The sequence below is a fragment of the Lissotriton helveticus genome, chromosome 1_1, assembly GCF_964261635.1.
Source record: "Lissotriton helveticus chromosome 1_1, aLisHel1.1, whole genome shotgun sequence".
NCBI classification, from domain to species: domain Eukaryota; kingdom Metazoa; phylum Chordata; class Amphibia; order Caudata; family Salamandridae; genus Lissotriton; species Lissotriton helveticus.
The window spans coordinates 232,155,159-232,227,247 of record NC_136057.1 but is presented as its reverse complement, the minus strand read 5'-3'; the positions used below and the strand labels follow the sequence as shown (position 1 = coordinate 232,227,247).

At 47.1% G+C, this 72,089-nt stretch overlaps 1 protein-coding gene across 1 annotated transcript; it reads left to right on the top strand.

Moving 5' to 3' along the window:
• Positions 1–19,528: 19,528 nt before the first annotated feature.
• On the top strand, positions 19,529–63,189 carry LOC144761157 (uncharacterized). The gene is made up of 6 exons (XM_078646653.1): positions 19,529–19,558; positions 20,072–20,128; positions 45,152–45,274; positions 53,530–53,649; positions 59,759–59,830; positions 63,005–63,189. Exons 1-6 carry the CDS (start codon positions 19,529–19,531, stop codon positions 63,068–63,070), a joined length of 468 nt encoding a protein of 155 aa, XP_078502779.1. The 3' UTR covers positions 63,071–63,189.
• Positions 63,190–72,089: the final 8,900 nt, after the last annotated feature.

The window sequence follows — 72,089 nt, the reverse complement described above, 5'->3', positions numbered from 1 at the left end:
TAAAACAGTTGCATTGCAATACATACAATAGGCGGAGCAGTGGGTGTGGTCAATAGCAGTCGCGAAAGATAAGGGTGAAAGTAGGTGTAACAGGAGGCGTATACATATACATGTGATGTAAACGTAACAGAATATGTCATAAATGGGGCGGAAACATTGAGGGGGCTACCTAAGGAGCCGGGACCTCTGACCTAGTGGTGCGCGCAAGCTGACAATGACGTGTTACTAGGAGAAGCTGGGGGCTATGACTTCTGCGCTAGGAGCAGAGACTGAAGTCTGGAGAGTCAGGGCGACATGTGCCTAAACAATATCTAGTATCTGATGTTTAGAGAACATGTTGATAGAATCCAAAAGTTATCGGGGTAAAGGCTAACAGACTCTAAGACTGGTGCATGCATTATTCTACATGTAGTGCGTGTTTGAAGAATATTAAATGACCATAAATACAGTATTTCTCTTACATGGAGACGTAAAGGCTAGACGATGACGGAAACTATTGATGCGATTCAGTAGCTTAGGAATGCAGAGAAGGAGGGCTGGACTGATAACTAGAATCATAACATACTCTTGGCAGACTAACAGGCAGAGCCAGGCTGGGCCGGGCACTGTGAGGCAGGAAGTAAGTGAAGGGTCAGGAACACAGGAGGGGGCTGTATCGCTCCTCAGCGAGAGCTCAGGAGACAGGAGCTGAATCTGGTGTCCAGGCCCTTTTGAGGCCTAGAAACGGAGACTTTACAATGGAATAACGTGCGCACTGGGAAACGTGGCAACGTAACTTTACATAGGCCTGATATTCATAGTATTCACGAGAACTGGAAACTGGCATACTAGAGATGGACACAACTGTAATTGCGTCTTTAATCGAACATGGGGAATACATATGCATATTAATCATGCACACATAACATAGGATGGGGAACACGTAGGGACACAGAACATGGCAAAATTTACTTTTCCACATTCCCTCCTTGTCACTACGTTTCCATCAGGAAACATCAATATTCATGATACCATCTATCATTTCATACAGTATCATTTGCTCGTCTCGAATTTTCTTGGAACGGGATTTAGAACGGGACTTGGGACTAGGAATACAAGAGGTAGCACAAATGCCACAAATCGCAGGGCCAATTTGCATACAGCCAGGTTCTGAAACTGGGATGGTGCAATGAGCTAAAAAACGGTGTTGGATCTAGCCCTGATCTCTTGACTGGGTGAGAGTACTCTGCTTAATTCAGAGACTCTGTCCATCACCACCCCTTGTTGTAAATAATTTTGTCCACCCTAAGCGTGGAAGGGTATACTCAGATGTGAGTCCCTTGCTCATTGCACCATCAGGATTCAAGCAAGCCGGGCCGAAGACGCCTGAAATGGCAGAAACCGGTCCCCGGAAGCTTGTTTCCTTCCCAGTGTAAGAATTGGCTTTTGTAGTCTGGTCTGCCCTGTTCCCAAGATGCACTGGGCCAGGGACAGACTAATTTGCATACAGCCAGGTTCTGAAACTGGGATGGTGCAATGAGCTAAAAAACGGTGTTGGATCTAGCCCTGATCTCTTGACTGGGTGAGAGTACTCTGCTTAATTCAGAGACTCTGTCCATCACCACCCCTTGTTGTAAATAACATTGTATACAGAGGCAGCAACTGAATATGATCGCTACTGCAATACCTAGAAAGGACAACACTTTCCATCCCCAGGCGGAAATTATGTTCCAGAACCAACCGGACCATGTCCAGGTGCCTGGATCTTGGTGTAACATATGGGCAATTTTATGGAGTCTGGTTATAGCTGAATAAACAGACGGCGCGTTATTAGGAATGAAAATGCAGCAACTAGATCCGATGACTCTACATGCCCCGCCCCTATCGGCCAGTATGACGTCAAGGACGAGACGATTCTGGAGCACGACAATTCTCATAAAGGATTGCTCTTCGGTTAAGTTACCTAGAGCAGAGGTAGTCTCAATCACCACTGCTTCGAGTGTTCTGGTTAATCTACGTATCAGTTTACTATTCACGACAGTACCTAAATAGGGGAAAACACCTTTATTGATATCTATATATTGTTCTAGAGCAGTTTCAGTATAATCGACAATCGGGAGGTCTCTCTTGTGCCTAGTATGTACTAGGTGGGAATTCCTATGATAGTCAGGTGGAGCTAGAAAAACTGGTGGCAGTAGAAAGGCAATGTAACAGGTTCCCTCCCAATCGAGGGGCAGACGAACATATGCGGTCTGACCACAAACAAAATAAGAATGACGTGAAGCTTTAAAAATAGATTTCCTACTGTCACTATACTTGACAATAATAGTACAATCACTATGTCCTACATGTACGGAACCATTCTTTCGGACACATAATTCGCCTTTGACTGGTAGTACCGACATAGCAGGTAAGTCTGGAGTAGTATCAGACTGAACATTCAGGACCATGAAATTCGAAGAATAATTACCTAGATTATAAACTTCATTTTCTAGATCTAACCCTGTTCTGTGGGGAAGACCTTGCTTGTCTGGAAAACATGTACTGTTAAGAAAAGACATATCTGTTGAGGATGACGTTAACGTGGACCATGCTCCACACGAACCATTATGTGAAAATGGATAAGGAAAGAGTGGCAGAACTCCCTTCGGTGTCTGGAAAGGGGGGAGTCGACCACACACCCAACAATTAGTGGCATTGCTGGTCTGGTGTGAATAATGTAACATGCGGATAAAGGAATTATTACGCATAGCAAGACGATAAGATAGTTCATGAGGAGGCAGATCACTAAACGTGTGCTCTACTGTAACATTGAAAGACTTCTTTACATGAGAAACTGGAAAACACAAATAAAATGCATAACTTGTGCAGGTAATCATGAGGCTGAAAAACAATATGAAACTTAGAAAAACGATACATCGGATTGAGTTTTGACTAACTCTCTCACTCTGGGGGTCTATTTTATACATGTCAGAAACCGGTCTAACCGTTTCACCTAGGGGAGGACTTAGACAATCAAACTGGCTGACTTATTTTACTAGACCTTAATTTTCTCTTATACTCCTGTTGCGGAGTTTTCTCTAACAGGGAGGAATTTGTATCATTGTCTTTTGCGGGACAGTCCTTAAGAATAGTACTTTGGCAGTCTTTAAAATCCTCGGAAATGTTCTTGGAAACAGTCTTTAATCCATAAAACTTTTTCACGTGAGACAGGTGGACCCAGCCCTTCCTGCCTTCCAGCTTGACGGCAGTACGGGTGGCCAGGAGGACCTGTTTTGGCTCCTTCCAGCGAGGCTCCAGCGGACTTGAACGATCAAAGTTCCTTACAAGGACCAAACTTCCGGGAACGATGTCATGCGGTGCCACCTCGGTATTGTCTGGAAATGCGGCGGAAACCTGTGAACGACAAGAGTGTAGGGCAGACATCAAGGAAGCTAGGTAATCTGTCAGCATATTACTTGAAACATCGGTAATACTTCGGGGTCTAGGTGTACCCCACACATTAGGGGGGCGGCCGAATACGACCTCGTACGGGGACAGACCTGATCTGGAATGTGCGACCATGCGCATATAAAACAGAGCGACTGGCAGAGCTACTAACCAGTCCACACCTTTCTCTTTACATATTTTGGCAATGCGGATTTTCAGGGTCTGGTTATGTCTCTCTACGAGACCGGCTGCTTCAGGATGGCGTACACAATGGAACTTCCACTGGTACCCTAACAAAAGGGAAACATGTTTCATAAGCTCAGATGAGAATGGCTGGCCGTTATCAGAATATATGACCCTAGGGAGTCCATAGCGGGGGAAGAATTCATGAACCAACTGCTTGGCAGTGGTCGCGGCTGTGTAATCTGGGACTGGATATGCCTCTGTCCACCTGGACAAAGCGCATACAACTACGAGGACATACTTGAAACCTCGACATCGCTCCATCTGAATATAATCCATCTGGAGGACTTCAAAAGGGTGGTCAGGGGGCTGGAATCCACCTTGTTCCACCGGGACACTTTTACCTGGATTAAACTGGCAACATATCATACAGGTACGGACTTTCTGCTTGGCTGCAGCTCGTAAATGCTTGTTGAACCAAATGTTCTGGATACTGTCTAACATAGCTTTTTCTCCTAAATGTGGTGGACTATGTGCGGTATTGATAATGACTTGAACCATAGAGTCGGGGAGAAACCATGTGGCTCTACCCTTCGTTACCCATCCCTGATCTGTCTGGACCCCTCCTTGTTCGGACCATTTCTTGATTTCATCGGGAGTAGCATGTAACTGGATATCTATGACATCTTGGGTAGGGTCCTTAACTGTCATACAGGTAGTCGGATCCGGAATATGTGTCTGTGTTGGATTAACTGGAATGTCTGGAGTCTGTGCTGTAAGCTTGGCTGTGCGATCTGCTAGATCGTTACCTTGAGAAATAATATCAATAACTTTCGTGTGTGCCTTGCACTTCATGATAGCAATAGATGTCGGTAAATGTATGGCATCTAACAGAGCTTGAATAAGGAGACCATGCTGAATCTTGGTTCCATGAGAAGTCATGAAACCTCTCTCCTGCCAGAGCACTCCGAAGTCGTGTACAACTCCGAATGCGTAGCGTGAATCTGTATAAACATTAACTTTCAGGTTCTTGGCGTGTATGCAGGCTTGTGTCAGAGCAACTAGCTCTGCTGCTTGAGCAGACAGGGTGTCAATACGGTGTGTTTCTATAACTTCAGTGTCAGTAGTCACTGCATACGCGGCTACTAGTTCTCCTGTACTTGTTCTCATACATGAACCATCCACATAAAGTGTCAGGTCGGGATCTGGTAATGGAATATCTGTCAGATCTTGTCTTGGCTTAGTCATAGTGTTAACTACTTCCACACAGTCGTGTGTGGCAGGATTCGAAATAACTGACGGTAACAGGGTAGCAGGATTTAGAACGTTGCAGCGTCTGATTTCTATGTGTGGCTGGAACAGTGTCAATTCATAACCTGTTAAACGTGCAATTGTCAAGTGCTGAGTCTGTGTTCGGTTTAAAAGAACTTCCACGGAGTGTGGAACTTGTACTGTCAAGGAATGTCCTAATACTATGGAATCACTTTGTCTGATAGCTAGTGCTGTGGCTGCAACTGACTTGAGGCACGCAGGCAGAGCCTGGGCTACAGGATCTAATGTGCTCGAAAAATAAGCACAGGGCTTGTATTGTCCTGCTTGATCTTGTGTGAGAACAGATAATGCTGTACCTTCGCGTTCTGTGACGAAAAGTGTAAAAGGCTTACTGTAGTTCGGTGTAGCTAGAACTGGAGCTTGGCATAAGGCTTTCTTTAACTCATTGAAACTAAGTGTATGTTCAGATGTCCAAGGGAGGACAGTCGATACGGCTGCCTCCTGTGTCGTTAACTATATCAGTGGTTTAGCTAGAAATGCATACTGAGGAATCCATTGTCTGCAATAAGAAGTAAGGCCGATAAAAGCACGTACCTCCTTCTGTGTCTTGGGTTGAGGAAGACTCGCTATTAACTGGATACGGTCTGGTGTCAACTGCCTACCCCACTTGGACAGTAAGTGGCCTAAGTAGATCACTTGCTGGACACAGAATTGAAGCTTCGAAGGGGACACCTTGTGCCCCATCTCGGCGAGAAAATACAAGACTGTAAGTGATGCTCGCTCGCAAGCACGTTCAGAACGGGCTGTGATCAGTAGATCATCGACATACTGGAGCAGGGCAGTATCTGTTGGCATGTGAATGTTGTCTAGTTGTCTCTTAAGTGCTTGACTGTAAATGCTAGGACATTCTGTGAAACCTTGAGGAGCTCGTGTGAACTTATAGCTCCTTCCATTTAAACAAAATCCGAAAAGAAACTGGCTGTCTGGATGAATGGGGACACTGAAAAACGCGTTCTTGAGGTCTATGACTGTGAAAAATGAAGCTTCGGAATCAATGGCTGTCAATAGGGAAGAGATATCTGGAACAACTGGGTACTGGGGAATAATACATTTATTGAGTTCTCGAAGGTCAATCACTAATCGATATACTGGGGGTGCATTTGGATCAGTGCGTTTCATGACTGGAATGATCGGAGAATTACATACATTGGAGTCAGTTTCTACAACTACTCCTTGAGCCATGAGCTCGTCAATAATTTTGGATAAGGCCGCTACAGCCTCAGGTGGCAATCTGTACTGTCTGATTCGTGGTAACACTACACCTGGTTTGAGAGTCACACGATGGGGTGTGATTTGCATGAAGCCAACATCAGTTGGACCTTGCGCCCATAGATGCTGCGGAACATTAGACAACCTCGGATCAAAATCACGTAAAACATAGTGACCCTTGAAGTCACGTAAAAACAATCGTATTCCCTCTGGGGAACAGCATATGACTGCACCTAATTCTCTCAGTGTCTTAATACCTAACAAATTTTCTGGGCATGACTTCGTAAGCAACAGATCAGTAGTGCGGGACAATGGACCTACTTCTAGAGTAACTGGCTTAGATATCTCGTTTACAATAGGCTTTCCTGAAAATCCAAGGGAAACATTTCTAGAGCCTGAGAGCGGAGCCCCTGGAACCTCGGCGTGACTGATGGTAGTCCTACTTGCCCCTGTATCAATCAGAAACTTTCTGTCTTTCCCTAATACTTGACTATGAACATAGGGACCTTCTTGATCTACAGGAATCTCGATGAGAGGCAAGCCTACCTCCCTCTCTAGACTGTTTCATGAGTACTGTTGATACTCTGGATACTCTGTCTGTGCATACTGGTACATCTGCTGTGTAACATGCTGTGTTGCAGCAATAGGCTGCGGTGCTGGAACTGTCTGTTGTGCATTCTGTGGCTGAGAAGTCTGTGAAACTTGTTCTTGTCTCGGCGGACGTGGTCTTTCTTTAGTCTTACCAGTAGCTATATTGTGTTTCAGAACTGCACACTCGTTTATGAAATGACCTGGCTGTTTACAGTAATTGCATGTCCCTTTAACGGGAGCTGCAGGATGACTGGCTTGATTCGGACCCCTCTTCTGACTGTCTTGTGGAACAGATTGTGCAACTAGTACTTTCATTTTCGTGTCTTTCATACGTTTTCTCTCGTGTTCTTGCTCTTCTCTGATTCTATTCTGGTGGTACTGGAGCATCTGTAACATCTGGGACGGGGTACTAGCTTGCCATGTACTTTCGACTTTCAAAACTCGATTCTTAACTTGTGGACTTGAATTCTCGACTAATTTAGTAACAAAAAGATGAGGGTACGACTCGCTACTCGTCTTCAAGCCACTGTTTATAATAAAGCATTTCTCAAATCTAGAATAGAAATCACTAGTGTCTTCGTCTTGTTTCTGTTTACAGGCTGAGATTGCATCCCAGTCTTCCTTTTTAGTGGCTAATAACCTGGGCAAAACTTGTATTAACAATTCTGGTAATTCTTTACATTTCTCTCCAAGACCAGTACCTGGTACTCGTATCTTATCTTCAGCTTCTAGAACTGCCCAATCGATCTTTTTCTCTCCCACCTCCCATTCCTTTTCCTTGAGTTTCTCGTATACCCCTGCGGGCAACAGGACCTTTAGCATTTTAATAATATCTGGATACGTGTATTCTCCCATACGGAGCATGTCTTTTAATTCTCGGTGGAACCCTGCTGGATCTTTGTCGTGACAAGGAATTAATTTCTTCATTTCTAAGAGTTCCATCTTTGTAATCGGGGTGTAAACAAATACTCTTTGCATTTCACCATCTGCTGTCCTGACTGGGTGTACTTCTCGTAACGGATTCTGTCTATCTATGTAAAACGGTTTACTTTCTGGAGGTGAGACATGAACAAAATGCGGGTTCAAGAACGCACTATATTTGTGACGCTGTTCTAGAATGACACTAATTAAATCGGTACCTAAACCTTTCCATCTATACTGGAGTAACTCGTTCAGGACATCATGTAACGGACCTGGATCAGAGTGTTGACCCTCATACAATGTGATGAGGTGCTGGATCATATACATACCCACCAGTCGCTGCTCGGCTGGGGGCAGTTTCAGAAACATTTGTGCCACTATTTCGTCTGGAAAAGTGGTAGAATCAGTAATCCATCGGACTGCTGATCGGGCTAGTTCTTGTTCATGCATAGTACTTAACTTACTATAACCGATTCGTGATTTCAGAATATGATCGGTAGCTTGAAATACTTGTTCTAGAGAACCCTGTTCTGGTGCTGGATGGTGAAAGATTGACTTGTGTTCTAGGCGTAAATGGCGGTCTGGAAATCTAGATTTTCCTACATACGCTATTCTGGTGGGATTCTCGTCCTCTACCTCTTCTGTAGAAGAGTCATTCTCTTTCTCGCTTACTTGTGCTGCTTTACGTTGTTCGTGTAACCTTATTATTTCCTTACGAATTCTCTTGTACATACTCTCTATACTACTGATAGTTCTGTGTTTACCCTCGGCTATATTATCACTCCACCTTGTCAGGATTCTCATTTCGCTCGGATCTTTGGACGGGTAATCTTGTTCCCTTATTAAACAATTAATCAGAAACTTTAATATCATGAGCTGGATCTCAGCTTTCCTTTGAGACATGGCTTCACCAATACTTTCTGGATCATCCCCTGTACGGATGAAACGATATATTCTGTCTAGATCTTCTTTCATATTCGGTAGGGTGTCCAAATACCCGGTCACCCGTCTTACACGTATGGAATATATAACCGTACTATCATCACCTGCGACTGGATCATAGCGGCATTCAGTAAGAGCTCGTCGGATATCTGCAACGGACTTATATTTGGGCGTACGCTGTAACGCACATTCATGTAACTCGACTAACGTTACTCGTTGGTGTGGTGGCGGGGTACCAGGAGGACCTCCTCCTGCGGCCCCTAAACTAGAATCGTCGACTGACACTCTTCGTATTGGCGCGGCGGGAAATTGTAATGTAGGCTGGACCGGGGGTACCGTGGCAGGTACTCCGGTGTCTGGAGGAGCAGGAATTGCATGATTTACAGGGACTGACGGAACAGGATTTGCATACTCTGGGACTGTGTCGTCCAAGTAGGACGAAATGAAAATATCAGCTGCGGTCGGTTTGTGACGTAGCTTGGTCGGAACTAATGGTGGCGGAAAATTACTGGATGCCTCCGGGGTTGCTTTTGGCAAGCCCTCGGCAAGAAGAGGATACATACCCTTAATGAGGGCATGCCTCTGTCTGTCTGACTGTTCGGTTTTGACTCGTTCACCTATCTCGATTAATTCCCTTTCTTGGGCTCGTTCTAAGGATTCTCTACTTAATTCTGACTTTCTGATTTCTTTTTCGGTTCTTTTATGAGATTCTTTGCGCCATAACTCGATGGCATCTTTCTGTGACTGTCTGGCTTTCTTTTTCCATAATGCTTCTTCTACTCGCATGATGCACTCGGCATCCCACGTACCTGATACGGGCCATCTATACTTTTCTTCTAACTGTTTGGTATACTCTACCCATAAATCTAGATATAATATGGCACTTATGCCATGCTTCTGATACATAAAATGACCTGGACTGTCCCTAGGCGGGACAGGAACTGCTTCTTCTAACAGACCTTTCCTAGTTCTTAACTGACGTAGTTTGGAGAACAACGGCATGACGGAACTGTAATCTAGACACAATACAATACACAATGAACACGATAATTACACCACTTTCATACCACGACATTAAAATACATGAAGAACATTTAAAATAACAGTTCGAACAGAATACTACCTGGAATACGGAAAACAGAATACATGAATTTTCTCGAGAACAGAACTGACTAGAACAGAAACTAGATGCACTGCTAAAACAGTACGAAACTTACCGGTCTCATAAAGAGACACGTCAGGACCCGCATCCACCGAAGTGGACACTTCGTTTTGGGATCTGTGTACCACCAAACCCCACGGACCAGAGACAATTAGATTGACCCTGTCTAGATACTACCCCAGCAACGGTACTCACCGGGCAGCAAGAACGGAAGGCCTCGGACTGGACTGGACTGCTTTGACGCCGGACGGACGGACTTCGGACTTCTGTTACGGGTGGGCCTCCGGATACCTCGGACCTTGGACTCTCGGCTTGGGCTCTGGTCGGGACTCGCCGCGTTCCTCCACCGCCTCGTCTGGATGCTGGACCGCAACCTCCGTCTCCTCCGTGGACCTGAGGGATACTTGAAGCAGAAATATCTGCCGGTGCGCAGAAGAGTTCCGTCACGGCTGCAGAGGGTCAGGGGGCATACGTGGCTTCACCGGCGCGTGGGGAAAGGGCAGGTCCCTATTCGGGCGCCATTATGTGGTATATAAATAAATAATACCGGATCTAGGTTTGACTGGACATAGTAATAACAGATAGCTCAATAAATAAGAGTCAAGATTCGAGGTAGTAGGAGTTTGCAGGTTTAATACAGCATAAAGGACAGGAACAGGACAACCTGCATAGGGATAGGATGGCAGCCCCTGGCAGCGCTGCCGGGGACAGGGATCAGGATCGGGAATCGGCGTTGGCGTAACATTTAATAACAGTACACAAGCATATATACTAAAACAGTTGCATTGCAATACATACAATAGGCGGAGCAGTGGGTGTGGTCAATAGCAGTCGCGAAAGATAAGGGTGAAAGTAGGTGTAACAGGAGGCGTATACATAGACATGTGATGTAAACGTAACAGAATATGTCATAAATGGGGCGGAAACATGGAGGGGGCTACCTAAGGAGCCGGGACCTCTGACCTAGTGGTGCGCGCAAGCTGACAATGACGTGTTACTAGGAGAAGCTGGGGGCTATGACTTCTGCGCTAGGAGCAGAGACTGAAGTCTGGAGAGTCAGGGCGACATGTGCCTAAACAATATCTAGTATCTGATGTTTAGAGAACATGTTGATAGAATCCAAAAGTTATCGGGGTAAAGGCTAACAGACTCTAAGACTGGTGCATGCATTATTCTACATGTAGTGCGTGTTTGAAGAATATTAAATGACCATAAATACAGTATTTCTCTTACATGGAGACGTAAAGGCTAGACGATGACGGAAACTATTGATGCGATTCAGTAGCTTAGGAATGCAGAGAAGGAGGGCTGGACTGATAACTAGAATCATAACATACTCTTGGCAGACTAACAGGCAGAGCCAGGCTGGGCCGGGCACTGTGAGGCAGGAAGTAAGTGAAGGGTCAGGAACACAGGAGGGGGCTGTATCGCTCCTCAGCGAGAGCTCAGGAGACAGGAGCTGAATCTGGTGTCCAGGCCCTTTTGAGGCCTAGAAACGGAGACTTTACAATGGAATAACGTGCGCACTGGGAAACGTGGCAACGTAACTTTACATAGGCCTGATATTCGTAGTATTCACGAGAACTGGAAACTGGCATACTAGAGATGGACACAACTGTAATTGCGTCTTTAATCGAACATGGGGAATACATATGCATATTAATCATGCACACATAACATAGGATGGGGAACACGTAGGGACACAGAACATGGCAAGTCCAGCCCGAACTGCCAAGCCATGCCTTCCCTGGACTGGAAACAAGCTTCCGAGGACCGGTTTCTGGCATTTCAGCCGTCTTCAGCCCGGCTTGCTTGAATCCAGTGGCAAAGTGAGCAAGGGACTCACGTCTGAGCATACCCTGCCAACTTATGGCGAACAAAGCGGTACAAAAGGGGGTGGTGATGCACGGAGCATCTGAACCAATCAAACACTCACACCCAGTCAACAGATCTGGGTTGAATCCATCAACGTTCTTTAGCCCACTCTGCCACCGCAGTTCAGACATGGCCATATGCAAATCAGTCTGACCCTGTGCCTCATGGGAACAGTCCAGCCCGAACTGCCAAGCCATGCCTTCCCTGGACCGGAAACAGGCTTCCGGGGACCGGTTTCTGTCATTTCAGCCGTCTTCAGCCCGGCTTGCTTGAATCCAGTGGCAAAGTGAGCAAGGGACTCACGTCTGAGCATAACCTGCCAACTTATGGCGAACAAAGCGGTACAAAAGGAGGTGGTGATGGACGGAGCATCTGAACCAATCAAACACTCACACCCAGTCAACAGATCTGGGTTGAATTCATCACCATTCTTTAGCCCACTCTGCCACCCCAGTTCAGACATGACCATATGCAAATCAGTCTGACCCTGTGCCTCATGGGAACAGTCCAGCCGGAACTGCCAAGCCATGCCTTCCCTGGACCGGAAACAAGCTTCCGAGGACCGGTTCCAGCCATTTCAGCCGTCTTCAGCCCGGCTTACTTGAATCCAGTGGCAAAGTGAGCAAGGGACTCGCGTCTGAGAATACCCTGCCAACTTATGGTGAACAAAGCGGTACAAAAGGGGGTGGTGATGGAAGGAGCATCTGAACCAATCAAACACTCACACCCAGTCAACAGATCTAAATTGAATCCATCACCGTTCTTTAGCCCACTCTGCCACCCCAGTTCAGACATGGCCATATGCAAATCAGTCTGACCCTGTGCCTCATGGGAACAGTCCAGCCCGAACTGCCAAGCCATGCCTTCCCTGGACCGGAAACAAGCTTCTGAGGACCGGTTTCAGGCATTTGAGCCGTCTTCAGCCCGGCTTGCTTGAATCCAGTGGCAAAGTGAGCAAGGGACTCACGTCTGAGCATACCCTGCCAACTTATGGCGAACAAAGCGGTAAAAAAGGGGGTGGTGATGGACGGAGAATCTGAACCAATCAGACACTCACACCCAGTCAACAGATCTGGGTTGAATCCATCACCGTTCTTTAGCCCACTCTGCCACCCCAGTTCAGACATGGCCATATGCAAATCAGTCTGACCCTGTGCCTCATGAGAACAGTCCAGCCCGAACTGCCAAGCCATGCCTTCCCTGGACCGGAAACAAGCTTCCGAGGACCGGTTTCTGGCATTTCAGCCGTCTTCAGCCCGGCTTGCTTGAATCCAGTGGCAAAGTGAGCAAGGGACTCGCGTCTGAGAATACCCTGCCAATTTATGGCGAACAAAGCGGTACAAAAGGGGGTGGGGATGTACGGAGCATCTGAGCCAATCAAACACTCACACCCAGTCAACAGATCTGGGTTGAATCCATCACAGTTCTTTAGCCCACTCTGCAACCGCAGTTCAGACATGGCCATATGCAAATCAGTCTGACCCTGTGCCTCATGGGAACAGTCCAGCCCGAACTGCCAAGCCATGCCTTCCCTGGACCGGAAACAAGCTTCCGAGGACCGGTTCCTGGCATTTCAGCTGTCTTCAGCCCGGCTTACTTGAATCCAGTGGCAAAGTGAGCAAGGGACTCGCGTCTGAGAATACCCTGCCAACTTATGGCGAACAAAGCGGTACAAAAGGGGGTGGTGATGGAAGGAGCATCTGAACCAATCAAACACTCACACCCAGTCAACAGATCTAAATTGAATCCATCACCGTTCTTTAGCCCACTCTGCCACCCCAGTTCAGACATGGCCATATGCAAATCAGTCTGACCCTGTGCCTCATGGGAACAGTCCAGCCCGAACTGCCAAGCCATGCCTTCCCTGGACCGGAAACAAGCTTCTGAGGACCGATTTCAGGCATTTCAGCCTTCTTCAGCCCGTCTTGCTTCAATCCAGTGGCAAAGTGAGCAAGGGACTCACGTCTGAGCATACCCTGCCAACTTATGGCGAACAAAGTGACACAAAAGCGGGAGTGATGGACGGAGCATCTGAACCAATCAAACACTCACACCCAGTCAACAGATCTGGGTTGAATCCATCACCGTTCTTTAGCCCACTTTGCCACCCCAGTTCAGACATGGCCATATGCAAATCAGTCTGACCCTGTGCCTCATGGGAACAACAGTCCAACCCGAACAGCCAAGCCATGCCTTCCCTGGACCGGAAACAAGCTTCCGGGGACCGGTTTCTGGCATTTCAGCCGTCTTCAGCCCGGCTTGCTTGAATCCAGTGGCAAAGTGACCAAGGGACTCACATCTGAGCATACCCTGCCAACTTATGGTGAACAAAGCGGTACAAAAGGGGGTGGAGATGGACGGAGCATCTGAACCAATCAAACACTCACACCCAGTCAACAGATCTGGGTTGAATACATCACCGTTCTTTAGCCCACTCTGCCACCCCAGTTCAGACATGGCCATATGCAAATCAGTCTGACCCTGTGCCTCATGGGAACAGTCCAGCCCGAACTGCCAAGCCATGCCTTCCCTGGACTGGAAACAAGCTTCCGAGGACCGGTTTCTGGCATTTCAGCCGTCTTCAGCCCGGCTTGCTTGAATCCAGTGGCAAAGTGAGCAAGGGACTCACGTCTGAGCATACCCTGCCAACTTATGGCGAACAAAGCGGTACAAAAGGGGGTGGTGATGGACGGAGCATCTGAACCAATCAAACACTCACACCCAGTCAACAGATCTGGGTTGAATCCATCACCGTTCTTTAGCCCACTCTGCCACCGCAGTTCAGACATGGCCATATGCAAATCAGTCTGACCCTGTGCCTCATGGGAACAGTCCAGCCCGAACTGCCAAGCAATGCCTTCCCTGGACCGGAAACAAGCTTCCGGGGACCGGTTTCTGTCATTTCAGCCGTCTTCAGCCCGGCTTGCTTGAATCCAGTGGCAAAGTGAGCAAGGGACTCACGTCTGAGCATAACCTGCCAACTTATGGCGAACAAAGCGGTACAAAAGGAGGTGGTGATGGACGGAGCATCTGAACCAATCAAACACTCACACCCAGTCAACAGATCTGGGTTGAATACATCACCGTTCTTTAGCCCACTCTGCCACCCCAGTTCAGACATGACCATATGCAAATCAGTCTGACCCTGTGCCTCATGGGAACAGTCCAGCCCGAACTGCCAAGCCATGCCTTCCCTGGACCGGAAACAAGCTTCCGAGGACCGGATTCTGGCATTTCAGCCGTCTTCAGTCCGGCTTGCTTGAATCCAGTGGCAAAGTGAGCAAGGGACTCGCGTCTGAGAATACCCTGCCAATTTATGGCGAACAAAGCGGTACAAAAGGGGGTGGGGATGTACGGAGCATCTGAGCCAATCAAACACTCACACCCAGTCAACAGATCTGGGTTGAATCCATCACAGTTCTTTAGCCCACTCTGCAACCGCAGTTCAGACATGGCCATATGCAAATCAGTCTGACCCTGTGCCTCATGGGAACAGTCCAGCCCGAACTGCCAAGCCATGCCTTCCCTGGACCGGAAACAAGCTTCCGAGGACCGGTTCCTGGCATTTCAGCTGTCTTCAGCCCGGCTTACTTGAATCCAGTGGCAAAGTGAGCAAGGGACTCGCGTCTGAGAATACCCTGCCAACTTATGGCGAACAAAGCGGTACAAAAGGGGGTGGTGATGGAAGGAGCATCTGAACCAATCAAACACTCACACCCAGTCAACAGATCTAAATTGAATCCATCACCGTTCTTTAGCCCACTCTGCCACCCCAGTTCAGACATGGCCATATGCAAATCAGTCTGACCCTGTGCCTCATGGGAACAGTCCAGCCCGAACTGCCAAGCCATGCCTTCCCTGGACCGGAAACAAGCTTCTGAGGACCGATTTCAGGCATTTCAGCCTTCTTCAGCCCGTCTTGCTTCAATCCAGTGGCAAAGTGAGCAAGGGACTCACGTCTGAGCATACCCTGCCAACTTATGGCGAACAAAGTGACACAAAAGCGGGAGTGATGGACGGAGCATCTGAACCAATCAAACACTCACACCCAGTCAACAGATCTGGGTTGAATCCATCACCGTTCTTTAGCCCACTTTGCCACCCCAGTTCAGACATGGCCATATGCAAATCAGTCTGACCCTGTGCCTCATGGGAACAACAGTCCAACCCGAACAGCCAAGCCATGCCTTCCCTGGACCGGAAACAAGCTTCCGGGGACCGGTTTCTGGCATTTCAGCCGTCTTCAGCCCGGCTTGCTTGAATCCAGTGACAAAGTGACCAAGGGACTCACATCTGAGCATACCCTGCCAACTTATGGTGAACAAAGCGGTACAAAAGGGGGTGGAGATGGACGGAGCATCTGAACCAATCAAACACTCACACCCAGTCAACAGATCTGGGTTGAATACATCACCGTTCTTTAGCCCACTCTGCCACCCCAGTTCAGACATGGCCATATGCAAATCAGTCTGACCCTGTGCCTCATGGGAACAGTCCAGCCCGAACTGCCAAGCCATGCCTTCCCTGGACTGGAAACAAGCTTCCGAGGACCGGTTTCTGGCATTTCAGCCGTCTTCAGCCCGGCTTGCTTGAATCCAGTGGCAAAGTGAGCAAGGGACTCACGTCTGAGCATACCCTGCCAACTTATGGCGAACAAAGCGGTACAAAAGGGGGTGGTGATGGACGGAGCATCTGAACCAATCAAACACTCACACCCAGTCAACAGATCTGGGTTGAATCCATCACCGTTCTTTAGCCCACTCTGCCACCGCAGTTCAGACATGGCCATATGCAAATCAGTCTGACCCTGTGCCTCATGGGAACAGTCCAGCCCGAACTGCCAAGCAATGCCTTCCCTGGACCGGAAACAAGCTTCCGGGGACCGGTTTCTGTCATTTCAGCCGTCTTCAGCCCGGCTTGCTTGAATCCAGTGGCAAAGTGAGCAAGGGACTCACGTCTGAGCATAACCTGCCAACTTATGGCGAACAAAGCGGTACAAAAGGAGGTGGTGATGGACGGAGCATCTGAACCAATCAAACACTCACACCCAGTCAACAGATCTGGGTTGAATTCATCACCATTCTTTAGCCCACTCTGCCACCCCAGTTCAGACATGACCATATGCAAATCAGTCTGACCCTGTGCCTCATGGGAACAGTCCAGCCCGAACTGCCAAGCCATGCCTTCCCTGGACCGGAAACAAGCTTCCGAGGACCGGATTCTGGCATTTCAGCCGTCTTCAGTCCGGCTTGCTTGAATCCAGTGGCAAAGTGAGCAAGGGACTCACGTCTGAGCATACCCTGCCAACTTATGGCGAACAAAGCGGTACAAAAGGGGGTGGTGATGGACGGAGCATCTGAACCAATCAATCACTCACACCCAGTCAACAGATCTGGGTTGAATCCATCACCGTTCTTTAGCCCACTCTGCCACCCCAGTTCAGACATGGCCATATGCAAATCAGTCTGACCCTGTGCCTCATGGGAACAGTCCAGACCGAACTGCCAAGCCATGCCTTCCCTGGACCGGAAACAAGCTTCTGTTGACTGGGTGTGAGTGTTTGATTGGTTCAGATGCTCCGTCCATCACCACCCCCTTTTATACCACATGTAATTTGAACATTTTCCCTTTGAGGCGGCCTAGTCCTTGAAAAAGCATGGGAAAATCCTTCAGCATTTCTTCCGCATGTAACTCGTGTACCTGGTTCGCAAAGAATACTACTTGTAGGTCTTCCACCATATGACAGCTGAGGAGGGTCCCTCTCTGTCCTTCTGTGATGTGGAATCTTTTCTTGATGGCTTGGCCATTGCTAGCAATGTCTACCTCCATGACTCCTCGCAGCGGGAGTGGTTCGTCACTGTCGTAAGTGTATATCTTTGCCCTGGACAGTTGAAGGGGCGGGCGAGGCGACAACTTATTGTACTGAACACTGTCCATTACATTGACGGAGGCCCCAGTGTCTATCAACGTGTGTATCGGAGAACCTGTTACTGTGATGTCGCACATGGGTGGTGGTCGTTTTTGGGAGCCTTCCCTGCCGACGAACGATACGAAGAATACATCGTCATCGTCATCTTCGAGATTGAAGGCTGATCGCGCTGGGTCACTGCATGGTCCGGGGTCCTCTACTGTCAATTGGCGCACTCCCTGCGTTGGTCCTCGTGTTCCAGGATTGTTACGCCGCTCCCCACTGCTGTGGCACACTTTCACAAAGTGGTTTGGTTTTCCGCACTGTGAGCAAGTCTTCCCCTTCGCAGAGCATCGTCCTCCTGCAGGATGGTCCATGCCGCAGTTGCCACACATGGGGGTCTGCGACGTCCTTGCGCCTCCTCTGAATTGTTGAGGTCTTCTGCGGATCACGTCGACTCTCTCTTCTTTGATCACAGGTGTGCGCGTTACCGCCGCAGGGCGATTCAGGGCCGCCTCCATCTCGTCAGCTCGCGCGTTGGACAGTTTGTGAGACCTTGCGAGCACTAGTATGTCATCAAGGGAGATGTGGGGTTGCCTGAGGATGAGGCGCCGGAGCTGAACGGACCTGCAGCCTGGAATGAGCTGCGCCCGAATTTCTAGTCTCTGGTCCGGCAGTTCACATGAGGTGGCCAGCTTCCTTAAGCGAGCGTAGTAGCCATCGACGGTCTCCGTGTCACCTTGCCGTGCCTGTCACAATTTGAACCACTCGTAGTCTGGGTTGATTTGGGGATCGAAATGGCGATTCAGCACAGCCACGGCCCGACGTAGCCATCATCGTTGCCCCTGTCTGGCAGTGTCTCAAACAAGTCATAATGCTCGGCTCCGCCGTAGCACGAGGAGCGACCTCTTCACCTTCTCATCTGTTTCTCTGACACCGACGAAATAATGATCAAGGCGGCCAATCCAGGAGCGCCATCTTGTTGCTGCGGTGGATGGGTCCGAGAGTTCGCTAAACGGCGGCAGTGGGGCAGCAATACCGTGGCCTGGAAGGGCAAGAATCTGTTGAGCTCCTTGGGCGGGGGCCTGGGCCTGTGCAGCGGCTTGTTGTGGAATCGGCGCATTCTGTTGCGCGGCCTCACGGGTAGCGGCTTGAACACTCATTGTCACGAGGTGTGGCTGGCGGCGTGCCGCAGTGTCGGCCTCTGGGCGCGTGAATGTGCTGGCGCGCAGTATTCTCCTCCTGCAGTGTGCCTGATCTGGGGCAGTTTATTGAGGGGCTTCTGGTGTGGCCAGTCGAACCTTGATTCGCTCCAACAGCCACACCAGAGTGTTGCTCCTTCCCGGGCCTTGGGGTATCTCATCCCCTGCCTATGGAGAATTGACAGTGTGCCCTCTTCTTTTCCTCCTTGGATTTCTTTTAATGCTCTTGGCCCATCTTGTCTTGGTGTGTTCTGGGCAGCAGCTGCAGCACGTGAGATCCGGGCTCGGGGCAGGCCACGCCCCTTTTCCCAGCGTGGTGATCTGCGGGGCCGGAGCAGGACAGCACGAGGCCCGAAGCGGCAGGAATAACGAGCCCCCCCTGGGCTCCGCAGCTCGTGAGGGCCGACCCAGTCCCTCCGCGCGAGCGCTGATAGGCGGGGGCTATTGTGCGAGTTCCTTGCTTCGGCCGCACCCCGTGGGTGCGCGCGCGCGGCCGGGAGTATGTAGCGGCCAGGCCCGCAGTCACGGTGTGGCGAGATGTGACGGTGGAGGGGGGCCGCATGCAGCGCGGCCACCCCGCGAAGGGGACTCCTCACCTCAGCGCCACATCTGGCACGATACGGGAGATCCGGTGGGCTTCAGGGGACGCCGACACAGGCGCAGGCACCAACACCAGGTGGGCTCAGCGGGGTAGGCACCCGCAGCGCAATCTTGGCGGCAGCTCGAGCGCTAGATAGCGCGAGCACCACGGACAGGGCACTGGGCTAGCACCAGTCCGCGGGGGCGAGGCGTGGGATGGACCCGCCTCGTCGCCAGTGTGATAGCGTGAGCTATGAGGGCAGTGTAATACCTACACCACTGATTAGGGCCTGACTCTTTTGAAATAACCCACACAGACACTATCTATCATTCTGGGCCAAAGACCCCTTGCGGTCTTGCGCCCCTTTATTTATACCCTCGGGCGAGCCCGCCCTCTGGGTGTGTGTGCGTGCGTGTGTGGACGGGCCGGGTGGCTCCGTCATTACATTAAGGTCGCATCCAGCATTTAGTGTCATTCATATTCAGATATAAAAGCCCAGTAGCTTCTTCGGCATCTTCGCCATCTTGTCCATAGTTAAAAGACTCTTTGCTAATGATATGCTGTATTTATTTTCTACAAAATAAAAAATTAGAAGACTCTTTGCTAATGATATGCTGTATTTATTTTCTACAAAATTAAAAATTAGAAAACACTTTGCTAATAATATTCTGTATTTATTTTCTACACAATTAAAGTTGTGTTCGTTTGAATTGAATTTCTAACGATTTTTTTTCATTTCTATTTTCTTTGTCCGACAGTACATCATTTCCGGATCGTTCCTGATCGCAGCAAGTAGTAGCCCCAAAATTTCCCTGGTGAGGAATAATTTCTTTGTCTAATTTACATGGATCGTATTTCGTAGACTTGACTATATAAGATGTCATATACTCTGTCTTTTTTTAGGTTCTCTTAAAGTGCACGAGTGAATCTACAAAACTAGTTATAGACAAACATTCACACAGCAGATTGTTATATTATGCAAACATCAGGGTCAGACTGGGACAGAACATTGGCCCTGGGCACCAAAATAAAAGTCCCCCCCCTTTAGTGAATTAGATAACTAAAAAAACTGGCCCATGTTTGCAAATTGGGGCAGCTTTGAACTTGTAGGGACATGCTGTGTTTTTCAAGTGTGTTGCTAGGTGTGCAAGACGGAAGGGATTTGAGCTTGCTGCAGACAATGTTTGTTCTAATATCAGGGAAATCAACAGAAAACACCGGCCTTTCAAACCCTAAAACAGGCCGACAAACAGCTTAAAAACGGCCAAAACATGACCTGCCCTCATGGCCAGTCCGGCCCTAGTAAACATTATGGTTCAATCAGTGGAAAACTCCAAAATACAAACCAAATCCCTGTGCACCGATCAACTGAGCAAGGTAAAACTTCACATCTCAATTCAGTGGAAAGAAAGCACAGTTATAGAACAATAATTAAGGCTTTCAAACAGCTGAAGAAAGGAATGTCATGCAAATAAAAAACCTATATAGAGATAATTCACAAATTCACTTAAGGAAAGCATAACATTTCAAACATGCCCACACACCATCAGTCTTGCACCACATGCTTCCAGTAAACAATGTCAATATTTGAAAGCTGATATTGTGGTACCACACCGAAAGACCTTATGCATGAGCTGACAGGGAAATGCTACCTCCCACATAAACCATATTAGCCCCAGTGCCCAGCGGTCAGTCACACCCATACTGTTCCCATTGCCCGAGTTGCAATGAGTGGTGGTTGCAGTGATACTTCTTAACCCAATCACAGAAACGACAACTTGCAAACCACACTTCATGAAACTTAATGACCAGAGGAACAACTGCTTATTTTAAATATGTAAATGTCCAATGGCCTCTCTGCTTAATATGTGTGTCTCACGAGGCTTGATTGCTCCGAGATTACTGGTAATGAAAGAACTGTCGATGTAACACAAGTCAGTCTCACAAGGCAGGGTGACATTTCATGAAGGGTCACGGATAGTTGGTGCTTTGAGTGATCACTAAAAAAGATTCCTATTTCTCCTTCTATATTCCCATCCCTTCCCTCTCTTCCTGCCTCTCTAGCTCCACCTTGCTCTCTCTCTCTCTCTCTTTGCCACCTGTCTCGTTTTACTCCCCATCTATCTCTCAGCCATATCCCATTATTATTTTATTTTTTTGTGCTTTATTCGAGTGCATTGGCCTTGCTCTCCACCCTCGTCCTTTCTTTCTCAGTCTCTCTCCCCATTGTCCATCAGTGCCCCCTCCTCTCTACCACTTCATTGTCCCTCCCTACCAAAACCCCTCTCCATTCCTCCCTTCTTTAATGTGTTTCTCCTCTACACTCTCATATTATTTGCCTGCAGATGTTCTGCATCAGACCTCTGGTGAAAGGCATCACAATGTTTTAACTAAAATACTCCCCCATTCATCACATCCTTCTTCTCACAGTGCACATGATTAATACAAGGTAGATGGGGGCCTCTGCTCATATGGAGGATACCATCTCCAAGGGGGAGGGGGAGTAGATCAGCAAGTCATAGTTCTCTCCCTTACTGTTCAATATTCACGCCCCTTCAGACCCCTCTCACTGGGTATCTCCCATTCCCTTCTGGCACCCTCTTCTACCCACTGCCTACCCAACATTAAACTTTAATGCAACGGTCTGTTAAATTGAATAACTGATATTCTTGTACCCACAAAAGATATAAAGATGCATCCCTGTGTTTCATTGCGTCAGTGTTTTTTCTAACCTGTCCTAAAACATCCCCTGCTTCAGCAGTTGCATCATGTATTGATCATCAAGAAAGGTGAACAACATGTCTTAAGCAGAACTTATTTCTGGGTTTTGCAAGATCTACCTAATTTTCAATTTTCTCATGTACTCATACAAAGGGAAAACGAAAATGTGGTGCAGCATCCTCGCGTTCATCTGTTCTCAACACGCACACACCCTTACTACTGATCATGTGTGCCTCTACTGCATGGGGTCATACTGTAACTTGGGCTTGGGAATTCACAGTTGTTGGACTTGGCCTTCACTGCCCCATTTTTGCTGAAGTCGTTTTTGTTGGCCTTGGCACTCTGTGCACTTTACCACTGCTAACCAGTGATAAAGTGCCTGTGCTCTCTCCTCTAAACATGGTACAATTGGCTTATACCCAATTGGCATGTTTCATTTGCTTATAGTGAAGTGGTACTACATGGACCCAGGGCTGTAAATTAAATGGTGGGCCTGCAGTACTGATTGCGCCACTCACTTAAGTAGCCCTTTAAACATGTTTCAGGCATGACAATGCAACCTGTGTGTGCAGTTTTAAACTGCAATTTCAACCTGGCAAAATAACCTTTTGCCAGGCCCAAACCTTCCTTTTGAATACCTGTCAATCCTAGGGCAGGCCCTACAAAGCAGAGAGGGCAGGGTGTAACCTATTTGAAAGGTAGGGCATGTACATTTAAGTTTTACATGTCCTGGTAGTGAAAAAACTCTCAATTCATTTTCTCTACTACAAGGTCTCCCTCCCCAAAGGATAATATTGATTGTCTTATTACATTTAATAAGTGATAACTTCCCATGTAGACAGGTAGAGCTTGGTATCTATAGAATTGTAATTAAAATCCCTCTTTCATGATAAACTCAGATTTCTTATACAATTTTGAAAATTCAAATTAGAAAGTTGGCATTTCCCTATCCCAACCATTAGGGGGCAATTCCGATCCGGTAAAATTCTCGTCCGTACGATTCGCATCCGGAGCCGTCTCCGTACGACTCGTACACGCACTGTACGACTCGACGAGTACGATCCTGACCGGGGTATCAGGACGCGATTTGTACGGTCCACGTCAGGTAGGGCAATTCGTACGGAAAAGCGCACATTCACATACACACCGTATGGTGCGTACCCCCCCATGATTGCAGAGGTACACACCGTACCCCTGCGATCATGGGGGGTACGCACCGTACACCCAGTGGACATGGGGTACGCACCGTACAACCAGCATACTTGGGGTACGGTGCGTACACCCCAAGATCGCGGGGTACGGTTCGTACACCCCGTGATCGCAGGGGTACGGTGCATACCCCTGCGATCATGGGGTGTACGCACTGTACCCGGGGGGGGGGCGTTCCGTACCTGTTTCGGGTCGAACTCTGCTTTTACGGCTGTTTTCAGCTCCCGTAGGAAAAGGGTCATATGGTGCGTACCCAACACGAATCGTACTTTCCGGTTGAAAAAAAGCAGCCGCGAACAGATGTCGCGTATAGCGGGTTCCGAGGGAGATTCGTATGGGGATTTGATTCGTACGGTCCCTGTACGATTCGTACGGAGTACGGCTCCCGGTACGAATCGTACTTCGTCGTACATACGCGGGACGTTGCAGGGTACGATTCGTACGGGAAAAAACGCTCCGAACGGCAATTCGGAGCGCTTTTTATCGGATCGGAATCGACCCTTTGGTGTCTGCTGCCTGTATCCTCAGTCACATGACTCGGTGTAGCTGGCAAGTGGTTTTTCTGTATAGCTCTCAAACAGTGAGACAATGCTAGTTTTTGGCAGAATAGGCCACTCTGAGTTAAAGAGGAGAAAGAGCTGTCACCTACCACATGTACATATCCCAAAGGCCCTGCCTGAGCACTCTCACTCTCACAAAGGGGGTTGACACTAGTCTGTTGTCGCCCCCCCAGACAAGCTTGGGCTAGTGCAGGGAGGCAGGAAATTCCAAGCACACCTAGGAGGTGGAAGTCACTGGACGTTTCTCCTCCTTAATATTGGGCACCAGGTATAAATATTGGCCCTCAGACCCCCCCAACTCTTCAGTGCACTTCTGGACCTGTGGAAGACTGCCAGGAAGATGGACTGCTGTGCTGCTGGAAGGACTGCCACAATGCTGGACTGCTGCCCATCTGGTTTGCTACCCTGCTCCCTACCTGTCTGAGTCAGAAGGACTGGACCTACAACTTGTACCCAGGACAACCGCCCTCATCCCATTTCCCCCCCACAATATTATGATAGCGGGGGGGGGGGACCCCGGCAGACGGAAAGACCGTCCGCTGGTTTTCCGCCGGTTAAACAGGAGACCAGGTGGAAAAGGGGCATAATATGATGGCGGTGTCTGCAAGACACCGCCATCCATATTATAATGCAGGCAGGAATGTGCTTTACCATGGCAGCATTGCCGCCATGGAAAGGCATGTGGTGCCTGAATGTGGGGGCCATGTTGCGCCGCCCAAGGTATTGGGGAGTTGGGGGGTGCACATGGGGGGCACCTACGGTACCCACCTGCATTTGCATGCACAACATGGCAGGCACCGCGCGGTGCCTGCCTGTGCATGCAAATGCACAAATGCCTTTTTTACATTGCGGCGGGTGCTGCTCAAAGCACCACCTGCTGCAATGTAAAAAATGCTGGATGCGTCCGCCTGTTTGATGGGTGCATCCTAATCAGCATCACGGGACTGCCGCACATATGGCGGGTGGTCCTTTTGCCCATTGCGGTGGCGGCGTACTTTGTCTGCCCGCCATCATAATAGACCCCAAAGAGTCTTGCCCTGCCAAGTGGTGCCATCCCAGTCCCAGACCCTGGGAAGTGGTCCTGAAGGCGCTCTGTCAGACCATCTGCGGACCCAGCAGAACTGACGCATCCCCTCTGCTGTGCATCGCATCCCCCAGCAGATCCAACGTATCACATCCCAAAAACTCTGCATCTGAGCCAGTGCACAACACCTCTTCAATACCACTTCTTACATCGCAAGCCCCTTGTTGACGGTATCCTCGATGCCAACGCAGGACTCTTCATCACAAGCCTTTCAGCCCCTCGGCAACCACCAGTGCACTACACATCCTTGACGCAGGCCTTCAAATCAGAAGCGCCTCGTTGACCTCGATGACGATGCAGGACTCTGCATCGCAAGCCCTGGGCTGCGGCTTTCACACAGATGATGCACAACTGCATTGCAAGCCTCACAGTTCCTCGGAAACAATGCTGCATGACGCATCAACACACCAGAACTTCGCAACGCCACTGATGTGTAACACAACCTCATTGCTTAGGGTTAAGCTATCAGAGGTGGAGCACAGGTTAATTTAGGGTTTGCTTGTGACTTCAACCTGACAAGGATTGTGGTTGCTCCTTGAGCAAGGTTGACCGCTCTCAACCAACAACCCAATGTCTCACATAAGCCTTTCAAACTTTTGTATTTTTCCATGGTGTTTGCAGTAGTAGCTTTATATTGTTAGGTTGCTGTACCGTCCATAGCCTTCTGGTCTAATTAAGGCTTTCTTGAAATCTGTTCATGTTCAATACCTTCACCATGAAGACTCCTCTCCAGAATGCATTACCCCAGCATTTCTGACTGTAAATTTTGGAAGAGGAGTGAAATTCCACCTGCTCTGTGTCTACCAGGTGATAGTCTTCAACCATCTTTCTCCCTGATACCCTCATTACTCTGAACCACCCTGCCAAGACTATGGGTGCTCTATAAATCAAATTAAAACTTTTAGGTTGAGGCCTTAATGAGGACACTTTTCGATGTTCTCCAAAATTTTAGGTTCGCTCTTCACCAGGAGTACAAACCCCTACTTAGTGGAGAATTAAGGCTTTTGGGCCAACTCACAGTTCATTTTTTGTTCCCTGAATGAGGGTTTCTTTGATATTGGTTGTGAGCAAATTAAACAGAAATTCCAGCAAAATGTACACTTGCTTGTCCTTCCGATTCTTATCGTCTTGCTCCTCTGCCCTGTACTCCTCCTAGACATGTGCAGTAGTTTTTTCCACACAAAGTTGTGATCATTCATCTCAGACTCGTCTTTGGTGATATTTTCTTAATCGTTCTCTAATGTCAACTACAGTTAACCATAGTGAGAACCTGTCTGAAGTCCAGGAAGACCACATAGAATTTCATTTTTTTCTCTGCAAACTGCACCCTCTTCAGTTGCAAGAGAACGTTTTGGCCAATTGTTGATAGATTTGGATGGTACCATCCCTTAGATTTATTTAACATATGATCCTCCCAAGCCTGTTTCTGAATTTACCAATATGACCTTAGACAGTGGAGATATGTCAGTAGTTTATCCTAGTGAAATGAGAACCTGTCCAGAGTCTTGGAGGTCACAGTTTTGAGGCTTGGTAGGTGTAACAAAGAACATAATTTAGCATCAGACCTAAGGTTACTACAAACCTGCTAGGGTGGCAGAGCAACCACATCTTCAGATCCGTGGGTGGTTGGGGGTGTAGGAAAGTAGGATCTGCTTTCATGGTTACTCCCACTTTTTGCCTGGTGTCGGTGTGTTTTTGACCTAGTCTGCTGGGATCCTGCTAATCAGAACCCCAGAAACGGTATCTCTCTCCTAAATTGGTTCTAGTAAGTACCTTGGTGCCTCCGCAATTGGCTACTGGTGTACCCTTTATAAGTCCCTAGTATAAGGTACCCAGGCGTAGGTACCCCAGGGGTCTCCTTTGGGCTGCAGCATATGTTGTGCCACCCATGGGTGACCACTTAAGCTGTAACTATAGGACTTCCATTGCAGCCTGTGTGAGTTGGTGTTTCCACCTCTCACAACAGATGTACGTTTCCTTATATCTAAGGTCACTGCACTTAAAACCTACAAGTCACCCCTATGGCAGGCTCTTCAGTCTTGAGGGTGCGGTGCTTGGTAATAAGTGTGAGGGTGCACCTGAATTAGCAGGACACAGCTACAAACCCCAGAGTGGACTCTCCAGGCTTTGAAAGTGCAGTCAGCCATTTTATGACGGTATGCAGACATAATATCAATGTCTAAATATCGATATACCATTCTATCGATGTTTAAATATCGATATGACAGAATATTGACCATCAAGCATATCATCGACCAGAATATCAACATGCAGGTAAGAAATATCATTTTAATTAATGTCAATGTTAGTAATATCATTAGTAAAAATATCGTTATTATTAATATCACATTTTTTGTTGAGTTTTTTATGTTAGTATATGTGTTAAAAGTATAGCTTATTTTTGCAATGTATGTTTGAATTTTTTACAAGTAATTAATTTTATGTCAATTAATTTTTGACTATTTTAGTTCCGTAGCGGGTCGTGGGTTTACAGGGGAAAAGGGTGGGAAGTGATTTAATTATAATATATTTAATAATAATTTTTTAGAAGTTAATAATTTAAAAGAAACCATAAATATTGCAGGTTGTGGGTTTACAGGGGAATAGGGTGGGAAGTAATTTAATTTAAATGAATTGATTAATAATTTTATTAATTAATATTTAGTATTTAATAATTTATTATTCTTAAAATGTGTTAATTGTTAATTGGTTATTAATAATTAATTTGGTAAATATGTTAATTGCGTAATATTTGGAGGAGCGGGTTGTGGTTTTATAGGAGAGTAGGGTGGGAAGTAATTTAATTATAATTAATTAATTAATTATAATTAATTAATAAATTATAATTAATTAATATTTATGTAATTAATATGTTATATTGGTAATTGTGTTAAAACATGTTATTCATTATTTATTAATTGGATATTAATTATTAATACATAACTAGTAAATATGTTAATTGTGTAATTTTTAATGAGTTGGTTGTGGGTTGATAGGGCAGTAGGGAGGGGAGTAATTTAATTTTAATAACAGTTATATATATTTTTTTATATAAAATATGTATTTAAAGTTACTTTATAGTGTTAATGCTGTGAACTAATTTATTTTTGATTGTTTTTAATTTGCGTGTTAATTGTTATTAATTCATTTTTAAATAGTTATGTTAATTGTGTAATATATTACTATATTGTTGGTGACGTTTATAGGGAAATATAGTGGGAGGTAAATTATTTTTGAAAAATTTATTATTTGTTAATTATTGTTAATTATTTTTCAGGTTATTTTTCAGGAGTGGGAATACTAAGGGGCATATCAGCAAGGGCTGGCGATAATTTTCGCTAAGGGCGCTTAGCGCTAGAATAATTATTGCCGGCTATCGTTGGATTTTATGGCGGAGATAGCGCACTATCAGCGACGCTTATCTCCAAAGCAATAAAAATTCCAGAGTTAGCTTCCAAATGTGCGATTATCGCTGGAGATCCAGAAATAATCGCACAACGATTGGCGATACATTGTTGATAGGGCAGGGCAGACTTAGCCATTATATCCACCTTCCATTGGATATAATGGCTAAGTCAGATTGAAAGCAGGCGTAAGAAAAGAAGTGATAAGCGCGGTTAGCGCTACTTTTCTTATCGCCATCCAAGTTAGCGGGAGGTTTGTTGATAGGAGAAATGTCGGTTAGCGACATTTCTCACGTTATTCTTGGGCGGAACGCCCACTTTGCATCTCATTAGAGATGCACAGCGGGGCGTTCAGGAAAATTGCGAAAAGGCATTGAAACACGTGCTAACGTGTCCATGCTGATAGGGAGTTAAGATTATCGCCGCTTTAGCGTCAAAAAGTGCCGCTAAAGCGGCGATACTGCCCTTGATGATATGCCCCTAAATTATTTCCCTCCGCTATCCAACACTTTCCCTACTGTTTCACTTGGTGGAGTGGGAATAGTAAATTATTCCCAACCGCTATCCAACACTTTCCTTACTGTTGCACTCGCTGGAGTGGGGATAGTAATTTTTACCCACCCGCTATCCAACACTTTCCCTACTGTTGTACTCACTGGAGTGGGAATAGTAAGTTTATCATACCTGCTATCCAACACTTTCCCTAATGTTGCACTCGCTGGAGTGGGAATAGTAATGTTTACCCACCAGCTATCCAACACTTTACCTACTGTTGCACTCACTGGAGTGGGATTAGTAATTTTTACCCAGCCACTATCCAACACTTTCTCTACTGTTGCACTCACTGGAGTGGGAATAGTAATTTTTACAACCCGCTATCCAACACTTTCCCTACTGTTGCACTCGCTGTAGTGCGAAAAGGAATTTTTACATACCGGCTATCCAACACTTTGCCTACTGTTGCACTCACTGGAGTGGTAATAGTAATTTTTACATACCTGCTATCCAACACTTTCCCTACTTTTGCACTCGCTGGAGTGGGAATAGTAATTTTTATCTACTCTCTATCCAACACTTTCCCTACTGTTGCACTCGCTGGAGTTGGTATAGTAATTTTTACCCACCCGCTATCTAAAATTTTCTCTACTGTTACACTCGTTGGAGTGGGAATAGTAATTATTACCCACCCGCTATCCAATACTTTCCCTACTATTGCACTCTCCGGAGTGGGAATAGTAAATTTAACCCCCCCGCTATCCAACACTTTCCCTACTGTTGCACTCACAGGAGCGGGAATAGTAAATTATTCTCCTCCGCTATTCAACACTTTCCCTACTGTTGCATTTGCTGTAGCAGGAATAGTAAATGTTATCTCCTACGCTATCCAACATTTACCTACTTTTAGAGTTAATGTAGTGTAAAATATGTTTTTTTTAAATAAATATTCATTTTACATTATAAGTTAATATATATATATCAGATTTTTATATTTATATTGCAGGTATATATATATATGTGTGTGTATTGTATAGTTTACAAAATTATATTACATTTAACATTTATCAGTTTTTAACATTTTTAAATAATTGTGATTTTTATTAATTATATTTCTTTTATAATTATTTTTATACTATTTCTAAGACATTTTTTAAAAACGATATTTTAAACGACGATATTTTAAACAACAATATTTTGGTTTCTATATTTTTGTACTTACCATTGTAGAGATAGGCTGTTGATATTCTGTCCATCGATATTGTAGACTCAATATTCCTGTAGCTCGATATTCTGTCCGTCGATATTCTGTCAGTGATCCTTTTAAGACGTATATTGGGTATGTTGCTCATGTTGAAATCATGCCCCAGCACCGATTCCAGTGTTGGAAGGACGATCCCGTGTACTGGGGGACTCCTTAGAGGACCCCCCCTGTACTCCCGATAACCACCTTTCATGGTCTGCAAGCCAGCTAGTGCTGCTGCCGACCACAGACACAATTCTGCCTTCCTGCTGCTGAGCCAATTTCGAGCAGGGGAAAGGGGAACAATAGGTTTCCTGTTACAGGGAGGTGTGACCACCTCCCAGACAGGAATTAGTGTATTGGGCTGGGGTGGGGGGCGCTTGCCAGCACCATCAGACTGCTTTGAAGTGCCTATTTGGTGCCCTTCTTCCATACTCCAGTTTGAACCAGTTTAGGAAATCTTGGTCCCGCTCTGGCGCGAAACTGGACAAAAGACATGGGAGTATCCTCCTCTCTGTCCAGTCCTTCCTCTGGGAGGGACCCCTGAGATGTCTTAACCCCTTCTCAACCTTGTGGGTGGTTCCTCAGAGTCGGTGAAGGACCAGACTCCACTCTGAAACTATGTCACTCATCAAGTCATCTGAACACTTGGACATATTTGGACGTTGACTGGAACCAAGACTGCACCTAGGAAGACCCTGCTGTTCCGGGTCTTTCTGTTCTTGAAGTCTTCTGCGTTGTCTGTCTCTGTTCTACATCCAGGTTCTCCAAAATATCAGTGGGCATCAAGGACACCCAAAGAAATCTCCCTTGGAGTGAAGAAGTCACTCCCCTGCATCCGCAGGTACCATAACAAAGCTGACCAGTCTGCCGCTCCTGACATCCCGCAGACATCCTAAGGCTCAGCAACACAGGTGGTAGTTCTGTGGCTCCCTAGAGGACTGACCTGTCTTCCCTGCAATGTGGAAGACAGTATCCCTTGTCGGGGCTACCGGAAACGAATCCCTGTACACTGCATCAACTTTCCTTTGCCAAGGCTTGTTGGCTCTGCACTCAACAGATCTTTGGGCTACAAAAAGCTACAGCCTCCAGCACCTCACTTACTGAAGAACAGAGTCCTCCCTGCATCTCCTGCATCGTGGGTCCCTGACTTTGGTGAGCTGCTTGAGGTCCTCTTGCGACTCTTGTGCCTCTGGCCTGTGGGTCCTCTTGAGGGTCTTCTGTTGCTTGCTCGGACCTGCTCCTACTCTCCTGCACCTGGTGAGCCCCTTGGACCTTGCTGGTCCCAAAAGGTTGCTCCATGTCACTCTCCACACCAGTTGCGGTTACCAAGGCTTGTTGGTGCTCCTGCAAGACACCAACCAACAAGACACAAACATCTGATGTGGACAGATCGTGCATAGCTCCTGGTCTTCTTCTGCGTGCAAGGTCGTCACAGCTGCAGCGACAAGGTCACCGTCATCTCTTCTGAACCACTCTATATTGGTGGGTGTTAGACCTGTCACCCCTAGGGTGGTCTTCCCCTGTGTTTCTTTTGCCCTTGCCTCATTTTTCCCACCATCTTTTTGTTGGCCCTTAGGTCTTCGGGCACCTTTTCATGGCTAATCCATGTTAGGGTGCAGGTGCTCTCTACTTCAAACATGGCTGCCACTGGCCCCTGCTACTGCAGCGTGGTCTTTTTAGTGTAGCACCCTAGTTGCCAGGAGCTGGCTGGATCCCCATACAATGTTGCAATGCCAGCCTCCCATCCCCTGTCCATAGGTAGAGAACCTTCCAGAAGAAAGGCGGAGCTGATTTTTGCCGCCTTAGAGAGTGGTCACCTGACCTGGGCATACTTAAGCAAGGGAGGGACCTTTTTCCAGTCAGTTGGGGCATCACTGACCTGGAAAACCCACGCAGGAGTTTTAGGCGGGAGGGCCTAGTTAGGAACCTATGCTACTGGGAGTGACAGGATTTAGGTGCTGCCTCTTAAGCTGGGTGAGGTGTCCTAGACTAGCCCCCTGATCTGGCCCAGCGGTAGGGAACCCCAGGGTCCATCTGCAGTGACTGAGGAAAACTCATCAAGCCTTCAACTCAACCCCCCCCCTCTCTTCAAGAAACCATCACCTAAGGGCGCAGAACCATCTAAGCGCCAAGAACATTACTTGCTTTAACCAGAGACTGCTGGGGGATCGACCAGGTACTGGACTGTGCTTCCCTGCACACCCCCTGCCTGCCGTGGGCCTATCAGCCCCACCTGTCTCCCCCCTGACTGACTCTCTCTGCCTTACATTCTGCCTGCCTATTTGCTGCATGATTTGGAAACGCTGTGACTTGTCCCCTAACCAGCGCTGTGTCAGAGACTGCCTGGACTGAATATCGCTATTGCCCTGAGCCCTGCCGTGCCACGGGGAGCGCCCCCTCATGAGTGCCTCCAGCGCTTCTCGGCGCTGTTCTGACCCACACGCTACATTGGCTGCGTGTTTGCCCCATAGCGCTCGGGGAAATAAGAGCACTGGCCAGGTTGACTCACCACCACGGCCCGGAGCCGTCTGCGCCCTCCTGAGGCGTCGAGGAATCTCCTCAGAGGTCGCGTGTACCCCCCTCGGCGGCCCCTGTAGGCCAGGAGAGGGCCGCAGGAATCCTCGATAGGCCGCGCTGGGCCGGAAATCACCCTCCGTCTGGACCCCCGGCGCCCGGGTGGAGCGTCACCTCATCCTGTCACCCTCGGCGGCCCCCGTAGGCCAGGAGAGTGCCGCCGCATCGCGCACACCAGGCCGCGTTGGGCCTGAAGCATCTGTGGCCCGCATCACGTGACGGGAGCGCCGCCACGTCACCGGCCGCGCCCCCGCGTCACCGGCGCGCCCCCGCCACAGCCGCGCAGTCATTGGCTGCCTGCCCCGGGCCTTCTTTGCTGAGCCCCGGCGCCCGGGGAAGCCCCATATCGTCACGGAGGGGGCCGTGGAGCCAGGAAGCCCCCTCCAATCTGCCCCGCATGCTGACCTCGCCTCGTCCCCGGCGCCGGTGCCCTGAAGCTGTACCTGCATCGCGCCGGGTCGAGTGAGGCCCCGGGAGGGTTGGAACCTCTCTCCTTCGGCAGAACCAACGCAAGGGCCCCGGAGGGCGGAAGTACAAAGGTAACCCCCAGGGGAGGCGGGCGGAAGGCCGGTTTTAGGCCCGAGTTTGCCCCTCCCGCTGTGACTGGGCCCTGTTGGCCCCATTGAGCCCCGAGCAGTCGTGGGGCCTGATTTGTGCATGAGGAGCTGGGGCCAAGTACTGTACCTGCCTGAAGAGCAGGCCCTATTGAGTTAACTGTTTCCAGCCCCATGGTGATAAGATCATTCCGTCTTTGACTGTTGGTGTTTGGTGGCCTGCATTGCTCATGCCGGCCTAAATGTTTTAAGCCTGTTGATAAAAGGGTTATCTTTTCCCTGTACTGAATTTCTTGCAGGGGCGGGCTTCTACAGTTCCTGATGAGGTTAAGTCCTGATCCCCAATGATTCATTACAGTACTATTTTGATGATCTGACCTTGGCTACTAAACTGGTGATATTTACAAAAGGAAATGTTTATGTTTGCTTCCTGAGTGCTAGCCCATAGTTTAGGAAAGTACCCTTTTAGCCTACTGAATAGTATAACGCGACAGGCTGTGTTACTTCAAGTTTCCTGCTTTACTGAAAGTATTCAATTAAATGTTTCATCATTTTACAGGAAATGTATTTTGAAAGGCGTTCATGAAATGTTTTAATGAGGTACTTTAATGAAATGCTGATGATTTACCAATGCATTAATTGCCTTGATCCAAACCCTATATAAAAGATCTTGATTTTCAAACACAACTACTGGTGTGGTCTCCATTGTTGCGCCCACTTCGTGTCTCAGTGGATGCGTGTGTTGAGTAGCTGCTTTACACGCAAGCCCCTGGCTGCATTCCTGCTCGAGCCAAGCTACCCCCCGGAGAACTGGTGGGCCCAGTTCTTACATTGGTGGCGAGCGGTGGGATCCAGGACCTGTAGCTACCTAACACCCTCCAGTGGGACAGAGTGCGCTGCAATTAATTGGACACCTGTGGTGCCTACAAGCTAACTCAATTGCCCACCACTGTCTAAGTCTGCAAAGTGTGTAGGAACCTGTGTTGACCCAGCATTGTTGCCTACGTCCTAGAATCTTTCTTTCAGGTTATCTGGGTTCCCACCTGACAAAATGGAGTTCCAGCTGACTGACCTTGATAGGTACACTGTAGTGCAGTTAAGGGAGTTTTGTCAGGGGATGGGGGTGCCTGTGGGGACGAGAGCTGTCAAAGAAGAGCTCCGTACCGCTTTGAGGGCATGGGTAAGGGCCCACCCAGGGGAGAGAGAGGATGAGGAACAGAGGGAACAGGTCACACACGGGGAGGCGGACACTCACGAAGACCCAGGCCTACTCAACAATGACATGTCAGACAATGTATTGCCAGGAAGACGTTCCGGGGCAGGGAGTAGTGTATCAAAGGGGAGTGCATCGTCGCAGGAGTACGAGGACAGGAGGGAGGAGAGGCGATTGAAGTGGGAGCTTGCAAAGTTAGAGCACGAGAGGGAGAGAGAAAGGGAAGATAAGCAGTTTGCTATGGAGGAAAGGTAGCTGGCGCACGAGCTTCAGCTCAAGGAAATGGAGCTGAAAGCATTATAGTTGGGTGTGCCAGGGAGTTCGAATGGTGGCAGCGTACCAGAGGCTCATCAGGAGCCCAGATTCTGGTTGCCTAAGGAGGTGATAGTGAGCTACACCAAGGGGGATGACATTGCCAGGTGGTTGGAGGCGTATGAAGTGGCCTTGACTGCCCATGGGGTGCCCGAGAAACATTGGGGAGGTTGTTTGTACCGGTATATACCCCCTGACATTAGGGACACCCTCCTGTATCTGGATAAGGCAGACCAGTTTAGGTATACCCCCAGGAAGGAGGCGCTCATTAAACACTTTGGCCTCAACCCTGAAAGGTATCACCAGAAGTTCCGTGGCAGCCATAAGCTGTCCACGCAGAATTGGGTGGATTTTTTTGAGTATGCCCGTAAGGCTCTGGATGGTTGGGTGTGTGGCAGTGAGGTGCGTGATTTTGAGGGTCTGTATAACCTTTTTTTGAGAGAGCACCTCCTGGATAAGTGTTTTCCGGAGCTGCGCCAACATCTGGTGGACCGCAAGCTTACTGATCCCCGTGAGCTTGCGGAGGAGGCGGATACTTGGATTAGCACCCGGGTGTCACACAAGGGCCCCGGGGGAGATGGCCCGAAAGGCGGACAGGGCGCCCCTCAGAAGAAAGAGGGTGGAGATAAAAGAACGGAGTTCTCACGAGGCCCACAAACTAGACAGTTTGTAAAAGGAGTAGGTACCCCATCTCAGAACCGTTCCCCAAAACCCACTTACCCTGACAAGAGTCAGCAGCCAAAAGTGGTCCGGTGCTATGAGTGCAGAGAGGTCGGACACTACAAGGGAGATGCCCAGTGTCGCAAACGACCCCCAGCCCCCACTGGTGGCAAGAGTCCCGGGGTGGCTAGTGTAGGGCTTGGGTTAGAGCTGCCCCTAGATAGGGAAGGGGAGTGGACAGGCCTGACCCTGGTTTCACTTGGGGATAGAGAGATGGTCCCAGTGACGCCCTTACCCTCGAATACTGCTAAGTACCAGCAGAGGGTGAAGGTCAATGGGGAGGAGGTAGACGCTCTGAGGGACACAGGAGCCAGCATGACCACCGTAGTGAGGCGGCTGGTGTCCCCTGAGCAGGTAGTACCTGATGTGTTCCATCCGGCCGTGTTGGCTGACGGCAGAATGAGCTACTATCCTGTGGCTCAAGTTCCCTTTGAGTGGGGAGGAGTGTCGGGCCCGTTGAGAGTTGCGATCAGCCCTGCCTTGCCTGTGGACTGTCTGCTCGGTAATGACCTAGAACATACCGCCTGGAAGGAAGTGGAGTTTAAGGCCCACACTGAGATGCTGGGGTTACCAGGGTGGACTTGCGTAGTCACGCGGTCCATAGCTGCCCGGCAAGAAGCTCAACCCGGGTTGGAGCCTGAGACAACGGGCCAACCCAATGCCGGTCCAGAGGAGAGTGGAGGACACGCCCCGTGTGATGGATGGGGAGCCTGCGGAGGTATCCCCGGAGTCCGTGGAGGTGGATGTCATCCCCGTGGGGACTTGCCAACCCTTGCCGAGTGGCATGTGGAAGGAGGACCTACCCGGGAGGAATTCTGTCGGGTGCAGAAGGAGTGCCCCACGCTTGAAGGCATGCGGCGACAGGCCGAAGCCCAAGCGGTCAACCAAGAGACCGGCAGTTATCACGTGTATTGGGAGGATGGCCTCCTGTACAGTGAGCCAAGGGTTCCGGTGCATGGATCCTCGAGGGCCTTAGTGGTCCCCCAGTGTTACCGGGCCTTTTTGATGGGACTGGCGCATGAGATACCCTTAGCCGGACACCTGGGCCAGGACAAGACCTTTGCAAGGCTAGTCCCACATTTTTATTGGCCCAGGATGAGAGTTGCCTCTGACACCTATTGCAAGACCTGCAAGACTTGCCGGGCCAGTGGCAAGACGGGGACCAAAGTGAAGGCCCCATTGGAACCACTCCCGGTGGTCGGGACCCCTTTCGAGCGGGTCGGCATTGACATCGTTGGGCCGTTGGACCCTCCGACCTCTGCAGGACATCCGTTCATCTTGGTATTGGTGGACCACGCCACTCGGTACCCGGAGGCCATCCCTCTGAGGACCGTTACTGCACCTGTGGTGGCGCGGGCCCTGATGGGGATATTCACCAGAGTGGGATTCCCCAAGGTCGTGGTGTCGGACAGGGCCACAAATTTCCTGTCGGCCTACATGCAGGCCATGTGGAAGGAGTGCGGAGTGACCTATCGGTTCTCCACTCCTTACCACCCCCAGACTAACGGGCTCGTAGAGCGCTTCAATAAGACCTTGAAGGGGATGATCCGGAGCCTGCCAGAAGACTTGAGGCGGAAATGGGACATCCTCCTCCCTTGCTTGCTGGTCTCGTACTGCGAGGTACCCCAGAAGGGAGTCGGGTTCAGCCCCTTCGAATTGCTCTATGGCCATCCCGTTAGGGGACCCCTCAGTCTGGTCAAAGAGGGGTGGGAGAAAACTTCGAAGAAGCTTCCCCGTGATGTTGTCAGCTACATGCTGGCGTTCCGCAGCCAGATGGCCAAGCTATGGAAGGAAGCCTCAGACAACTTAGAGGCTAGCCAAGCCGTCATGAAGGAGTGGTATGACCGCAACGCTCGGACGGTAGAGTTGGACGCTGGACAGAAGGTGTGGGTCATGGAGCCTGGGGAGCTTAGTGCCCTCCAGGACCGGTGGACTGGTCCGTACGAGATTGTGGAGCGTCGAGGCCAGACCACCTACGTTTTTGACTTGAAGACCCCCCCTCAGCCCCATCGGGTGCTCCACGTCAACCGCCTGAATCCTTACCATGAGCGATCGGAGCTTGCTCTCCTCATGGTGACGGATGGGAGCGAGGAGGAGGAAAGTGAGCCTCTTCCTGACCTTCTAGCGGCTCAGGAGAAGGATGGTTCAGTGGAGGGAGTTGTCCTTTCTCCATCCTTGACCCCAGAAAAACAGAGGGACTGCCGCCAGGTATTGGCGCAGCACACCTCGTTGTTCTCCCTCACGCCTGGAATTACACATCTGTGTACCCATGATGTGGACACAGGGGACAGTCCGCCAGTAAAAACCAAGTCTTACCGGCTGTCCGATAAAGTGAAGAACAGCATCCAGGGTGAGGTGACCAAGATGCTGGAGCTGGGTGTGATCGAACCCTCCAGCAGCCCGTGGGCTAGTCCGGTCGTGCTGGTGCCGAAAGCAGCTCCACCGGGCACCACACCAGAACTTCGGTTCTGTGTGGACTATCGGGGGTTGAATTCTGTCACCAAGACAGATGCTCACCCGATACCACGGGCAGACGAGCTGATTGACCGGCTGGGAGCAGCAAAGTACCTCAGCACCATCGACTTGACATCAGGGTACTGGCAGATTGCCATGGCCGATGGAGCGAAGGAGAAGACAGCGTTCTCCACCCCCGAGGGCCACTTCCAATTTCGAGTGATGCCCTTCGGGCTCAAGAATGCTCCGGCCACCTTCCAGCGGTTGGTGAACCAGGTGCTATCTGGCCTTAAGTCCTTCTCAGCGGCGTATCTGGATGACATAGCTGTCTTCAGTAGCACCTGGGAGGACCATCTGCAGCATCTCCAGGAGGTGCTGTGGGCGTTGCAAAGCGCTGGCCTCACCATCAAGGCTAGCAAGTGCCAGATTGGACAGGGATCTGTCGTGTACCTGGGACACCTGGTGGGCGGGGGTAAGGTGCAACCCCTCCAGGCCAAAATTGAGACCATCATGGCCTGGGAGCCCCCCAAGACTCAGACTGAGGTCCGAGCTTTCCTCGGCCTTACTGGCTATTACCGCAGGTTCGTCAAGGGATATGGCACCATCGTGGCCCCCTTGACCGAGTTGACGTCCAAAAAGCAGCCACGCAAGGTCATCTGGACAGCTGCTTGCCAGGAAGCATTTGAAACACTGAAGCGCGCGATGTGCACTGCTCCGGTGATGGCCACTCCGGACTTCCAAAAAGAATTCATCGTGCAGACAGATGCCTCAGAGCATGGAGTAGGCGCCGTGCTGTCGCAACTCAACGATGATGGCCAAGACCAACCTGTGGCCTTGATCTCCAGAAGACTCCTCCCTCGGGAACGGCGATGGAGTACCATCGAGCAAGAAGCCTTTGCTGTGGTCTGGGCTTTGAAGAAGTTGAGGCCATACCTTTTTGGCTCTCACTTCCTAGTTCAAACCGACCACCGACCCCTTCACTGGCTCATGCAAATGAGAGGTGAAAATCCCAAGTTGCTAAGGTGGTCCATTTCCCTACAGGGGATGGACTTTGGGGTGGAACATCGGCCCGGAGTTGACCACGCCAATGCTGACGGTCTCTCCCGGTTTTTTCGCCTTAGTGACGAGAACTCCCTAGAGGTTGGGTAGCTCTCCCCACTTTCAGCTGGGGGGGACGCATGTTAGACCTGTCAGCCCTAGGGTGGTCTTCCCCTGTGTTTTTTTGCCCTTGCCTCATTTTTCCCACCATCTTTTTGTTGGCCCTTAGGTCTTCGGGCACCTTTTCATGGCTAATCCATGTTAGGGTGCAGGTGCTCTCTACTTCAAACATGGCTGCCACTGGCCCCTGCTACTGCAGCGTGGTCTTTTTAGTGTAGCACCCTAGTTGCCAGGAGCTCGCTGGATCCCCATACAATGTTGCAATGCCAGCCTCCCATCCCCTGTCCATAGGTAGAGTGGGGAAGCGCCTGGAACCTTCCAGAAGAAAGGCGGAGCTGATTTTTGCCGCCTGACCTGGGCATACTTAAGCAAGGGAGGGAACTTTTTCCAGTCAGTTGGGGCATCACTGACCTGGGGAACCCACGCAGGAGTTTTAGGCGGGAGGGCCTAGTTAGGAACCTATGCTACTGGGAGTGAAAGGATTTACGTGCTGCCTCTTAAGCTGGGTGAGGTGTCCTAGACTAGCCCCCTGATCTGGCCCAGCGGTAGGGAACCCCAGGGTCCATCTGCAGTGACTGAGGAAAACTCATCAAGCCTGCAACTCAACCCCCACCCCCCCTCTTCAAGAAACCATCACCTAAGGGCGCAGAACCATGTAAGCGCCAAGAACATAACTTGCTTTAACCAGAGACTGCTGGGGATCGACCAGGTACTGGACTGTGCTTCCCTGCGTACCCCCTGCCTGCCGTGGGCCTATCAGCCTCACCAGTCTCCCCCCTGACTGACTCTCTCTGCCTTACATTCTGCCTGCCTATTTGCTACATGATTTGGAAACGCTGTGACTTGTCCCCTAACCAGCGCTGTGTCAGAGACTGCCTGGACTGAATATCGCTATTGCCCTGAGCCCTGCCGTGCCACGGGGAGCGCCCCCTCATCGAGTGCCTCCAGCGCTTCTCGGCGCTGTTCTGACCCACGCGCTACATTGGCTGCGTGTTTGCCCCGTAGCGCTCGGGGAAGTAAGAGCACTGCCCAGGTTGACTCACCGCCACGGCCCGGAGCCGTCTGCGCCCTCCTGAGGAGTCTAGGAATCTCCTCAGAGGTCGCGTGTACCCCCATTGGCGGCCCCCGTATGCCAGGAGAGGGCCGCCGGAATCCTCGATAGGCCGCGCTGGGCCGGAAATCACCCTCCGTCTGGACCCCCGGCGCCCGGGTGGAGCGTCGCCTCATCCTGTCACCCTCGGCGGCCCCCGTAGGCCAGGAGAGGGCCGCAGCATCGCGCACACCAGGCCGCGTTGGGCCTGAAGCATCTGTGGCCCGCATCACGTGACGGGAGCGCCGCCGCGTCACCGGCGGTGCCCCCGCCACTGCCGCGTAGTCATTGGCTGCCTGCCCCGGGCCTTCTTTGCTGAGCCCCGGCGCCCGGGGAAGCCCCATCTCGTCGCGGAGGGGGCCGTGGAGCCCGGAAGCCCCCTCTGATCTGCCCCGCATGCTGACCTCGCCTCGTCCCCGGCGCCGGTGCCCTGAAGCTGTACCTGCACCGCGCCGGGTCGAGTGAGGCCCCGGGAGGGTTGGAACCCCTCTCCTTCGGCAGAACCAACGCAAGGGCCCCGGAGGGCCGAAGTACAAAGGTAACCCCCAGGGGAGGCGGGCGGAAGGCCGGTTTTAGGCCCCGAGTTCGCCCCTCCCCTGGGGAGCGCTGTGACTGGGCCCTGTTGGCCCCATTGAGCCCCGAGCAGTCGTGGGGCCTGATTTGTGCATGAGGAGCTGGGGCCAAGTACTGTACCTGCCTGAAGAGCAGGCCCTATTGAGTTAACTGTTTCCAGCCCCATGGTGATAAGATCATTCCGTCTTTGACTGTTGGTGTTTGGTGGCCTGCATTGTTCATGCCGGCCTAAATGTTTTAAGCCTGTTGATAAAAGGGTTATCTTTTCCCTGTACTGAATTTCTTGCAGGGGCGGGCTTCTACAGTTCCTGATGAGGTTAAGTCCTGATCCCCAATGATTCATTACAGTACTATTTTGATGATCTGACCTTGGCTACTAAACTGGTGATATTTACAAAAGGAAATGGTTATGTTTGCTTCCTGAGTGCTAGCCCATAGTTTAGGAAAGTACCCTTTTAGCCTGCTGAATAGTATAACGCGACAGGCTGTGTTACTTCAAGTTTCCTGCTTTACTGAAAGTATTCAATGAAATGTTTCATCATTTTACAGGAAATGTATTTTGAAAGGCGTTCATGAAATGTTTTAATGAGGTACTTTAATGAAATGATGATGATTTACTAATGCATTAATTGCCTTGATCCAAACCCTATATAAAAGATCTTGATTTTCAAACACAACTACTGGTGTGGTCTCCATTATTGCGCCCACTTCGTGTCTCAGTGGATGCGTGTGTTGAGTAGCTGGTTTACACGCAAGCCCCTGGCTGCCTTCCTGCTCGAGCCAAGCTACCCCCCGGAGAACTGGTGGTCCCAGTTCTTACAGTGGGCATTGTGCTTTCGTGCCTTATAGTCACCTCAGAGTGGTATAGACTCTGTCCACTCTGCTTGCAGCCTCTTCACAGTCACAATCCACTCTTGGATTCCACCGGACTCCTTCACAGTCCAGAGACATCTTCTTCAAAACTCCCATTGCCGTGTATGGCACATTCCAACGTCACTACACCCCTATGCGGCTGGCTTCCCTGGTGCAGGTAACCTGGTTCCTGGGGCGTCCATATATGAGGTGGATCTTCACACTTCTGTCTTGCAAAGGGTTTCTTCAGGGTCCTCACGGAAGGGTCCTATTTTATTAAAACTGCAACTGCAACTTCTCTATTGACTTCCATTGGGCACACAGCTGTGTTTCCACTCTGCACACAGCCTCTGTGGGGTTCCTGGATACTTACCTTGGGTAGTTCCTTGTGTCCCCAGCTCCTCTGAATCTACTGGTCCAAGTCCCATTCTCCTTTGCATTCCAGTTTCTTCATATATGGTTTGGTCTCCCCCGTGAGACCAGTGTGTATTTGTGCAACTTATATGAATATTTTAAAAGTATTTTTCTGTAGTGTGTTGATATCGCTGGGTAAGAGATATACCAATGTGATAATGGGTGTCTTGCTTAATAAATATACTTAGTTTTATATTCACATTGGGTGGTTCTTTTTCATTGAACTTACTCTATTGATTAAAGTTGGTAAAGCAACCTGCATTACACTCCTTCAAGATAAGCGTGCTCTCCAGAGCTACCACTTTGAGAGCTTTCCGTGGTTATCTAAGACCACCAAAATTACCATAAGGGTTGTCTAGATTAGTGCAAGGTGCATCACTTGAATATGTGTGCGCCACATACTAAGCTAGCCTTTCCACAGTGGTTTTAGGCAGTGTTTGAGGCTTTGGATATTGGGATGGGGAGGTGGGAGGTGAGCAACACCTTCAAAATCCATAGTCTTACGGAGTCAGAGCAGTACGGCCAGATGCCAGCTGACCCAGGAGCTTGAGTAACCACTAGCATCCCCATATCATCTGAAGAATATAGTGTCATCCATTGTAGAACAGATGACTCCCACAGCAGTTACTGCATCATTCCATGACATACCCAACAGCAAGTCCATCCAGAAGACGAAAGTTTGATCCAATAAGTGTCACTTGCTTCTCTACAATACTGTGGACCTATAATTTCTGTCAATGCAGCATATCAAATTTCATCAGCCTCTATCTAACTAAGCCACCCATAAGTGATATAGGCAGATTGAGTCAACTCTCATGGTTAGGTATTAGCTGATTGAGTAAGAGGGAGTTTAGTCTCCATGCCAATACAATCCTTAGCTATTCCCTGAGTGGGTTACATATGAGGTTGCAATGAGTGTTAATGCTGATTGTCCTCTCATTCATGGAATGATATGTCCTATGGCAGCAGAGTATTACTTCCAAGTTTAATGAATACATAGCATGTCTCTGGAGAATAGCCATATATACTACTGGGTGGATCAGCTCTTCATATACAAGATAAGCAGCAACCTTCTTAAAGTGGTGCATTCTCTTTTGAAGAATTTCTCTAGATTCAAGAAATCCATTTCCAGGTTATCCTACATCTTCCCACGGTTCTCTAGCTCTAGCCTATTCAGCCTCCAGTCTCTTTGTGTCTTCAATTTTAACTATCATTGAAAACATCTTGAGAAAATATGCCCTACAATATTAGAAATAGGTGGTAGATAGGAAGTGAGAAGTAGATGAAACACATAGACCAAGGAGGTGACGTGGTGTATTTGATAGTAAGCTTCAGATCCTGATATGAGTAGACAAAGGGGGCTCATGTAAGTGGTCGCAGTTTGATATTGGCGAAGGTCATAGCAGGCTTTTATTGAGGAATTTGTTGATCCGGGAGGAAGAGTCTTTTTAGCGATAGGTTAATGCTCTCATGTCTAGCAGTCTAGCATTCCAACTCTAGAGGAAAGCATCCAAGGGTGAGAGTAGTTAGCATGTACTGGTGTGCTAAGTAGGAAAGGGTCGAGATGTTTGGAACAAGATTGGGGGTGATGACAAGTTGCGAATCTTTTTAATGAGGAATGCATAACCTCTTAAGAGGGTGGTGTTCCATGCAGAGATACCGTCTTCTTTGTGAGCATAGCAGGAGATACAATGTTTTGAGGAAGATTGCAGAAGAGTGTGAAATGAGGACATGGCTGAGTGTGGTAAATGGCGACATGGGAGTTTTATCGCGAGGCTATATTACAATGGTCTAATGGACTCAGAGCAGGTGGTTGGTCAGGTCTTAGTTAGATAGAGGGAGATCTGAGTTATGATACTGTAGATATTGAGGAGATGGGCAGGAATGTAAGTGTGGGCCATAAAGGAGGACACAATTAACATGCACATGTTTAGCTGAATGGTTTCTGACTAATCATGAATATGTTCGTAAGCCTGAAGAGTGCAATAATAAAGGGAAGGGTAGAGTATGGCTGACAAGAGAAAGTAGTTTACTTAAATGATTGGAAACGACTGCAGAGTATCTTCCAGTGCCAGAAAGCCATGGAAGGCTATAACAACATCTGCAATTCTGGCCTTTGAGTGGTGGTTGGAACCTAAAGGAGAGCAAGGAAGTGTGTGGGTGTAATCAACACGTAGTTTGCAAGAGAACACAAATAAGGGATGTCTGCTATGGGAGATGTATACAAAATGAACAGGGACTAAGAACTGAGCCATAAATCTCCTGTGGTCAGGGACTGGTGGGAATTTGAATGAGTGGCACATGATAGAGATTGCAGGGTGGTTGAGGAATTAGATGAATCAGCAGGGTACTATGCACTTTTGCCCAGGGCAGATAGGGGAGGTTAGCAGATGTCCACCAAGAGATCTAGGAAAAGGTGGCTGAGAAATCTAAAGGTAAGGATGCCTTGGATGAGAGCAGTCTGTGTGATGAGTAGTTTTTAGAATCTTGACTGTTGGAGGTAGAACTTTTGCAGTCAGAAAGTTAAAAAGGAGAAGTGAATGAATGCAAGCCATTTCAGAGCTGTGGAAAAGAGGAAATGGAGACTGGTTGAGTTGGAGAGGGCAGCTGAGTCTGCCATGGCCTTTCAGTTAGGGAATTCTATAACTGCTTCAAAGCATTCTGGGTATATACTGGTGATTGGTTGAGGAGAAGGGTGAAGTGTACTTGTTGGCTTCTTGGCTAGTGGAGAAGACATTGGGTCTGATGTTGAGTAGAGCCAGTGGTAACAACCAGGGTTAGCTTCCTGGAGTATGGTGAAGAGGTAATTTAAGGAAGATATGGAAAAGATGGGCATCATGCTTGAATCTAGAGAAGAGCACAGGTTAAGAAAAGTGGGCAGGAGGGTGGTCAGGTTAGTACATATAAAACTGGTTTTGGAGACGTTGGATATAAAGTCAACATGAGTGAAGGAGATCTGTGCAAGGGCCCTGTCAAATGGTTAAGTGACATTTAAATAATCATCAGGGATTGCCATGGAGTGAAGTGATGTGACCTTGGCAGTGGCAGATTTCTCCTGTTCTGTAGGACAATGTACAGTGAGTGAAAGTAAGCTATACCAAGAATATCTGAGGTGGGAAGAGAGGGTTGATTTCTTCTTCTACAAATGTCAGCATCTTTGCATCTTTCTGGTCATATTGTAACAATAAAACTGTTATTCTTACAGGTGAGGAATGGAATGATATCAAACGTTGCGAGCGGTGTATCTTCTGGGCTCTCCATCATCATATACGTTGTGTCCTTCCAATATGTCACTGAGGTGTCATCGCTTTGGGATCAAGTCTTCAAGGTGAGCTGCTCCTGTTTCTTCTTCACAAGAGGCCGCCTATGAGTATTAGCTAGATACTGAAACTGTGACTAAGATTAGAATCATAACTTATGATACCCCTGTATTAAAATCTACTTGGACCAATGCTTGATCCATTCACTTTTCGAGATCCATAGTGTGTTGTACCACAAATGAGGCTCAATTTGGCCAAAGTCTGCATATAAAATACAGGTCCAGCAAAAGCATGTGTTTGGATAGTGAGCTCCTGTGTTAGTGTAAGTAAAAGATTTTCTGGGGTTTTATGGGGCCACTTAAACCAATAGCATAAAGTACAATGCTCTGCAACATAGCGGGCACTGACATCTGAGTGAGGCTTTGGAGGATTGCCCAAATATGACAGTGGAGATACTCAAAAGAGTCACCTAAAATATAATGAGAGAGATTGGGAGAGAGGGGGGAGCATAAGGCTGTATGCAGGAGGCTAGATTGAATGGAGAATCTTCAATCCCCCAGACAACTTTAGCTTGAAGTTTGAGGGTTAGATATGCATAGAACCATTTGAGTGAAACGGGCAGATATGTTAAGTGCTTCCCCTTCATATGGGGTGCAATTGAAGTGTTGTCAGGCACTGCCTTTAACAGAGCAAGGTATAGGCTATGGACGCTATGGAGTCTTTAAAGAGTTAATTAATTCTATGAATTGAACAAGTGCCATGAGGTCTTGCTGAGTGTTGAAGTGACAATTATCCCACAGAAGATACAGATAGAAAGGTGCACTTGTAGGCACCACATTTGTTTTATGTTAGCAGATTTAAGGGTCCTCTGTAGATACTTGGGTACAGCTCACCTCTCTGTTCATGGTACGGAGAACCATACACCCTATTTAGAGATCCCCGCCAGGCTGTCTTGGAACACTGCTTGAATATGTCGGAGGTTCACTATTTTGAACCAGTGTGGCAGGAGCTGGTAAGTCAGTCATTTCACAATGTTTGCTGAAACCTGGTCAGTAACACAGTTAAAGTGTTTCCCTTTTGAAATTATTTTTTAAACGAAACAACATCAGAAAGTTTTATCAAAATGAAACCAATCAAATTAAATTTAGATTTACAAGTGAAGATCATTTCCTTCTGTGAGTCAGAAAGAAGTGGCAATGGAATGAACAGCACAAGCTTCTGGAAGATGTTCAATTTGGCTTCCGTCCAGCTCATGGCACCGAGACGGCCCTTGTGACCGTACTTGACGAGCTTCGTTGGCGGGCAGACAGGGGACAGGCAGGGGTTTTGATCCTGCTTGACCTGTCTGCCGCCTTCGATACGGTGAACCATGATATTTTGCTGGACAGGCTAAGAGAGGTAGGAGTTGTGGGGAGTGCCCTTGGGTGGTTTGAGTCCTTCCTCCAAGGTAGGGAACAAGCTGTGTCCCTTCCCCCCTTTCAATCTGCCTTCTCTACCATCTCGCATGGCGTCCCACAAGGCTCGGCAGTTAGCCCAATTCTTTTTAACATCTATATGAAGCCCTTAATCGCTGTCATCAAACATTTTATGACCGAAATTGTCAACTACGCTGATGACACGCAGCTGATTCTGCCCTTGGAGGGAAATGATTCTACCTCCTTGGAGGAATTCCACAGCTGCATGCGAGCCACTGCGGTATGGCTGAAAGCCAACTCGCTGCAATTTAACTCAGGGAAGACCGAGGTGCTATACTGCCCTCGGCCTAGGATAAAATCTTCTCTACCTTGCAACTTCCGGCCAATGGACTTTTCTCCACTGGTCCAGCCGGTGAAGGTAGTCCGGTACCTGGGTGTTATGTTCAACGGTGATCTTTCCTTGGAGGCGCAGGTCTCTAAGGTGGCAGCTAGCTGCATGACCATTATCCGCCTCCTGAGAAAAATCTTGCCCCTGTTACAGCCCACTGCTCAGATAGAGGTGGTGCGCTGCACCGTGCTCAGTAGGTTAGACTACTGCAATGCTTTATTGCTGGAGTCCCCGAGCTACCTTATGGATAGGCTTCAGAGACTCCAGTCTACAGCTGCTAAACTAGCCTTAGGCTGGCCAACGAGATCTTCTTCCGCAGCGGCTCTGGCTCAGTTGCACTGGCTCCCAGTGAGGGAGAGGGTGACCTTTAAGTCCCTTTGTCCGACCTTCAAAGCCCTGCACGGGCTGGGCCCGGCCTGTCTACAAAGGATGTTTTCGTGGTATGTGCCGGCCCGTAACCTGTGCTCTTCCTTGGCCCGGGTGGTGACCGTTCCGAGGTTTAAAAGATCCAGAGCGGGAGGCAGATCGTTTAGTGTGGCTGCGGCCAAGCTCTAGAATTCTCTGCCCACTGAACTCAGGCAGATCAACTGCCTTCTTGCCTTCAGAAGGCAGCTAAAAACCTGGCTTTTTCCCCTCCCTCCCTTATTCTCAGCCTGCTACTAGCCGCCCTCTCTCGCTCTCTCGACGCTGCCAGCGCCAGGATGCCTCTCGAGGTGATAGTGCGCTTTATAAGTGTAATAAATAAATAAATTGTTCAATGGAGTTAACTTTCTAAAGAAAGAATTTGACCAATTCTTCAGACTTAGCAGAAGACAGCTGTGAGTCAGGGTGGATGATTATTTGCAGAACGAATTCACAGAACTATTTCAGGTGATTTTTGGTTGTGTCAATAAGACATTTGATTAGATTTGGTGAGAGTTTCTGTGAAAATATTTCTGTCACAAAGTTTTCTTGTAGCCCTCAAGATTTCTTGATAAGAAATGGGGTGGTTTTTTTTCCAGTTGCCATGCAATGCTATACAGATTTTTCTTCTTTAACCTCTTCACTGTGGCGGCTATTCCGCCGCAGGGGTAGACATTCCAATCCCGGGTGTGGTCACGACAGCTCCCGGTCATCATGAGCACGCGCCCACCGTGACTCATGACGGCTGGGAGCCGTCATGAGCATGGATGAGGTTAAACATATCTTTAGAAGAGCATCGAGTGGAGTATTTAGGTATTTTTCTATAGCTCTTATGAAGAGCATAACCATCAAGACGTTTCATTATACATTACATTAATAAATGGGCATTTATCAAGTGCTCTGGTACTTCACAAAGTGTCCTGGCATTCTGCACCGCTTCCCACACATAGAAGGCCAAATCAGTTTAGACTTGGTTAAACAACTATGTATTCAATCTTTTCCTGAAATGAGACATATCTGTAATATCTGAATCACAGAGGGAAGTTTGTTCCAAGCTGACGGACCTAAGAAGGAGAAGGATCTGCCACCAGTCCTAGTGCTTTGAATCTTAGGAGTTTTGGCTAAGAAGGCTTTGGCTGAACTAAGGCATCTGGAGGGTGCATAAAAACTAATGTGTGCCCTAAGATATTTGGTGCCCATCTGATTATGGGCTTCATGGACCAGAACGAGTCTTAAATATGATTCTCTTTTTTATAGATTGCCAATGCAGTGCCTTTAGATGTGGAGACACAGGTGCTCTCAAAAGCAAACCGAGGAGAGTATGTGCTGCTGCATTTGGGACCGCCTATAATTTGCTAATAAGTTAGTCGGGCAGGCCCAGATACAAGGCATTGCCATAGTCCAGCCTAGATAACACCAGCGCCTGTATCACCTGTTTCCTGGCTAAGATGGACAAAAAAAGAAGAAATGTTCTTAAAATTCGAAATAATCCGAAGATAGGGATTAATCCGAAGCAGGACACTACTACTGGGTTCACCTGCTGTAAGAATGAAAGTAAAAGTTAGTTATAGGAGTGTGACCCATATACCAAATCAGGACTGGGTAAGGAAGGTGCATTCAAGAAACAATGTCCCGATAGGTAATGATATACAGTCAATTAAATATGCATGCACATCGCATTGCTAGCATGGAAAAAGGAGAACACTCTTTGAATTGAGACAAGATAGTCAATCATCTTATTTTATGATGCATGGTCAGTAGTATACAGTTTTGAGCAGCACTGCATAAACTCAATTTGGTGACAACCATATAAAACTTGGTGCTCTAAAAAAGTGACTGTAGTGAAGGTGGCGACGCAAGTGAAGGAGTGAACAGCATGGACGGCGCACTGTGAACAAGGTGCAAGTAATCTACAGTGGGTGGCTCAGATCATGTGACAAGGTGATATCACAGATTAAAGACTTCTTTCCATTATTTGAACCACATTAGAGAAGTACGCCTATTAATAAGCTGTAAAGTGGACGGCGTTTCGATCCACGTTAGTAAGGATCGTCATCAGGACTTGGTTGTCTGACTCGGGGTGTGCTGCAAGGGAAAGAGAATGTATCAGGACACTGACAATCCCAGACTCATGGCGGGGTGCAATAATTCATCCCATTTACAAAGCTGGATCACGAGCCATGCCGAACAACTACAGATTAATCGCCCTACTGGATATAGAGGCGAAACATTATGCACGACTAATTCTGGAAGACCTCAGGCAATGGGCAAAGGACCATGATCTGATTCCTCTGAATCAAACAGGGTTTGTTGCCAATTCAGGAACTACGACAAACTTATTAGCAGTCTCCACCATCATCGACAAAGCTTTATCAGCACGCAGGATGGCCTTTTGCTGCTTTGTCGATTTCAAAGCAGCGGTTGATAGAGTGCCTAGGGCGGCTCTTTGGAAAAAACTGTGGGGAATTCCAAATAAAATCCTGAACCCAATCATTCAACTCTATTCTGACACATGGGTTCGAGTGAAGCTAGGGTCCGGCTCGCATCTCTCGCGAAAAATCATGACCTCACGTGGTGTCCGGCAGGGATGCGTGCTGGCCCCCCTTCTCTTTAACCTATTTATAGCCGACCTGTCAAGCACTCTCGACAAGGTAAATAGTCATCCACCCAAAATAGGAGGTATGGCATTATGTAATCTTTTATATGCCGATGACCTGGCCCTGTTTAGCCTTACTAGAGTAGGGTTACAAAGGCTTCTTGATGCACTATCGCAATATACGACTGGCAATCAACTAGAAATTAATATGGAAAAAACCCTGATAGTTCCATTCGGTAAGAAACTCTACAGTGGCGGTGGCTGGTCAATTAATAAAATAAGTCTTTCGATTGTCCAATCGTACAAATATTTAGGTGTCCACTTGGACTCAAGGGGCAGCTTCTCAGTGCAAAGTAATGTGATCGCAGCTAAAACCACGGCCCTAGTGGTATCCTTGGCCAAGCTATCGAAGAAACTTTCAGGTCCAACCTTTTTTTCTCTATTAGAAGTCCTTAGAGCAAAGACCGGGCCTACACTCTCATATGGCATAGAGATCTTTAAAGGCAAAATGAACACTGTCCTAAATAAATACACAACTAAAATCTATAGAAAGGCACTTCATTTGCCGAGCACCGTTTCCCCGGCCCAGATTAGATTAGAGCGGGGATTAACCAACTATGAAGCCTCTAATGTTGGTACCTATCTCAAGCTCTGTCATAAATTAAGACAGGCCGAGCCAGGTACACTAGAATCTCTAGTCTGGAAAGAAACCAATGAGATTAATCCAGGGGGAACATTCGGCTGCCTTTTGAATGACTATATTCATCAAATGTCAGCTGCCGACCTTTGGGCTCTTAACCCCAGTCAGACTGTTTTTAAAAATACAATCAAAAAATGTGTAAGACTGAAATCTCTGGCTTTAGATAAAGCTCTTGTCATGAAACGTGGTCATTCCTGGGCAGTAGTTAATTCCTACAAACGTTTAACCCCTGCCGCCTACCTGTCCACGACATTTTCACTTTATCTAAAGCGCTGCCTGATTGCCCTAAGAATGGGAGATTGGCGCTTTCTTCAAAACCTTCCCACCTGGCGTCGCAAGAAGGAGGACACAACATGTAGAGGATGCGGGTTAGCAACAGAAACAATCTTGCATGTGCTCTGTATCTGTCCTTCATTCAATTCTCAACGCAGGTGTTTGCTTAAGCCAGAATGGAACAGGTTGGGAGTTCGGACTTGTAGGCATGCCATTATTGCTGCTTTGTCTCTAGATAATATTGCCCTAAATATAAATTTGGCCAAATTTATTCAGCAATCATACCTCAAAATAGATAAAATGGACACTGCTAAGGCCTCATTGCTTACTGTCTAGATTGAACATGTATATCAATAGAACTTGTAACGACCGGGAGGGCCAATCTACAAATTCAAAAGTTTTAACAAGCATGCTCACGGTCATATTTTATCTTTCTACTCCTTTAAATTTTTATTCACAAAACTGTATATAATGTGATTTGGGTAATTTTTAAAGATAAGTTTTATATTTAAATAAAGGAATTATTACTATTACTATTACTATTACTATTACTATTCACAGTTATGTAACAAACATGGTAGATACGTTTTTTTTTTTTTGGGAACGGAGTAGACATGGGTTCCAACTGGGACTGGGCAAGGTTACTAAGGACAACATTCATTTGACAATATGTATAGAACATATGCCTGTATTCAGAGCCAACTGGAATAGCTGTGATAGAATTAAGATCAATAATAGACGTAGCAACTGCCGAATTGAGGCCAGGAGCAGTCAGAAGAGCCCCCTTTCCAGCAGCCACACTGTAGGCTTCCTCATGTGAATGACTCCCAAAGTACCTGCCTGTGAAAGGAGAGACAGCTAAGTAAATCAGTTCCATTGAAGGTTGATGGACCACACATTGCCATAGATATCAGCAAAGGGCATGTGTAACATATAAAGGAGTGCCTACACAGGTGCGTATCTTCTCTTTAATAATGTAGTTGTACAATTGAAAAATGTTGCTATGTACATACTGTCTTTGGTATTGGTGGATCTCCTCACTGGGGTGAGCGGGAAGTGTCACTACCAGGTCCATCCAGTTGGGGTCTTTATTCTCTATTGAGATAAACAAGGACTACATTCTCCTTGCTTTTACAACCCTCACTGTTCCTAAATAAGGACCACCTCTAGGTGTGAGTAAGAGATTGAGCATCATATTCAGTGATTCCTTGATGTTTACCCTCCCCGGCCCCACTCCCTGTTTTCAAGCTTCTTTCATTCGTGGTTAATGACTAGTGTGTGTAATCCATTTTTGGACTTCCACAGTTGGATCCCTTTAGTTCTGCGAGCAGGACACTTGCTCAGTGTACATGGTTTGTTACAGATTTGCCACTAGTTCAGCAGTGATTTAGTATAATTCTGTCTTCAGTGCAATTAGTTCATAGACCTATTTCTTGCAATACATACCTTTAACTCTCTTCACTCATAACAATTGTAGGTAAAACCTTATCGGTCGACTCCCTGTCATGATAACATAGAATTGTGGGTATACAGCTCTGATTCAATTATTTGGTCACTGTGTTAAGTCTTCAGTATGCATCGTAGAGAGTGACCTTACATCCATTGGACAACTTATAAAAGCAGAGAATTCCCACTGAGCCAATGCTGTAATCATTTGAGTTAATTCCATAGTATGTATTGTCCTTGGCAGACCACATCTAGTGGAGCCTTGTGATCACAGCATGGAATAACAGATATATATATCTGACTCAATCCTGTGATCATTGAATTATGTTGTTAATATACATTGCCCAAGGATAGTCTTGGGTCAAGAAGGCCTCTCTCTGTTGGGACCATGTAACAAGAGAACACAATTGTGTGTGCATTTCTCCGATTCAATTTTCTGATAAATTAGGTAAATCCCCAGCATGCATTACCCACGGATCTACTTCTCTCTCGCAACCAGTATCATGGCAGCTGAGAATAATGGACACCTACCGGGCATGGCTCAAATGTGCTCTGTGATCAGTGGTACAAGGTCTTAGTATTCATTGTTCAAAGTCAACCTAGATTCTGTGATTCTGTCATCCTCATATGACAAATAAACAAATTATTAGTAAATATGTCTGATTCGTGTGTGTTACTGGTATGTATTGATCATGGATATCCCCATCACTGGCAGCCAAGTGTCTTGAGAGAATCGCAGGTGTATATTTCTGGCTTAATTCTGTGATCAGAAAGTAAAGTCCCTGGCGTGAACTTTCATTGGCCTCTTCCTATATCTGAAGATATCCGATAATCAGTGATGAGTTTCCCATGTGTGCATTTATCATGCTTTCATTACCACAAAAACTAGTGATTTGAGAGATCAGCGTGAGACAGGAAATTGTCTTGACGCTCTTTGTCTACCTCTTGTGATGCATGGTCAAGTGGCAACTGATGTCCATTGGGGTGCTCAGCATTGAATTTCATACCTGGATTAAAGTCCTGATGCAGCATGTGCATCCCATGGTAAGATTTCCTGCCACTGTGGTCAGTGATTGAAGCTGTGTTTTCTCTTGTACCCACAGGTCACAATATTGATTTTCCTGATGGCTCTCCTCTTCCTGAGCGCTCTTGAGCTACTTCTCTCCATCAAATCTGTGTACTACGCCAGCATGGCCTTGTGTCGTAGAGATTTCGGCGAAGGGGTATGTTAAATTCCACTCTACCATTTGCAGTATGCTCCAATATGGGTAGTATGCTTTGTGCAGTTCTGGCAACAACACCTTTGAAAGAATGTTTCAAAAATGTCAAATTGAAATATAGACATTCCAAACAACATGTCACCTGAAGGGAATCGAACATCAAATCAAAACTATCAACAGATCACTATATCGTGACCATAAAATCAAGGGTCAAAATAGCCAAAAGGCAAAATGCACACATGAAGGTAAAGAGTAACCATCCGGAACTCCAAATTTACATAACATAAAGATACATGTATCACAAAGGTGAGAATATTGGGAGTTCAGTATAGAAAATGTAGATATACCCACAATATTCTGGTCATGATATTGTGAGCCATCAATGTTTTGGATAAAATATTTCCAGCCCACACCATCACACCCAAGCAATCCTCCACTGATGCAACTACTACACCCTTGAACCACCATACACATTGACATTACAAAGAAGCCAACCTTTCCCACCTTCAGAAAGCATCTAAAAACCTGTATTTTCTTCCATCTAATAACCTAATTCCTCCTAAACTGAATTTACATATTGGGTACAGGTCTATGTTCTGTTATTAAATTCCACTTTGTGGTCTAACACTTTCTGTGCTGTTCTGCTTAATGTTAGTTTTATTGCACTTTGCGTTTGCATTGAACTATATAGGTATGGTAGAAGAATATCATTGGTAGAATATCATCTGATATAAATATTGTGTTTAATAGAAATTAAACATCAGAATTAATAATTAGAAAACTACACTCAATGGAACAATATTTTTCCAAATGATATCTAAGACAATAGATATTTCCGTATGCAATTTTCTGATATCAAGGCGGCTCTAAAGAGAGGGTGGATCAAATGAAATGCTGGATGAAGGGCAGAGATGAGCGGAACAGCAAGATTGGAAGGATCTGTGGAAACGGGATCCCAGGACAGGAAAGACCTCCTATGAGACTCTAAGGCTGGCATGCATGTTCTATAAATGATCCATCAAAAATGTAGTGGCTTTTTTACTATTTGCCTTACTCTAGTGTAACAACAGCAACTCGTTAAGTACCTACTGTTGAAGGTTGAAGCATCACCAGCTAATCCTGCTGATTATGACTATTTCTATAGCAAACACTCCACAAACGTTTCTCTGGTCACTCACAAGAGGCTTTGCTATTACTCAACTCAGTGGTATTTATTGTTTAAGCCTTAGAAGATGAATTCTGCATTGGAACCCTTGACCCTCAGGTCTCTGTGGGCTGGAAGGGAACTGTTTGGATGATCATGTAAAATATATCTATGTGCACACCTGCTCAGAGTACCCGAGCTGCATGGATATCTGAGGATTTTTGGTGATGGGTGAACATGGATCATGCATGTGCATCATGACCTAGGCCTCCCTCATAATAAAACGTTCTTGTTAGATGGCGAGGGCAGCAGAAAATGCTACCCTTGAACTGAAGGAGGGCTATTGCCCTTGCCAGGAGTTAACTGTGCTGATGACAGCATGCCCATATTGTGTTTGACCGTAATCAGTAGTGTGAGCAGGCCTCTTCGCCTGTGTCACTGCAGTGGTGCCTACCAGCCCATTAATGTAAAGTTCTTCTGCTGTATACTTGACTAGCCTTTGCCTATGTGGTGACTGTGTGTAGTTCTGGGCAGTGTGTGATACTTGCATTTGCCTGTTTGGATGTATGTGTACCTGTAAAGAGTGCATGACAAGAATTCCAGTTGATTCTATTTTGGAAGCCCAGGGCCTGGAAATGCTATGGGAGGTGAGCATTGCAGCCCCATACAACTTATGTGGATTGCCAACATATCTGAAGGTTGGAGGAAGGGAGCGGAGCATTCTTTGTGCACATGTCTGATTCCACTGAGAGTTGCTGGTCATTGGGGTCGGGATTCTTTCTAAGGCAATATGGTGAGTCTGATAAGCTTGGGACTGTGGGAATCTCGATGGAGGGGAAGGCTTATGGGAGGCTGGCAGCCAGGTGTGATCCCAGGTTACTACCTTAGCCGAATCTAGGATTGTGCCAAAATCCATAGGTGGAAGCGTGGGAACACCTACGCTCCACACATGGTACGCCTCCATGCCACAGAGTAACGCAAGGCACCAAGTTGCGATGCCTTGTGTTACTCTAGATTTCTCAAGACATTTAGGGTGGCCTCGTGTGGCTTGATTAATCTCACGTAGGTTTTGCGCCGCCCTTGCACCAACTTGCGTGACCTAAGGGCGACACAAAATCTTGCTAAACCTGGCCCTACATTTCTACCCAAAGCATAAAGGACATTTTTCTTTTCCTCCTTTATTCCAAGCACTTCTCTAAAGAGGGAGGGGTTATTTCATCATGCTGGTGCTAGTTGGCCCAGTGCCAATGTGTTCCCAACAGTAGGGCCAGCTAGATATGCACTGGTTAGCCTGCAACCTTGGATGGTGTCATCCGGATTAACCACCTACTAACAGAGGAGCTCCATGTTCCACCGTAGTGTCAATTTTTGTGAAGCTCAGGAGGGGCAAACCAACAAATCATATTTATGAGGCCACACATAGTTATTTTACATGGCTATGAATGGTCTCATAGATATGGAGTAAGACAGACAGATTGGTCATCTGTTGAGAATGCCTTTTTAAGTTTCTTTTTTCCCTAGTATACCTGACAACTATGCCTAACTGCAAATTGACTTATAAAAATGTACATGTAAATTAAAATTGTACAAATATTTTACACTCAAAGGGAATTCAACCAATAAGGGTGGTGCTTCAATCACAACACGGAAATCCAATCTACTCATTGATGACATTGAGAATTTACATCCACTATATGATTTGAGTAAGTCTTTGGAGACTGACTGTACCAGTGGTACAGCCTCCCCACCCTGTGATCCAACAATGATAGAATGCATTCAAAGAGAATTTGGGATCATAACAGGCATGTCTGCTCTGCAGAGATTACATTTAAACCACCATCTAAATCCATCCCTCAGACTGCGAAATATAATATTGATGTTTTCTGTGATCTTGTAGCCAAAGATTTCTTGAAATTGAGCAATAACAAACCTGAAACAGATAATCTAAGCCAGGAACACTGGAGGGCCATTGGAAATCTGGAAAGTGATGATAACAACATAATTAAACCATCTGACAATGGAGGGAATGTGGTACTGATGTCCAGAGCTGATTATGTGAATGAGGCCCCATGTCTACAGAGCAATACAGAATGTTATAGTAAGATTGACAAAATGTATTATATGAATGTTCAGCAGAGGTTCTCAGACAAATTTATTGAATGGTACAATTGGCATTTGTTGACATTTAAAAAAAAAAGAAATTCTGGTGTTACCAATACTATACCTACTTCCCAAAATCCACAAAAGCATGACACAAAAACAGTTTATTATTATGTTATGTCCATCTATGTGGACCATCTCCCCTTTCCCCTTGTTTAGAGTCTAAATTCATACTTATGGGATACCAAAGATTTCTTGACAAAAATTGAGGATTTAAGTTTGGAAGACTCTCACATCATGGCATGCTTTGATGTTACGAGCTTGTATATGAGCATCCGGCATGTAGATGGTCTTGTTACATGTAGGTACTTACAGAGAGGTTGTGGAATCAATCTTCAACCACCACACACATTTGTAGAAATGATTAACAACATCTACCTCACCGAAAACATTTTCGTGTTTGAGGTGCTATAGAAACAAATACAGGGAATGGAGTTGGGCACCAGTTTTGCCCCCTACTACGTCAACTTGCTGGGAGTAACAGATGCCCTGGGAGGCTGAACTCTCCTTCAGGCCCTGGAAGCCTGTGCTTAGTCTCCCAACTGGCCAAACTGACATGCGTACTTTGGAGCATCCCGCTAGCTCTTCCAGTTCCTTATGCTTCCAATTGGCAGCAGAGGAGGACACGCCGCCATTTCCCCCAGCTGGGGGCAGGCTGGCGGCTGCGGTAAGCTGCGTGAAAAATATAATAGCAATGAAATAATTTAATTGCCATTTATTTGTCACATTTAGTGCGGCTTCAGCGGGCGGGGGGGCAACGCTCCCCCTCCCTCATGCAGAAACTGCTGCTGGTGTCGCACAATCAATACCACCTCCAGACCCCAACAAACTACTTGGGACCAGCCTGATGGAGCTAAGGTGATTCAGGTGAGCTGGGGGAGGTAAGGAGATGTTTATTCAGATGCAAGTTGCTGCATAACTGTATACAGCCAAGGTTTTAAAAAAAATAGTAACAAAATCGACCAGGCTCATATCAGCCATAGAGGACAAGAACTTGGTTTCCAAGAGAGCTCACGGCTGGGTTGTACTTAACAACTACGATGTTCTAAAACCTCAGTCCTACCTCAAGGACGGAACCAATCTCGAGACCAAAGAACATTTTTCAAAGCTACGGCTGGGAGTCGGCCCGATCAACCCGTTCATGCCACCGTGGGAAAGAAGAGGGACCGATTACTTGTGCCCTCTTTGTGTGAAAGACTCTGAGACCTTGAGTCATATTATATGCATATGCAAGAAGCTGAACGACATACGGAAAAGTCTGTTAAAACCACTATTTAAGCAGCATGGAGTAAGGTCCTGCAGACAGGCAGTGATGATGTGTTTTAATCCCTCTTTATTGCAGCTAAACTGTCGCCTTACAAAATTCTTAGACCTGATAACTCAGAGCCTGAAAATTATTTGCTGCCAACAGCAGCGACCAACCGAGACTATGACAGACTCTGAATTGGCCCGCTCCACCGGTATTAACATTACGCAGTCCATATAATGACCTTAGAAAGGCCTGCTATCCTGTGTCAGCAGCGCTACTACAATCGGAACAATTGTATGTCTTTTTAGTACCAATGCAAGGTTGTTTTTAATCTTATACTCACTTTAATTGTTTATTTAATGTAACTTTTTTACATATCAACCTGTAATGCTCTGAATGCAACGGTTTTAATTAATCATGCATTATAAAATTACTTACTTACCTACTTACGTATACTGCCATGGACTGACTTGTAAAAAGAGGGCTGCTGCCTCTTTTTCTTATTCACCGGCAGTAAGGGCGGCCCATTTCTTTATGCCAGGGCACTATTGAAGCAATTGCCTGGCTCTGACAGTTATGGTTGACGAGGACACACAAGATGGCTGTGGATAAAGCAACATGGTGTCAACTACTTCTGTACTTTTAGAGCAAAGGTGTATACTTTCTTGTGATAACATTGTAGAACATGAAAAGCTTTTTTTTCCTAGGCCCAATGCATTAATATTTGAGACGGAAGTGGCTTAAACTTCTCCTTCGTGAATATGGGGTTATGGAATGTTTGAATTTGCAAAGTGCTGAGTTGCCCAGGTGTCTTGACACAGGTCACGTAAATCTGCTTTGTTGCTGTGTAAGGTCTCCATCACTAATTTAGTTCAATGTGGAACAGTATGTTATGCATGGATAGTGTGGTTCCTAAGAATACAATTGATGATAACTTGTGTCTTGGAAGCAGGATAAATGAGCTTTCAATGTGGATCATTGTATTATTTGTTTTTAAGTGAATGTCCTACAATGAGATGTCTAATTATATTTTGAAGAATTTGGCATTGATAGCTCTTTAATAGTTGCATACATCTACGAAATAAATCTATATTAAGCAGCACATTGTGGAAAAAAATACGTGGCAATGGTCAAAACTAGAGTATCCACTGCACACAATATTGAGGACATAATATCAACACTGAAATGTTGGTTGGTATATAAGTACAGATTTTCTATACCTAGCTCCACACATATGTGGTGTATATATATCTTCAAGGTACATAGATTTGGAGTTAGTAATGGTAAATCTATAGTTCTCAATATGCGCTTACCTTTTGATATTTTGTACCTCGAAATTTGGTCACTGATACTCTTGTGGGTCGAAATTCTAGGGTTCAGTTTTCAGTAGCAAAACCATGAAAGGTTAAGAAAGAGTACAAATAGGCTGGTCTTGTTTTATTTACTGGTCACTGCTTGGGGACACATGACACTCAGAGCCCTAATGTTACAGATGAATGTATTATGAGTCCCGGTGGGGAAGGCCAGATTCACACAACTTCTGTGTTTCACTCTTTTAGAACATACCTGCTGTGAAGATTTGTGCTTCGGGACACCTGTGTGCCTTGCAGCAATCCCAACAAACAATTGAGGTAAGATAATGTTCTCTCCAGGTTCATTCAAACTTGGTCCCTGGAAATTTATGCCAAGGTGAGGTATGGGAGGCGTTCAAGGGTTTGTTATGTGTTTAATCCTGCAGACAGGCTATAGGGCAACATCATCACAATTCTTTAGGCTAGCCCATGCATTCTAAATGTATATATAGTCCAAGACCTAAGCTGTTCTTCGAATATCAGAGTCACTCCAGCAGAGCTGTGGCCTGGCTCAGTGGCTGCTGCTTCTTCACTCGAAGGTCATCATTAGAAAATAGCTGGCAAACGATCAGGGAATCTGCACTTAGCTGGCGAGATATTAACCCAGTCAAGGACTCCCTCCCAATTGCAAGTTGTTTGCCGTCAGAATGAGGAATAACTGGAAAAATTGTTATTTGTGTGACACTTTCTACACATTTCTAATCATGTGAAACACTTTTAGCTATATGAATCTCTTAGGGCCACATGTTTCGAAGTACCATTTTGTATTCCCTAGATAGCGAATTCTAGGTAATTGTTATTTAAAGAATGTAAAATGGTATGTAAGAAAATAGCGATTCCTACCGAGTCGGAATTGCAATTAGTGAATCGCTGATGGGAAAGGCTACTCCATTCTACCCTAGGTGTGAATGGTTTTGCATTACCTAATTTGCCATTGCATAATTACTAATCACAAATTAGGAAATGCAAAATCAAGGGTGCCCAGGGGCCTAAAGTCTCCCTGAAGCACCACTACATAAAAAGTGCTACATGGCAATTAGAAAAATGCATTTTTTTGTGCATTTTCACAAATTGCACATGGTTACCATCAACTTGGAGTCGATGGTAATAGCATTTCGTAAACGCCCAGTTTGCCTTTAGGAAATGCTTGCTACATGTGTTTAGGGAATCATAAATTGTGATTCCCTATTTGGAGTCTCAATTTTAGATCATGAGGTAGAAGATGACAACAGAAGAGGTATACTTTCTATTTGCATAAGGTGAAATAAACACTACTTAATTTGTATGTATGACTCTCTTCACTGTTACTTTGCTTGACTATAGTTTAGAGGCGAAGGGTTGATGAGGATACAAGCAAATGTGTGACATAAATGTGTACTTATCACTGATGAGATATGTTCACCTCATATGCAACTCAAGTTTAGTTAGGGGTGTGCAAAGGTATTTTAAGTGAAGCCTTGCATATATTCTGATGACTGGATTACCATTATTTAACATTGTTTTCTGATTTTGCGCCACTATCCCAATGTAGGTTTTTCAGGTGCACTGGTATTATTTCCTCACACTTGCTAGTTGGATGCAAATTGATATATTATCTCACAAGTTACCTTTAAAACCATTTTCCTACAGACTCTGAAACTACCTGATTTTTTCTTAAACTTTAAAACTTTAAAAACCTTTCTGCAGAAACCTTTGCGAATTTTAGTTAGTAATCTTAGGATTTATGATATTTACTGAAAGTTAGTAGAAGACAAACTTCAGACTTTTGTGGATCCTTTGTTCTGTGGCGGCTCCTCCGCGATAGTGGGGACGCATCGCCCCACTGCCTGCCTCAGAGTTAGAAAATGTAAAATAAAAGGTTGTTCTTGTATCATGTTATTTTATATTTGCCAGCTTTTAGCCAGCGCTGTTGGGAGGGGCGGGCCAAGGCCTGAGAGAGGGGAGGAGTGCTACGTGCACTTCACTCCCTAAGTGCTCATGTGTATTTGGCCGGCCATCTCAGGTCGACAAAAGCACACATGCATACTTAGGTTTTCTCCCGCCCAGCTGCTTTGAGCAGCCGGGCAGGAGAAACTCCACAGACTCCCTGGTCCCTGGAGGTCTTTCCTGCCTACTCAGACCAATCTGAGTCTGTCCGAGGGTCTGCTGGGACCAGGAAGGAAGAGTAAAGGCGGCGCAACGGGATGCAACGATGGAGGCGGCCAGCGGCAAAAGGTACGTTTCTTTTTGTTGTCAAATTTTATTTCTAACCAACCCGTGTGACGCCTCCCACGTGATCCTGGCCGACTCACCACCTTTTGTTTATGGCGGCCGCTGCTGCCTTTATTTTAATCTCACTCTCATTGCAGTAACTAGGAGGCCATCAGTGAAGAACGTGTAGACTGGGCATAAGTACCCTTCCTCATGTCCATAGCACAACACTCGGCATCATGCCAAGTGATGGCCCAGGTTAGAATTAGAGTCAGAACATGTAGAAAACTGTGAGGGAAAGGAAGACATTGAAGGTCCCCATTCTGAGTTGGCCGGCAATTATAAATGGAAATCTGGGCCTGGCGATGTCGATTCTGTCCAGGAGAAGCACTACAATTAACAACCTTTATTGGTGTATGTATGAACCTACACAAACACATACAGGCATTATTAATTTTCAGGCCTGGATGAAGAACAACATGGCGAAGCTCAACAGGTAGAACACCACACGTGCTGCCCTTTTCCAGGTATATTAGAAAGCAGAAACACACTTGGTTTTACCGGGTTTGGGCTCACCCAGTCAATCTTATCATTGAGGGTGAGTCTGTATGACTCAGAATGAGAGCCTAAGGATCCTTCTCTATAAAGTGTGCTCAAGCGAGTGAGGAGAGATCTCTTTGCAAGAAGAGGTCTCTGAAATGATTCATGCCAAACAGTCAACCCCCTTAGAGAATACCAAAGCCATGGATTGAAAGCTCGAGGAACTAGTAATAACTCAGTGCATTACATTAGGTCCCATCAGGCCTGTTGCAGATAGAAACTGGCCACTTGCACACCGGTTTTAGTCCCCGGAGGCCTACAGCACAGCCAGCACAAGGGTACAACTGGGAATCCAAGCGGGTGCTTAGCCTATCTCCCTCTACCCCACCAAGGGGATAGCAACATCGAGTGAGCCCCTTCATGGGTACAGAGAGATAGGCTAAGCACAGTTGGGGTTCCCTCATGTTGTTTCTGACTATCCTTAAAATATGCCATGGACTTGACTCTCCTCGGCCAGTATTTACAGCTCATGAGCTTTAGAAATGTAATCCCCGCGATTGACTGACAGATGATTGTAAAATGCATTCGGTTTTGAAAGTCTCACGCATGGCATGTCGTAGATTAAACCCGCTCTCGCCCCGTAAGAGACTGAGGGGAGCGCATGCACAGATGACACTTGTATTACATGTGGAAGTTATCATTGTTCCTTTTCTATCCTTCTAGCTTGTTGATGACGTGGAGAACATTCCAGTGAGCTCAGCGATCCCTAAGGATGTGACAACTGTTTAGGGAGTAAAATCCTGCCAGATTAGCAGTATTCCAGGGTTCTACACAAAGAAAGAAGAGGCTGCCTGGCGTGTGGGGAATGGTACATTCCTCTGTATGTCTGCACCAATTTATAGTGAATGAAAAAACGAATGTGTTCCCTCACAGGAACAGTGAAATATCTTCATGTGTACCATGTCATGGCTGCATAAAATGACACCTGAAGCACTGGAATTCGTTGTGGATTGATATTGAGAGGTTAGACTGTAGTGATAATCTGCCGCCAATTAAGGGAACAATACTCAGTGATAGGTTTCCAATAGTTTTATTTATTATTCGGAGGGAGAACGCGGTCACATGGTGTTAACGAACTAGACCGCAACACCACATATCTTCCTCCTTTAACAATACCATAAAAGAACATGAACTGTTGGTATTCACATTGATGACCAAGTAGGTCCAAAGGCTAAGCACCAACAAAAACAATACATAACATGTTACTTTCCTCTATGCGGGGGGAGCAAGGGGAAGGAGGGGGGCTGGGGGCAGGAGGTTGTGAGAACATTGCACATTGTACAAGAGATTACATATCAAATTCTCTGTATCTTTTGGGTAAGACTACTGCTCTGCCTTTGCAGGTGCGTGTAATGGGTACATGTGTTGCCTGTGTCTCCCTTGTGTGTGTTCTGGTTTACCCAGTACTCTCCTGCTGGTCTCTATTGAGTGCTATGGGAGTATGCTGCTTGGGTGTCTGATTTGCAGAAGTTGTGTCACTCTTGGGGCACGCGGTGACGTGTGGCCTCGGGATTGCTCTGTTCTTGTGTGGTGCCACTGGCACCTTCTGTGTCCCTTGTTGTGCCGTTTCTCTGTGTGTTTACCGCTAGTCCGTCTTCCTCATTATCCAGCTCCCGATCTGTATGTCCAGTGCTTGTAGCTGAATCTTCCTTGTTCCATCCAATCACTTTATTGCATTTGACCATTCTACTGTATGACCATATTTTGCCATCGCCTAACAGGGCAGAGCGGGAGTAGGTTTCTCTGACTAGCAAGGGCTCGCTAAACTTGCTGTCTCCCTTCCTGTGTAGTTGGCCCCGCTTCACATTCCGCCTTTACCAAGGAAACCTCTGTCACACTGTGCTTCTTGTTATAGTTATCCGTGTTCATTTTCTGGGCCTTCTCCAAGTTGCTCCTGACCACTGCTGGGGACCATTTACTATGCAACGTAAGGTCCATCCACACAGTGTTATCTCTTGTGAACGGGTCCCGGCCACGTAGAATCTTGAATGGACTGTAGCCCGTCAGGGTGGGTGTGATACGATATGCCCAAACGGTATGTCTGATTTCTGTCCCAGTTTTTCCCCACGCTGATAGCTGCTTGAATGGGCCCCATTATCACACGGTTAACCATTTCCGCTAAGCCGTTACCCACAGGGTGGTACACCGGGGTGTGTCTGGTCATGATGCCTTTTCGTTTTGTGAAATACATTCCACTTGTCCGATGTGAATGGGGGACCGCTGTCGCATGTTATGTTTTTCGGAATCCCTTCTCATAAGAATGTGGCAGTGAGGAAAGCGATGATGTTTCCGTGTCCACCTTCTCGCATATTTCTACCTCTGGCCATTTGGAGTATCGATCAATCAGTACTATGGCATACTTCGGTATACCCCAAGAGTCCAGAATGAGGCCCAAAATATCAATGGACAACTCTTCCCAGGGGCTGTTGGGGGTGGGGAACTTCCCCAGGGGTGGCCGTAGCATGGTCAGTGATTTGTCTGCACTGCTGCACTGCTCGCATGCCCTCACATACTTCTCCACATGATTGTCGACAGCGAGCCACCAGTAAGAGGGTTTGACTTGTCTCTTCGACTTCACAATTCCTAAATGGCCCTCGTGCAGGATGGAAAGTAGAGGGTCACCAACTGTTGCGGAGGAATCACTTTGTCTCCTCGTAGTAGAAATATAGCATCCTCACTAATGGAAAGTTCATCCCGCACTTCCCAGAACTTCCTGAGGTCCAGGTGCCCCTTCTCCGGCCAACCCTGTGTGACAAACTTTTTACGCTCTCGAGATGGGGATCTGTGTCATATGCTGCCTTCCATTCTTGCCCGCTAATGACGTCTTCTTGATCGCTCGTGACCACTATTGTGTAGTCGTCCCATTCTGTGTGTGTCAGTGCCCCTTCCGTTGCCGCTGATCTGCTGAGGTAATCTGCTACTTTGTTCTTTCTTCCCGGTAAGTACTCAACATCGTATACATAGTCCAATAGCCTGAGGGTCATCTTGGCAATGAGTGGTGTGGCGCTAGCCTGGCCTCTAGATGTGAGGACTTTAACCAATGGTTTGTAGTCCGTTCTGAGGATGAACCAGGATCCCCAGAGATATTGGCGGAATTTTTCCATGGCCCAAATGGTAGCGAGCATCTCCTTCTCTATGACACTGAACTTCTCCTCGTTGGGGGCGTGGGAATGGGATGCGAAACTGATGGTTGTTTCTGTGCCATCGGTGGACCTCTGCGACAGGATGGCTCCCAGACCTTTGTCACTGGCATCTGTGGTTAATATGGAGATGGCGGAGTTGTCAAATCCGTGTAAAGGAATGGCATCACAGATTGCTTTCTTGATTTGTCCAAATTCTTCATTGGAGTCGGCAGAACAGCTGAATATGTTTTTCTCCTTTATTTATTTTATTTATTTATTTATTTATGGGTTTATATAGCGCTTGAATCACTCCGCCAGGAGTATCTCTGCGCTTTTTGACCGGTAAATCAGCAGACATAATGTAGGGGTGGAATTAGATTTCATTTTTGAATAAGATAGTTTTTAGAAGTCTACGGAATATTAGGTGCTCTTTGCATTGTCTTAGAGCCAGGGGTAATTTGTTCCACAGCTTGGGACCCACGGTAGACAAAGCTCTACCTCCATGTCTGACCCTTTTGACATGGGGGACCGCAAGGAGGAGATTGTTGCTTGATCTGAGGGATCGTGCTGGAACATAAGGAACAAATCTCCACTGCAAGATAGATGGGTCCCTGTCCGTTCAAACACTTATGGATCAGGCAACATATTTTAAATTTTGCCCTTTGTCTAACTGGGAGCCAAAGTAGTTGAATAAGGAGGGGTTTGGAGGCAGTTCTTGGGGGGGCATTCAGAACAAGGCGAGCTGCCGTGTTCTGAATGACTTGTAGCTTATCCAGCACTCCTTCGTTGGCAGAGAGTAACAAACCGTTACAGTAATCGATCCGACTCAGGATCAGTGCTTGAACGAGAGTTTTTCTTACTGAGTTAGGTAGGAGTGGAAAGACTTTGTGGAGCAAGCCGATGGTGTGGAAGCATATCCCTGAAATATAGCTGGTATGTTGTTTTAGTGACAGGTCGTGATCGAGCCGAATTCCCAAATTCTTCACGACCTGTTTAGGTTCAGGGACATCTCCTAGCTCTGATGGCCACCATTCCGGAGTCCATAGTATCTTAGCCTCCCCAAATAACATGATCTCCGTTTTGCTGACGTTACATTGGAGATAGTTGGTAGACATCCATTTTGCCACTTCTCTCATGCCTGATGAGAAGGAGTTCCTAACCTCAGTGGAAAGAGTTTTGAAGGGGAAAAGGAGCTGCGTATCATCTGCGTAAGATACGGGGACGAAGCCGTATCTACGCAACACTCCTGCCAGGGGTGCCACATAGATATTAAAGAGCGTGGGGCTCAGACATGAGCCCTGTGGCACCCCCTTAGAAATCTCAATTTCCGCCGAGCGATATGCACCCATGGTGACTCTCTGGGTGCGATCAGCTAGGAAACTCTTTAACCATTCAAGGGCTTTGTTCTTAAGGCCAGCGCTCGACAACCGTTGAGTCAGGATGGAATGAGACACGGTGTCGAACGCTGCCGATAGATCTAATAGAACCAAGATGACTGAAAGGCCCTTGTCCTGGTAGGCGTGGAGATCATCAGTAACAGACAGTAAGGTGGATTCTGTACTGTATTTGGGGCGGAATCCTGATTGGGATTCATCCAGGGCTTGTACTTGTTCAATATGTCCGGATAGGTGGCAGTTGACATGTTTTTCTATAATTTTCCCCAAGAAAGGTAACAGGGAGATAGGTCTTAAATTTGTCAGGTCAGACCATGATAAGGCGGTGTTTTTCCTTATGGGTCTGACAAGTGCTCGCTTCCATTCCTTGGGGACAATGCCTGAGGTGAGTGAGAGGTTTACTAATTCCGTGATCATTGGACTTAGTTGTTCATCCAATGTGGGCATTAATCTAGCAGGGATAGCATCCTCTGGACTCCCACTTTTAATCTGTTTTATAAGGTTGGATGTTTCTTGAAGCGAAATAGGGGGAAAGCTGTCCAGAGATTGTGAGTCCGATATAAAATCTATGAGATTAAGGTGGGGTGCCATGTCAGTCAATGAAGCCTGATTCGTACATAGTATTTTATCATAAATTTTATCGATTTTATTAGTGAAGAAACAGGAAATTTCATCACACAGCTGTTGGGATGACATGTCAGGAGCTTCACATGCTGTGGGTTTAGCAAATGTTTGTAGTATTTGGAAGAGAACTCTAGGGGAGTTTCCAGCCTCTTGTATTTGGGTAGCAATATGTGCTTTCCGCGCACAACGTATCGCTTTATGGTAAGAGGATAGTACACTCCAGTATTTATTCTTATCCTCTAGGAGATGGGATGTTCTCCATCTTTTTTCTAATTTCCTAGCTCCTTGTTTGAGGGTTCTTAGATGATCAGAGAACCAAACTTCTTGCTTTTTGGCTGGCCTAGATTTAAAAAGCTTTAATGGGGCAATTATGTCTATAACTTTCCTAGTTTCACCTTCGAATTTCTTAAGAGCTGTTTCAATATCATCCGAGGGTCGTAGAACAGGGAGGTTAAAATTTTCTCTAAAAGTAGAATTAGTGACTTTATGCCACTGTCTACGGATGCAAGGTAAGGTGCTGGGGTATGTGAGGTTAGGTGCCTGAAACGGGGTAATAAATTCCACAATGAAATGGTCAGTCCAACTCACCTGAATAGCAGGTGGGCACAAAATCGTCTGAACATTGGAAAAAATTAGGTCTAAAGTATGACGGGTGGGTCCATTATTCTTCAGTGTCAAACCTAACGATGATAGGTCTGTTATTAGTGATTGTGCCTCATTACAGTCTGGTTTCTCACTGTGGACATTAAAATCTCCAACTAATGTGAACTCACTATCATTATTGATATGTGGGGCAAGTAGTTCAACTAAGTTATTAGTAAAATTCTTGTAAGGACCAGGTGGCCTATAGACTAAGGCGCCTCTATAGTTTTCTTTAGGGGATGACTGTATTTTAAAATCAGAATTTCAATGTCAGGGGAACTAAGTTCCTTTAAGATTTGACCCAGGTGGTGCATTTTAGTGGCTAAGATTCGTACAAATTTACTGTAGAATTCGGCCAATTCAAGGAACAAATGAACTTCCTCATCGTTTTGTTGTGTGGGTGCCGACATGATTGCTTCAACATTGGCTTTCTTAGGAGAGATTCCCTTGTCACTTATTTCGTGCCCCAAGTATGTGACAGAGTGTAGACCAAACTTGCATTTTTCCCTCTCCTCTGTGAGGCCATTGGTTGATAGGATCCATAGCACAGCAGTCAGTTTCTTGTCATGATCTTGTTTGGTTTTCCCCATGGCCAGTATGTCATCCTGGAAATATTGAACTCCACTGATGTCTTTGAACAGTTTGTGCATGAGTTTTTAAAACACAGCGGCTGCAGATGCCAGGCCAAAGGGCATGCGCCAAAATCTGTAGCATCCGAATGGTGTAATGAAGGTCGTTAATTTCCTGCATGAGGGGTGAAGTGAAATTTGGTGCTATGCCGCGGTACGGTCAGTTATGGAGAACCATTTGATTCCCTTGGTCTGAGCCAACATTTCGCTGATTTTAGGCAATGGAAATGTATCCACAATGATGTTTTTGTTCTGTTCCCTGAGGTCTTAGCAGAGGCGCACTTTCCCATAAGGTTTACGTGCTACTACCAAGGGTGCCAGCCATTCAGCACTTTCGATTGGCTCAATCACACCGTTGTCTTCAGTCGCTTCAGTTCCGACTGCACTGCCTCCCTGCAATTGAACGGGATGTTTCTTACTTTGTGCCAGACTGGTACGACACCTTCCTAAAGGCAAATTCTGTGCATACATTTTGTACGTTTGCCTATGGTGCCACCTAAGACTGATAGAAATTCGTTTTTCGGTGCTCCACCTTCCGGTGCTGGTGGCTTGTCCATCATGAGCACTTGTGTTTACCCACTGGGTTGAGCTGGATCCCTAACGCCCCTTGATCCGCCCATCCCAGGACGGAGGGTCCCTTTTCCACCACATACAGTTTGCCGACGGAGGTCCTCTCCTTAAACTCAAAGCAAAGCAAGCGGAAGCCTACCATGGGGATCTTTTCTCCCGTGAAGGTGACTGGATGGACATCAGTGGGGTGTAGGTGGGGACCTCAGGGGCGGATGAAATCCCTCTCCCAAATGTTGCGTTGAATTATTGTGTATGGGGACCCTGAGTCAGCTACCATGGAAACTTGTACTCCCAATGGTCAAAAAGCAAGAGGGTTTCTTACTACTATAGCAATCAATACCCATAATTTGATTATCAATACACAAAATACTGTCCTCATCAGCATACCCCTCAACCTTTTCCGTGTCGGATTCATACATAACACATTTGCCGGTGGAGTTGCTGGGTTTTTGACTGCTATCTTTTCCAAAATGGCCCATTACCCAACAAAAGGAACGTTTAACTTGGAAAGCCGGAAACCGTCTGTCATTAGCTACATGCGATTGGCTCCCACACTTGTAGCAACTACTCTTGTGGTCACTAGGTGCTTTGTTGGGTCCAGCGAATTTCATCATGGGCTTCCTGCTGTTCCTCGCCCCCGCAGTGGGTGGAGGTTTGTCATTGTGGGCTTTGTTGTCACTCACTCTGCACACGGTGGGCTTGCTATCACTGTCTTTTTTCGTTGCCGCTGCACATCTTTTGGACAGCTCAGCCTTTTTCACCATGGCTATAATCTCATTGAGAGGGGCTTTCCCACTTACCCACAGCTTCTCTTGTATGTTTGTATTGACGGTGTGCATTATGATCTGATCTCGCACCAGGTCGTTGTGGAGGTGGCCGAATTTGCAAGTCACCGCTACCCTTTTCGGCACAGCTACATAGTCTTCCACTGACTCCATATCAGTTTACTTCCGTTGGAAGAAGTTATAGCAGTCTATGGCAGTGCAGACCACTGGTTGGTAATGACTGTCCAAGCCTTCTAATGGAATACATCTTCATCATTGGGGGGTCTAGTCTTTTAGTCTTTTTTACCATATTGTCATACACTCTTAGACCCTCCGGCCCCAGATTGTGCAAAATAATTTTCTTCCTGCGTTTGCTGGAAAATGCTTCTTCCCCCTAGTCTTCCAGAGCAGACAGATAGTTCAGGAAATAGCCTTCCCAATCCGCCCATTTCATAGCCGGTTACCCCGGCTTCGGCAGGAAAGGAACCGGATTGGTAAGTGAAAAGGTCTGCGCACACATGCTGGCGAGGTGATGGACTGGGGGCTGCTGGACCTTCTACGAGTGGATGCAGGAGCAGTGGGCAAGCAGGCTTGGCCGTCTGGGATGTCTCTATGCAACTGGGAGTAGGCATTGTGTAGCCCTACTTCTGTTTCGCCTGGGGGCCCGGGCTCTGGTTGGCAGGGGCACCTCACTCCTTGACCCAGTGTACTCAGCTTGGGGTTTTGGAGGGTCTGCAAAGTGCTAATGCTGGCTGGGCTGGGAGATCCCTGTAGGCCAGGCACTTACTGTGGGGATGCCTTCTCTTGATGGCCTCTCACGTTGGGCATCCGCCCTATGCAGTCTCGATGTGCTGCTTCATTCCAAATGGATGCCTTGATGTACGAGCCATAGGGATCACAAGCGGGAAACACCTCAGCACGCCAGGCGTCCCGCTGCTGCACTCCCTCTCCGAGCTAGAAGTCGCGTAGAAGCATGGCGGTCCCAATCACTGTGCAAGCGGGGATCAGAGCTGTGGCCGCTCGAGGAGCCATCTCGTCGCCAATTTGTAGTGATGATCGCCGCCAATTAACGGAACAATACTCTGTGATAGGTTTCCAATAACTTTATTTATTATTCAGAGGGAGAGTGCGGTCATGCGGTGTTCACGAACTAGACTGCAACACCACATAGACATTGTTAGAACCGGGGTCTCTAGTTGGCAAGGGTATGCACCCTAGTCCAAGTAGGGACCACCGCTTCGGACCTGGTAGCTTGGCGCAGAGCAGCAAAGGCGTAACTTCAGAGGCAATGTGTAAAGTATTTGTGCAACACACCAACAGTTCCCAGTGAAACACGCACACAAGGAAAATACACTACACCAGTTTTATATAAAAATGGAAGTATCTTTATGTAGAAATTATGCAAGATCCCAAAAATTAGTAAGGATTCACCATCTACCTTCAATAACATCAGGCAAGGTCAATCATCAAATCAAAATGTGCCCAGTTCCCAGGCAAGATCAATAATTAAGAAATCCAGTCTCCAGGTAAGATCACTCATTAGTCAAAATGCACCCAAAAGCTCATGTGTGCCAGGGTCTCCTACTGGTAAGGTCCTTCCAACAGGGTCTCTTTTGCGGGGGAAATAACATAACAACAACAGTGGAGGAATTCCCAGTCACGACACAATCAAGTGAGCCAATCTCTGGATCTTCCCCGCGCACAGTTCTCCCAGGGCAAAACAGTCCCTTCAGTGAGGCACAAGGAAGATGTTCCTGCTGTCCTACACTTGGTGCGACTACGGCGCTATTTATTCCCGGTTTAACTTCAGTGCTGAAACTCCCAAGGCACTTTATCAGCGAGAACCAGGTGGTGTCTTTCAACCAACTACCCCCGTGGTCAACCACGCCCCCAAACAAAAGCAGGTCCCGGGAGCCGGTCCGTTCTTAATGAAGGAGTCCCAGCCGTTCGCTTGCAGAAAGACACAATCAATCCCCTTATCGGTTTGCCCAGTCCCCGGCTCA

Coding starts and splice junctions, on each gene's coding strand:
- LOC144761157 (XM_078646653.1), top strand. CDS start 19,529: ATGGACCCGCCTCGTCGCCAGTGTGATAGC. Junction 20,129..45,151: donor GTAGCCCCAAAATTTCCCTG/GTGAGGAATAAT, acceptor TTATTCTTACAG/GTGAGGAATGGAATGATATC. Junction 53,650..59,758: donor GTAGAGATTTCGGCGAAGGG/GTATGTTAAATT, acceptor TCACTCTTTTAG/AACATACCTGCTGTGAAGAT.